This window comes from Bemisia tabaci, chromosome 1 (genome assembly GCF_918797505.1).
Source record: "Bemisia tabaci chromosome 1, PGI_BMITA_v3".
Classification (NCBI taxonomy): Eukaryota; Metazoa; Arthropoda; class Insecta; order Hemiptera; family Aleyrodidae; genus Bemisia; species Bemisia tabaci.
In genome coordinates, this window is record NC_092793.1 from 46,135,512 (window position 1) to 46,188,205 (window position 52,694).

At 39.7% G+C, this 52,694-nt stretch overlaps 1 protein-coding gene across 1 annotated transcript; it reads left to right on the forward strand.

Moving 5' to 3' along the window:
* The first annotated feature begins 12,242 nt into the window (after positions 1-12,242).
* On the forward strand, positions 12,243-46,995 carry fuss (SKI family transcriptional corepressor fussel). The gene is given in 10 exon segments (XM_019054019.2): positions 12,243-12,485; positions 21,539-21,650; positions 22,402-22,675; positions 23,366-23,730; positions 24,624-24,758; positions 24,760-25,077; positions 41,421-41,466; positions 42,294-42,449; positions 44,286-44,387; positions 45,784-46,995. Coding segments are annotated over 9 exon segments (1,614 nt in total). The 5' UTR covers positions 12,243-12,485; position 21,539; the 3' UTR covers positions 45,891-46,995.
* Positions 46,996-52,694: the final 5,699 nt, after the last annotated feature.

A 52,694-nucleotide genomic window follows, 5' to 3' on the forward strand; every position in this document is an offset into this window, starting at 1 on the left:
AGTTTTTCCAGAGAATTTTGTTCGTATATATTTTGATCTAAAGTTCCTGAAAATTTCAAGGAAAAATATTCATAATTTTTCTCAAAAATAAACATTTCATCAAGGAAAACTTGGCAACTCTCGAATGTTCATACGACTTTCTTCCTTAGCACGGCAGCTTTGAAAACAGCGTATCGTCGGTGAAACTCTCAAACCTGTAAATCGGTTCGCGACGTACAGACTTCATTCATGTTTTATTTTTTTAGTGGAAAACTACTTTACGTCATTTCATAAAAAACTTATTCCTCGATTTTTATACTCTGAGCGGAGAGAATTCTGTAAAAATTTCAGGAATAATGTTGATTTGTTCACCCTCACAACAATTAAACTGGAGCTGTGATTTTAAAACACCGAAAACGAGAAGCACGGTTTGAGGGGTTCACCGTCTCCATAATTTATACATCTTTGCAAAACGAATGGCAAGTCATGGGATTTCGAGAAAAGCGTGTTTAAAGTTTGCAAACCTCTGCGATTAGAACCTATCGGACTGAAGAGGATTCTGGGAATTTCTAGTGCAGAGAAAACTCAAAAATAATTCCTACCTATTTTCTTCACAGTTAAAAGGAAATGAGTAAATGCGATTTTGGCAAAAAAGACGAAAAAAACTAAGTACTATTAATAGCTGTTTACTCCCTACCCTTTGACTTACACTACAACAATTTTTATTGTCTGCTTGTACTAATCTACACTAAAAAATAAAAATAAATCAAATAAAATAGTTCTTGATGGATGCTAAAGTCTCATGTCGCAAGCTAATGGTGGCTTTCGAAGCGCAAATTTCGGGAAAGTAGATGCGTGGCCGTGTAGGCAGCTACTACGAGCCACGAGAAGGAAGCAAGAGGGCAACCATCGCAGCAGAACAACACTGTCGTGTTGGGAAAGAACGCCGTATGAGCATTCGAGAGTTGTCAAATTTCCCCGGATAATACATGTATTTTTGAGGAAAGCCATGCGCATTTTTCCTCGAAATTATCAGACATTTTAGATTAAATTACAAATAAAATTGTCTGAAAAATTGGAAAATTTGTTTTGCAATTTTCCTAGATAATTTGTTTTTTAAGTGAGGAAACATGGCAACGCCTGAAGGCTCATACGGCGTTCCTCCTTAGCACGGCAGAACACGCGGAACGCGGAGGAGTGTGAAATAATTTTCAGCAACATTACATCCTCGCTACAGCTTTTGAATATATAATCGACCCCAAAAAGGGGCGTTTGTGGGGGAGGAAAGGGGAGCCAAGAATGGGACCGCGAGGCGGCGCCACGAAGTTTTCCAGCTCTTCGCCTCTTCGGCTTTCCAGCCTCCCTGCTTTTCGCCTCCCCCCTCCTCCCCCCCGACGCCGAACATCACTTTCCTCCCTCCAGCCAAATAGAGCGTAGTCAGATTGAGCAAGGGGATTCTCCGACTCCACAACTTTTCTTCTCCCGTTCGTGCGCGTTTGTGGACAGAGATTGAACTAAAATTAGTCCTCGAGCAGCACCTTACCCTAAGAGAACCCGTTTGGTATACTTTCAATCTCTCAAAGAAGGTTTAAAGGGTCTTAAATGCGACATCATTAAGGGGCAATTTTTAGGCTTCAATTTCAATTCTCATTACAGGGAATTACGATGGTGGATCACCTGTGCAAAAAATAAATATACAAACATAGGTGGGTCCAGAAATTTCTAACGGGAGGGGTAAGGGTCGGATGGGGGCTCCGCGGGGCCTCCTGAAACGTTTCGAAGTATTAAAGCATCTGATATTCAGTTGAGTCAATTTGGTCATGAATAATTACCAAATATAAGCGTCCTTCCGCCTTCTCTTCCGTTCCCTCCTTCCTTTCTGTCTTTCTTTCTTTCTCTCTTCATTCGTTTTTTTTTTGGGGGGGGGGAGGATCGAGGAGGGGGCGTGCGACCCCTACACCCTCCTTGGATCCGCCTATGTACATACAAGTGCAAAAGAAAAATATTGCGATTTGCATACGTCCATATACCTACCTTGAAATTTGAAAAGTTGTAAGATTTTTTTTTTTTGTTAAATCATTTTAATCTGTTTTATGGATCCATTTCGAGAGCAAACCTATGAAATTTTGATGAAACTATCTTAAAAATTTCCTTTGTATGATGTTATTTTGAGTGCCCTCTTAACTTTATCACAATACAAACCAAGCATGGCCTCAAAAACAGAAGAGCTGACTAAAGAACGCGACACAAAATAAGGTTGTAACGGTGCGCAACACGTGTGATCTTCGACTAAAAATAGGAACTAGAACTTGGTTCCGGAAAATTCCTAATTCTGATATTAGTGCCTCTGCATAGATAAGTATCTTCCATAAATTTTATAGTACATGCAGGAAGCATCCGCAAGTGTCAAACCAAGCCGAAATAATAACTATGTGAAGTCTTTGAAAAACCGCATGGGTTTGAGAAAATGCGACACGAAGTTTCAATATACCACTTTGTTTCGGGAGGTAGAATTCTCGAATTGAAATGATGATTTTGGTTTTTGTTCAAGGAGCGAAAATTCAACACATGGTTAATGAAATGGTTTTTTAAGATACTGCAGAGTGAGTTCCATCAAAAAAACTAGCTATGATTTTCTAATTGAAAGTTTGAAACTAAATTGACAAACGTCGATCTATGTAGAAAAGTCCTCCGTCGACTGGGGTCCATTTTTATGCCTTTTCTCGTAATATATTCGCTCTGGATAACTTTACCGTACTCTGTGAGAGTAATGAAAAAATAATCTTGTTCTGGTAAGCTCTCCGTAAGAGCCGAAAGTATTATTTCTTTGAGTTGATTTTCGATCCAACTAGACAACAATGACGTGGAAACATTTTTATTCTCCCCTTTTCCATGACACCCCCGTGGCGGCTTGTCATAAATCAATGATTTCATCGAATAAACACGAATCATTCTTCTGGGGGAATTTATTTTGAATAATAAAAATAAAATGAAAAATAAAAAAGAGCCCGTCTCGTTTTTTTTCGCCGCGCTCAAAGCTCCTACATACTCAGGATACAAATTCCCGTAATAATCCTGACTGCGGAAAGTGAAGGAAAAAGCAGAGTGCTTATTTTTTTCTCATCACTATACTTTTGACACGTTCTCATGTTGATTTTTTTGGTGTTGTTGTTAAACTTTAAAGTTTTTTTTTTTTTAATTGTACCACAGAATACCCATTTTTTAAGTTTTTCATTAATAGTTTTCCTATTGTTAAAGTATTTGATTTGTACATTTTCATTTAAACAATAGAAGTATATAACACAGAGTCAGTGAGATGTGTACCTACCATTCAATGCACATTAAACATGTTTGAATTTTCAATCCTTTTCGTAGTTCCTGACAGTTCTCCGTTTGAAAGGTTAGGACCGTAAGCAAGAAATGGGTTCAATCACAGCTTTATTTGATGGAAAGGTGAGGAATGTTTACACTATCAGTCACGTGCACATCTATACACGTGCAGAGCACACTCTGATTCATGTCAATCCTTCAAAAATCTTCAAAAGGAACGTAAGCATTTATCATTTCTCCATTGAAAATTCTTCAACGAGTTTTTATCTTGACAAGAAAAGAATTACGACCCCAAAATCGCTCCACAGTTTATTTTGATCCATAAGTAATCAGATTTTTGACGTCAACGCGGAAATTTATTTTCTCATCTCGGATAAATTTGAATAGAGCCGTCCCAGGTGCATGCAAAATCACACGCGATCCCAAAAATCGGGAACTCACCAAAGCGACATAATATTTTGGCATGCCAAAGCAAAGATAACATCTCGCGAAAGGGTTGATCGCTGGTCCAAATCAGAACCGAATCAAATCAAATTTTCACCGCCGCACGACTGCACCACTTGAGATTCGTCCAGGATAGGGTGTCCGTTATTCGGCTGAAATTGACCAGAAAGATAGCCGATCTGCATTCGATATCATGTTGTCATATCCTCTCATATAGATGGACAACCCACATATCGGATCCTCGAAAAATCCGATGACACGGCAACTCGAAGCGCAGGAATGTTGTTCTGTTGATATTTTGATAGGAATTATGAAGTGATCACTGTGGGTTTAATTCGCAGACGGGACACCTCATCAATTCACCACTCATCGGGCTCAACCCTTTGGGGTGCGCGTGACGGGACGGCCGCGGCACCCTGCCGCGAGGTTGTTGAGTGTTGGACCAACATCAACATTCAACACCCTGTAACCACCCCTGTAAAGAAAGGATTCATGGTAAAGAGCGGATAATACGCTCTTATCGACCGCTTGAGCACCCTTTTCTCAATGGGTTGCTCATTGAGCGATTTTATTGGATTTTTGGTCGGATTTTTCCTGGGGACACCCCCCAGGGACAAAATATGAGTCATCGGCTATCGATATTTTTCCGTTTGAAGCTATGGTCAAGAATCGATTATTAAGGGACACTCTGATAACCGATCTTTTTCTACAAGCTTAAAAGGCAGATCAATCGATTCATCGCAAAACACGACACGCAGTAACAAAGAGTAAATCATCGGTAATCGATGTTTTCCATTTGAAGCTATGGTAAAGAATCTATTATGAAGGGACACTCTGATAATCGATCTTTTTCCATAGGTTTAATGGCGGATCAATCGATTCATCGCGAGGCATGGAAGCCGCTGGGACGTCGGTAAAACGGCTCAGTGTTTAACAGATGGACTCTGATTGGATAATACCTCCGTGCTAAGGAAAAACGATGAATGAACACTCGGTTGTTTTTACAATTCTTTCGATAAAATTCGAATTTCCTGTAAGGAATACATATTATTTTCTCAATTGCTTAACATAATTGTATTCATACTTAATTCAATCTAAAGTATCTATATGATAAAGCTAATATAGAAATATTCATGACTTTTCTGGAAACAATATTTTTCTCAATAAATTTGACAAAGCTCTAATGCATCCATGTGGCGTTTTATTAAAAGAAATTAAGAAATTTTCAATATACCCTAGTAAATACGTAAATTTGATATTTTTACAGTTTAGTAACTCACGTTTCTCTCTCTTCCTTTCGTTTGGATGGGGTCTTCGAACTGGGACGAATTTACACGAGGTGCGTGACGTGCTCTGCGATATATCGATTGATCTTTCATTTAAACCTATACGGAAAAGGATCGATAAACATCGTGCTCGTAGCGAAGACCTTAATAATCGATTCTATACCATAATTTCAAATGGGGAAATATCGATAATCGATCATTCACGCTTTGCCACTGCTTTATACAGTGGACAGTTACACAGAGTGCTCACCTTAGGTATTCGTCGGGGGAGAGGGGGGGGGGGGCAAGTATAAGAGAACCCGTATTTTTAAAACTGAAAAATATTCGTTCTCTGATAAACCCTGAGCTACTTTTATTCTCACAGTGTCGAGGGTTCACAGTGAAAAACGCACACGTTCTCTTGGTCGGGAATCCTGGTTCAAGAATGGGACACGAACGGAGTACTCGAGGAAGATCCAGATCATGGCACGAGGAGTGGAGGAAAGGTGCTCAGAACAATAGAACTCTCAGGCATGAGCCCATGAATGATGAAGAGGCCTCGCTCACAAAAGCACACTTCATGATTTCTGTTTGGATTGGAAACATGGGGCAAATGGTGAGCACGGGACGACCGAATTATGTGATTATTATTACGATTAATTATTATGGGAGGCACCCCGCTCGCAGTCGGACCGGCCCGAATCCGGACGAAAAGTAAACAGTCCAGCTTTCCTGAGGGTCCGCCGCAAAGGCTCTGCCGATCTTTATCCCACTGTGGCCGGGTCGTCGGAAAAATTCGACAATTTTTTGACACCAAGTGCCGAACACAGGATAAAAAAGTCGCTTGGATCTTGAGTCCAGACTCTTGAAAACAATGAAAAGAAAAAATACTCTTGATTCAATCTGCTTTTTGCTTGAATCAAAATGAAATTCGCTTAAACTAAGAGACTTGGTTCTTGATTTCAGCAAAAAGTCCGATTGAATCGAGAGTATTTTTTCCTGTCAATGCTTTTAAGAGTCTGAACTCTAGATCCAAGCGACTTTTTTTCCGTGCATGCTCCTCTAAAAATTATCCATTTCGTGACAGTCAACAGGAAACGGAGCCCGTGCTCATACCGTATAAAATGTTTAAGAAACCACGTTTTTAAATTTAAAAAAAAAAAACCGAAAATGAAATTCCTTTATGACTGTATAATTTTTACCCATATTTTTAAATTTCTCCACCCATTCTTCCATTTTTTGGAAAGTGCACTGTTTTCTTTAACGAATTTTGAAGACGATTAGAGAGTAAGATTCAAATTTACCTTGCAGAGAAAAATGATTAAAACCTTAAAACGTGTGAAATATTCACATATTTCTTTGCACAAAGAATTCTCTTTTCATCATGAATATAGCTGTACACTAATTTTCAGTGTGTATTTGTGAATGAATTTAAATTGCAGAGTTACAAGCACTGAATGGCAACGTAGAGGAACGCTTTTGTTGATGCTGAGATGATATTTTCGGGCCACGAGCCGTTTGCTTTACCCATATTTGGTTCGGCCTATTGTTCACGAATATTTATTTTGAAATGATTATTTCTCAATTTAATCAAGCACTTTTTATAGAAATGTTTTTTCAGTTTCACCCATGATAGTCTGAATATGGTCATGAACATTACAGCCGTATTATTTTTTCCCCCAAGAAGGGATACCTTCTCTCTCTTTTCTACATACTAATTTGTGTCTAATTTTTGAGAAATATACAAAAACCATCTTTAAGATCAAGCTTGAAATATTTCAAATGAAGGGAAGGCTGCAAAGAAGGAAAGCAACATATTTAAATAAGTAACATCATTATGTATAGATGAAAATATGGTATTGTAATGATATGCGATATTAATGATACATTTTCCGAGGGCATGAAAAGTCATTGATAACCATTATAATTCCATTAGATGGGTATACAATCTGCAACGTTCTTGTGTCTCAATTGGTTGTTGGCAGGCAGAATTTTTCTTGCAAGTAATATGATCGTGCAGGAAAATGTGCGTAATTTTTTTAAAAAATTCCTTGTTTCACTTTCAAAAGACCGATGTGCGGAATTGTTTTCTGCTTTCTGACAGCTGAACAAATAGTTGCAAAAAAGGGGTTACGTTTCTGGCGCATTTCGACACGATTTTTTTATGTCCGGAAATTAACAGAGGGTATGAAAATTCCAGCGCGAAAAGTTAATACTCCTTTTATACTATGGCCTCATCATGAATTTCTTGTATAACCTGATTTTTCAGCATTGCAGGATTTAATAAGTCAGATTCGTTTGGCGGTGGACTCCACTGGGATAAAATCCATTATATCCAACAGAAAAAAGTTGGATTCGTTGTCAAATTTACTCAGATGAAAATAATGTTAACAATTTTTCTTGGTCCATTTAGCGTCATTTTAAATAAAGTGGTTCTTCATTTTGGGTCTAATGACTTATATGTAGTTGTATTTTTACCTACACGTAATTACATCAATATTTTTTCAATCCATGATAGTTTTCTGATTTTAACCCAGAAAAACGATAAGCCTCTGGGTGTATAGCGATACTGCACTTCTGAAAGTGGGAAAAACGAGAACTATATGTGCGCTAGTCTCGCCAAAGAGCGGTTAAAAAATCGAAGGTGCAGACAGTGAATAGTTCAGAGTCTTAAAACTATGATAGAGCGATTTGAGATCAATGAACCCCACGAAAAAGGCAAAAGTACGGTCGAGTGATTTCAAGAATCGAGTTTATCGAACTCATTTCATCGAGTAGTATAATAAATTACTGATTGTACTACACTGTGATGTCAGGAAAAAATGAAGATCCCACGGCATGAAATTTTATGACTTTTTTTTGTGTCACATGAGTTTATATGGAAAAATTCAATCGATGATTGTTTTAAGTAGAGCTACTCTTGCAATATTACTTGTAAAAAATTAAAATGCATAACTCAATGCCGATCTCAGGAAAAAAATTGATTAATACGATAAATTAAACATGAAAATACCTCAGAGTTATACTACGTAGAGTTTGTGTTTCGCGTACCCCGATACATTCACCCTCCATCTAGCGGAGTTGTGATGAACCTTCAGTAGCTACGGACACCCGCGAGACTGCGTGAGCTTGCTCATTCCATTCTCCAACATGAGCAGACTTCCAACAGAGACGACCCTCCCTTCAACCCCTCACAGTAATGCCCTAATTCGACGCCATTACGTTACAGATCTTCTTTAGCGCAAAATTCAAAATTCAGGCAATGAATTCATTACTTTTGTACCAATATCACCCTCTTCTTGCACTTACATTTTTCTTCTTTCTTTCCTTCTCAGGCACTTTTAAAGAAATATAAATGAATCGGTAGACAAGGACAAGGTACGAATTTAAGCATTCTCATACATGATTCTTAACCACAATTTTACGAAGAACGAAATTCGCGCAACTGAAATTATTCTAATTGACTCCTTACTAAAATAATTATGGTTCCAGTTTACATTGGGTAAGGGAATTTTATCATGTTATTACGATAATCATGCATGGTTCTGATGACGATGGCTGCGTAAAGTTAAAAATACATTAAAGTTAATTATGAAGTGTTACGTGTCAGCATCTTTGCTAAGTCATCTACACGTACAACTACCATTATAGTTAAATATTTAATTAAGAGAAATTTAGTTGCAATGGCTTTCAATGTCTATTCAGAGCAGGAGTAAGGAAGTTTAGGTTACGGAGTTTAGATAAAAAAATAAATAAATAAAAAAAAAATATTCTTAGCTAGTTTGAAGTGAAGAAGATCAGGATTTTGTTGCAAAAAAAAGACAATAAAAAATGAGTGGAGGAATGTATTTTGGGAGTGAAAGTTGTAAATTCTGCATTTCTTGATGTGAGTTAAGGGTCGTTAACAAGGTCGTTAACGAGTTGCTGCACTAAGAGTGGCACCTTTTTTTCATAAAAGTAGCAGATTGCTTAAAAGTGTTTGCTTTGATAAGCTTAGTTGAGTTTGTAATGGAGAATATGCACTAAACATTCGAGAATTGCATGAAACTACGCTGAACGCTTTCCTAATACAAACGTATTATAGAACACCTAATTCACCCAACCCAAAAACTTGTATTTTAAATTAAAGTTCTTTACTTTAAAATTAAGAATAATATAAACTGGACGCTGAAGCACCCAGACTTTAGAATTTTTTAAAATCAAATGCTATATAAAAAATATTCATGTAATTTGTAAGTTATAAAGAGAGGGAGATTAGAGGAGCCGCTTGATGAACGTTTTTCAATGTGAGTTTAACATGTTTCATTATGAAAGTCACAAGAGCAGTCAAAACTAGATGATGTCACACGCATGCAGTCATAGAAAATGCAATGACGTACCTCGAAAACACTAAAAATTAGAAGCGATTTAGCTTCCTTGATGACAACGCCTAGCTGGTTGCAACTATTCGGCCTCGTGGGATGTCCGTGTGGCATGCTCCTCAATTGAAGGCGCTTTGGCTTTTTCAATTGTAACTCCTGGCTCCTGGATGAAATTATTTGAGCTCCAAGGATGTTCGTGTTGCCGGCACGCAAAACAAGCACTCTGGTTTTCTTCATGCTAATACCTAGTCTGTGATGTACGCTCAGTTGCCGTAAGCACCGTAAGTAGCCCCTGAATTCTAGTGAGCAGTGCAGCAATTCAACACTATTCATTCGTTCATCATCTCGGGGATAAAGTGTTGCTTCGCCAGCAATGGAATTTAGGTATAAAACATTATCTACATCAAGTATATCGCGCAATGTTTGTGTGCCTGCAATACGAACATCCATAGAGCGTGAATCATGGGTCACTAAACTCATAAACGAATTTTGAATACATGTACGAATACATTTTTCCGAGTGTGAATTATGCGCAAAACACAATGCGCACATCAAAAACGCGAACAAATGACTCAGAAACCGAGAAATTCGACTAAAGCACGAATTTTCCGCAAAATTAATGCACCCCGGTTTCGCGCCGGATCGAATGATTTCATCCGGCACCAATTGACAAGCACAGGTTTCTACTACTTTTGTCAAATATCTTTCTACTCCTTGTCTCGTATAGGAATATAATAGAAAATACGAACTACATATTTAAATTGTAAATAACGTGCGATGGTTAAGCCGTAACGCCAATATGGAGAGCTGCCGTAATTTCACATCGAAGAGAACTGTTGTGGTAACATTTAGTTTATATCAAGTTTTATAGATGGGTAATCGTTTTTCTAAGGAGCGGGAAGTTTGAATTTCGAATTTGAATTTGCAATTTGAATAAAAAAAAATGTGTATGTAGTATCTTTAATAGAAGTTGCTTTCAGTAAGTTTCTTCGTCCAATGTGATTTACGTGTAATTACGTATCCTTCGTGATTTACGTGTAACTTTGATGAGAAAGCATATACCATAATACTTGAATTCGTACCTTATATACTGGTCTATTGAAAAAGCTAAAGCGCCTTCAATTATTGAGCATACAACACGGACATCCCATGAGCCCGAATAGTTGCATCAAGGCGTTGTCATTGAAAAAGCTAAGGCGCCTTCAATTTATACCGTTCGCGAGGTACATCATTGCGTTGCTCATGACTGCATACCTGAGACACCGTGCATTTTTCACTGCCTTCGTGACTTTCGTGGTAAAAAATATGTGCTCACGCTGAAGAATGTTCATCAAGCGGCTCCTTTCAATCCCCTCCTCACTTTGAGAGGACATGTTACCTCGAGGAATTGCCTCTTCTATTAGTGACATTATGAATGTGCGCGAACATTTTCTTCCTCCATAAAAACTTGTTCATTTTGAATATTTAAATACATTCATTCATTTGTAGAAGACCCAGGCTCTCTGGATTAGCAAAAAGGGAAAGACCCAGACTCACCCCCAGGATTACCTTTCCATAACGATTTCATCCGCATTGTAGAGAGAGAGCAATCAATATTTCGTGTTAATATGGGGCCACAGTGCACAACACACAATCAGAACATGACTCTTCAACAATAAGAATACAAACTTTTGAATACGATTTTCTCATGAATTCTCCCTATAACTTGACCAAATCTTTTTGTTAATACAGTCGAACATTTCCGTTCGGGAACTCAAAACTCGTGGAAGCTAGGGCTTGGACTACTAAGATCGAGTCCAGCTCTCGAAGTTTTGCGTGCTGACTTTTGACATTAAGAGACAAAACGATCGATAAAGGAGAGAATGGAGCAATCCTATTGGTGGAAGCAGGTGGTTGCAATAGACAAGAGAGGTAAGTAATAGACGAACTAACAGCAACTCACGAGAAATCCAACCTTTAAGTCTATATCGATTTTTTTCTCTAGTCTAAGCAAACCACCCGTTTCAACCAATAAAATCGCTTTATTTTCCCTATGTCTTCTTTGTCTATCAATTTCAACAATCACCCTGCTGATAATTCAATACGCTGGCCACCATGCAGTGAGTCGGAATCAATGAATGGAGGTCAAGAAAACGCGAGTACATTAGAGTAGCAGGACGCTATCATCCTGAGATGTCTCGAAATGATCTATACTGTTCCGGTTAATTTAATAAAAAAATTTAGTCAATTTAAACGGAAAACTACTCATCAACGGCAATTCTATAAAACTGCCGTGATTTTTCTTCTCTATGCGAAGAAAATTCTGCAAAAACATTTAAGGAATGATGTAAAGTTCTCCTTGAAAAAAATACCACAGAAGCGAAGATTTTCAGACGCCGCAAACGAGTTATGTGTTTGCCAACTTACACCGTCGATATGTACCTTAGTATGGTATTTATAACTTAGTATGGTTCACAGACCGATAATCATTTGTTCATTTATCACTATTAAAGGTGTTTCATACAGACCACTAATTGGTCTAAAAAGCCACAGATTTTTCTCCGTGCACTGCACATCCTGGGTGTGACACGGCGCTTTTCCCTAAGAGGGTATATAATAGACCCACCGTGCGGTTGCGGCGAGGGAGGTCGGGAGAGGGGCTGAAAATCAGAGCAAGAGAAACAAAGGTAAATAATGAGGTAGAGAGTGAATTAAATGAAGCTTCGAGCGATTACAAACAATTCCGGGCGCCGGGCGATGGCGGGCCGGCATTGGTCGATCCAACGGCGCACGCACCCCCAACGCGCTCTGGATAGGGTGCCGCCGAGTCCGTGGATCCTCCCCTCCGAGGTTATGAGCCAGTTGTTTTTAAACAAACACACTTCCTGCCCTTAATTCCGCACCCGCAAACCCCGGCGCCGGGCCCTTATCACTCCTCGAAGTAGCTGATAAAGTTTTCGCCGCCGATCCAGGTTCTGGTGCTCCATTCAAACTGATTTTAACTGGTGATCGTGAACTTTACGTTGTTGCAAGTGTATCTATATGTGCATTTTTCGTCATTTATTTATGAGTAATTTTAGATAAATTTATTGGTGAACGGATAGGAGAGAATCACAACCACTAGAAGGTAAGATTTTGCAAGATAACTGCTATGAAAACTTCTACTAAGTGATCCGTGTTGTGGCCAGTGTTCGAAACTCACCTTTGAGTTTTAGGAGCCATGTGGCGCATCAAGCTCGATTTTTAGGGGCCAGATTGACTTTTTGCCTATATATCACGGCGCATTCAGTGAAAAATTAGACGCAAGATGTTTTAGTCACAGAACTAGTGACTGTAATTTGGGGAAAATTTTGAAAATTCACAAAAAATAAAAACTAGGATTTTTTTTTTTGGGGGGGGGGAGGGCAATATTTAGGGGCACGTTGGCGCAGAGCCATCATTTTTTAGGCGCTATGACCGATTTCTTAGGCGCATTTGGCGCGTTGGCGCCTGTGAGTTTCGAACACTGGTTGTGGCATACCGAAAAAATAAAATCCTCATACAGCCATCTTGCTAGATGTCAAAAATTCGTCTGGTGATCTTTAGATGGTGTTCAATTTAGAAACAGAGGATTCTCGTGCTCGGGCCACTCAATAATTTCCATTAATAAATGGAATTCATTAAATTTCAGACATCTGCAAATTCTGAATTGCGTGAAACTTAGGCAAGGAATCATTACTTTCTCTTTTATCTGTGTAATTAAAAAAATTATATGTGCGTTTGTCTGTCCACGGCACACAGAGGATCGAGTCAATAGGAGGACAAAATTTGGAAACTTTAAACGCTTTAACTCCGTTTATACAAACCTTTGAGGTTCTAAAAGTGGTTTTATTGGTTTCCTCGTGAAATTTCCTTCTAGTTGCACCCCTTGAACTTTAAAATGTGACGAAACAAACATCAAAATTCGCAGTTTTTGTCAAAAATTTCATGTCCTACCTCTCTAATTGACTCGATCCACCGTGCGGCAGAGTCTAGAGATCATCAGACACATCCTACATGCTAAAACAGAATTTAATTTTGTTTTGCAAATAAAAGAAAAAGGACACGACTTCTTGCCTTAGTTTTTGCGTAATTAGACTTTGCAGGTGTTTGAAATTTAATAAGTTCTATTTACAAAAGAAAATTACTGAGTGAATTGAGGACGACAATTTTCTAGGTTTCTGCATTGAGCTATTGTTGAAAGGGTTATGACAGAATGGTTTAATTCTCTATAGTACATGCGCTTCAACGGAAAATGCTGCCATATGGCGTCACGAGGTGGTAAATTTACCCAAACGCAGCGTCTTTTCCCAGGAGGAACCCCATAAAGCATTTTCTTTGGCAGCCTTTTCTGTCATGCGGTTAAACGTGCCCTACCCAGACTAACTGTTCGCTGATGACGTCAAATACGATGTCATTTTCGACGTCAATGATTTGACGCACCTTATCATTACAGACACGATTTCTTCTGGAAATGCTTGCTGAACTCCGCCAGAAATCCAACTTTATTGCTCATAATATATTCTAAGTTCCTTTTTAAGCTGCAAAACTTCACATCCATACTTAAAATCCTCTTTTTCCCGAAGGGCTGGCTAAGCTGTATAGAACATAGTGATTGGTTAAGAAATCGAGCAACAAGCCAAAATAAGCAAGTTATATTTCAAACTACATGTAGACGAAATAAAATATAAAACTTACGAAAAACAAAGCAAACGTTTCGAACATTGGTCCATTGTCTCCATTGGTTGCTCGTTCGTAATGCAGTGAGGAAGATCGCAGTTTGTAGGCAGTCGAAACGTTTGCTTTGTTTTTTGTAAGTTTTATATTTTTTTTCATCTACATGTAGTTTGAAATATTACTTGTTTATTTTGGCTTTGTAGCTCGATTTTTCAATCAATCACTATGTTCCTTAAAATACTTTTTACTACAGCGTTGTAAATCTTCCTCCTGTTATCTTTTAATATTCGCTCGATTTCAATGAACGGAAGGCTATCAGTTCACTGAATGGAAAGACTCGTATCTATGAGAAATATGTCTTGCACAGATTTTATGCTACATAGACATAGGAGCCATACTAAATGATTATGCTTGCCATTTATTAGATACTCTTTTCAGCTTTTCGACAAACTTACTTTAAAATTTAAAAAAGAAAAAGCGGAATTCAGTGACGATGAGTTTACTTAGCAAAATGGAAACTATCTGACGTGACTGTGTAGTTTAAATTTCGGGTCACTTAGTAAGTTCGACACTTAATATCAAAAGCTTACTACAAAGTTGCAAAAAATTCTCTTCCCATCAGTTTCAATAGCTGTTTAGAGAAAAAAAAAATCAACAATATCAGGGCAGGATTTACCTACTTGCCGCCCATGGGTCGCCTGTATTTTGCCGCCCCCTTCTCATTCGTTTTGAAACATCAATAAAAACCATCAAGTGAGCGTGCCAGCGGGGGAAGGATGCAGAAGACGCGTTTACTTGTGGTGGACACATTTTTTGGGAAAGCCCTGTCAACACTACTAGCAAAAGTTCGCGGAACTTTGCGCGAAAGTTAAGTTCCGTAAACCTATCTCTGTGTGGACAAGGCCTTCCATTTATAAGAAATTAACAAAAAATTATGAAAGAACAAACATAAATGTAGTTTAATGATTTTAACTTCCGCCGCCGCGCCGCGCAGACTGCACTGTGTTTGGCGCAATGCGTGAAGTATTCCGACAGTCTTGTAGGCGCTAAGCGTTTCACGCTGACCGCACTGTCTTTGGCGCAATGCGTGAAGTATTCATGCATTCCTGTAGGCGCTATTCGTTTCACGCTGACAGCAGTGACTGCACTACGTTTGACGCGATGCGTGAAGTATTCGTGCAGTCTTGTAGGCGCTAATATGTGTTACATTCCGACCGCCGCGCCGAGGGCTTCTCCTTTTCATCTCAAGTCCTCGACATCATTTCTCTTTAAGTCGCGCCTTTCCACGCCAAATTCCGTGTTTGGTTTCTCTCTTAACTCGACTAATTAAAGGTTCTGTCTCTTGTATCACTGGAAGACGTCAAAATTAGAAATGAGAGATTTTGTTGCCTTTTCGCGTTTGTAATTTTTTTTCTAAATTCGATTTTTTTATACCTACATTTAAAAAAAGTGCAAAATTTGCCGCCCCCTAGATTTGCCGTCATGGGCCGCTGCCCATGTGGCCATCCCCTTAATCCGGCCCTGAAAAATATTATGAATAAAGTACAGATAAAAAAGACAACATTTTAAGGTCCACGGAAATGTGTTTGCTTTTTAAATCAGTTCGTTGATTAGATAAAAATAACATAAAAAGTCTGCCTTTAAGCTTTTTACTCTCTCGCTCCCCCAGTTTTCTGATTCCATGCTACTCGAACAGCTCGAGAAAAATAATATTACTAATCGGCCGTGCTGAGGAGGAACGCGGTATGAACATTCGAGAGTTGCCAAATTCTTTTCGACAAAATGTTTATGTCTGAGGAAAGTTATGAATATATCTCCTTTGAATTTTCAGCAGCTTTAGGTGGAACTGTGGACAAAATTATCTGAAAAATTTGAGGGAAAATATTCATAAGTTTATCAGGAAATTCTTGTTATGCCAAAGGAAATTTGGTAATGGCGGCATTTGGTTCATACGGCGTTTTCCCTCAGCACGAAGGTAATGCTATGCGACCTTTGAAGAGAGACTGGCAGTCATAGACTTTGGAAAACGTTAGCGAAAAAAGATATTACTAATGATATGAGACTTCCGAAAAGAGATTGGTGGTCGTAGATTTTGGAAAATGTTCGCGATATCAAACACAGTAATCAGATAGTGGTCCAGCGTAAAAGCCGATTCCACAGAGTTTCCTGACCACACAAAGTCAGGACTGTAAACAATGTTTTCAGGGGAAGAATATGGCTGCAGTTCCGAGACTTTTTACGTGCTTTTTAAGTCTACGGTATTGGGTGGTGCGTATTCTGAGGCGTTAAAACTTAGCACGGTCTTTTCCTAATTTTTACATTGCAAAATATTAGAGACAGGTGTGGGGTAAAATGTCCGATTACCCGCGAGACTAAGGGTTCCGCCTCTAAAAAACACCCCAAAATCCGTCACCAGAAAAATGATTCTTCCAAAAATACATAAAATGATTGTGGGAAGTTTTCGCGTTTACGCAGGAAAAACGACGATTTTCAAAAACCATCCTATATCATGTCGCAAGTATGGTCAAATGTCTAGGAAAATTATTTTAATTGAAATTATTGATTTTGTTGCTAAATTTTAAGAAAATAATTTTTTAATCATGCAGAAAACGATTCTTTGTAAAAATTTGCATCTTAGAATGGCTCGTAAATTATTCTTCTGAGTCCTTGGAAACGACCGGGCCATGGGTAGCACGCAAAAATGTGAATTTTCGTTTTTCAGCAGCACAGTTTCACCTGTAAACTCCTCAGTATGAGACTTTATAATCCGCAGGATTGTAATATGGCATTTTTTGCCTTGACGAAACACAAATATTTAAGAACAGCTGTTATTATACAGCTGGAAACTTAGATCCCAACCCTCTCGCCTATACGTATACGTTTGGCGGGTTGCATCCGTCATCACCCTTATACCCGGTATAATAGCATACCTAAATTAAATAATTTTTCCCTTCATTTAAAATGTGATTCTCTCGTACAAATTAGTTTCATTCGAACAATTTTGCCTAGAAATTGGAAAGGCCATACCATGGGACAATTTTCTTTCACGAGGGGCAAAACCACTTATTTAACTTCTCCCGATGTGATCCCGTGTTCTCTCGGAAGCTTTGACCAGATAACCGCAAACAACGGCCAAGTATGTTTAGTTGGTGATGAACAGAGAGTCTTGAAATAACTTCAATGCTTTGGTCGGAATGAGTATTCTCTTTTGAATTCTGTTATAAGCTCGTTTTTCCCAAATTTCACCCCCATAGTCTCATCTCACGCACCACTCCGATTCGAATATTTTGAAAGTTTATCCATTTTTATCAGGACTTATGTTGATGTTTTCTTAAAAATGTTTTGTTTTTACCGTTCTTTCCTGATCTGGACATGTTCCTTTTTTTTAAAAATGACGATGGCCATTTCAGGATCTAAGTATCCCATAATTAGGTTTTCTGATCCCTTTGTGGTTTTTACTTGCCTCACGAAGAAACCGCTTTAAAACTAAAACTTATTGCGCACTGTATTTACACGGGTGAAACGATGAGTTATCATGAGCGACAATTCATTACTGGTACTCACTCAAATCTGTTCGAATGTTCATCTATCTTTTAGGGAAAGAGAAGAAAATAGAGGGTTCTGTGGTCGACGAAAGTCGGTATTTGAATAATACCTATCAAGCCACGTGCACGAAAACGAAAATGATAAATCATAAGCACACGATTCAAATTACAATTAACCGAGGAATAATTGCTGATAGGATAATTTAGAGGTATAAGGGAGAGAGGGTACGCTCGTTGTACGTAGCCTAGTGACGGGCAGCGCGAAGAAGCGCTAAAGTCTTACCCGGGCACATTGTACATAGCACGAGAAAAGTTATTATATGGAAATAATGCAAGATATTAAAGTTGGGAGTGGAAAACAGATTGGCTAAAGTGATTACACAGAGCTACTGTTGTACTAACAATTCAATTTGTTGGTGCCTGCCCCCGCCCCTCCCTGGGCGCCCCTCGTTCGTCGGAGCCAGCGTCAATTTGATTTCAATGTTGGTTACAAAGTCGTCTCCCCCCGCGCCCCACCAATCCCGGTCGCTTGACGCCTGGCTGCACTAAATCTCTACCGCACAACTCCAATTATATTATGCTCAGGTTTAGATTAAGAGCACAATCCTGCACTGGCAGAGTGAATGAGAGAGTTCCCTGTAATACCTCTATCTCGTCCTTGATCCGTCGTTGCAAAGTCTCGCCGTTCCTTTCGCGCTGGGAAAATTGGGCTCGGGCCGCTCAAGTATCCTACTGCCGTGCTAAGCAAGAACGCCGTATGAGCCATCAAGCGTTGCCAGATTTTCTTTGACTCGTCACGAATTTTCAATTTGATTTGTGGATATTTCTTCTCAGATTTTTCAGAGGATTTAGTTCGTAATTTGACCTAAAAAGTCTGAAAATTTTCAGGAAAAATATTCATTCCTTTTTTCGTAATTTAATATTTTCGGAGAGGAGAATTTGCTGCATTTGAAAGCTCATAAGGCGTTTTTCCTCAGCACGACAGCGTAGTAAACGAGGGAGGTCTGAGCCCGGGTCATTCTGTGGAAAGGTAACTCTAACAATTTTTATGAATTTTCTCAGGGGTAAACAAAATCAGAATGTCTGGAAAAAGAGACAAGAAAGGATTAGGTTGACCTTTAATTAACTGATTTCATGGAGAAACTGATGCAAATGGGGGGCGGGGTAGCTTAACTCAATGAATTCTATTAAAGACAGCCTAGGTTTACGTCACTAGTACACTAGGAAAAGAAGGGCAAAAACATTGGGAAAAGTGAGTTACGTAAACCGGTATCATGTGTGCGACGATATATCGTGAAAATTCGTAATATTTTTTAAATGGTGGTAAATGGGCACAGTTTTCAGAACACGTGATTGTAAACAAATAAATAAAAAATAAGAAAAACAATTCGTTGTAAGATCCTATCCGATGAAACTTTATTTCAAAGACGATACAGTCATTCCTACGATCACCGAGGTACACGCATCACCTGAACCAAGAAAAGTCGAGCAGGATAACGCCAACTTTGCGCTCAAAAATAATGTATGTGATTAATATTAACATACATTCGATCCTTAGTGGGATTGCCTTACTCTTCATAATACCACTATTTCAACCTCTGTGTGCCCGCTTTGGCCTATCTCGTCAAGTGAAGGCGAACCTATCGTGTATCGCTCTGCAATATCATTCCACTTGCCAGAAGAAGCCTTAAACGGTTCGTTTTTTCCATGACTTTCCTCTCAAATACACTTCAGTGGCTCTGTTTGGCAACAATGTTTCTTTGCCTGTCTTTTCCTTCCTCGATGCTACACGCGAACGTGGCGCATTTTTCTGAATTTTATTTAATGGGATTTTATTTTTCATCAACGAAAACGGGAAGGGAAACAAAAACAGCGGAATTCGTTTAACCATTGTTTCGATTAGAGTTCTTTTTAATTGCTTTCGATGGAGTAACCTTTCTATTTTTTCCGATTGAACTTTTACATTCCTTCGTTCAGCCGGTCGAGAATCATGGGATTTGGTCCGCGATTGGAATTGATTTAGCGGTCTGTTCGATTCACTGTTTGACTTCCAATCCAGCCCCAACTATCTAATACGAGGATTATTTTAAACATTTTTCTACTCTAGTTGATTGTTTGTCTATTTCATAAAAAGTTCAATTCCGCTGGGAGATCAATTCATCAAAATTTATTTCAGTGTTAGTTCGAGTAATTTTTTTTTTTAAATTCATCAATAGCTCATTTTATTTGCTTATTTGTAAAGCATCGACTAGAGAGAAAAAAACGGTAACTAAAAAATTTACCAATATTTCAATGTCTTCTATTTTCAACCAGTAATGAGCACATGCAAGATACAGTAACACACAAGATGCAAACATAAACGTGCCAAACTTTCGCTCATATGGAACTCCAAAGTTAAAGGTCCAAGTAACCGTAGCCATAGTAACAGGAAATGTGCTTTGCGGCTCAGATAACCAACATGTTCGTTACAGAATACGAGTCGCGGACTGCAAAAAAAAGACAGGAAAGAAGGAAGAGAGATGAAGATTATTGAAACTTTTGTTATCTGAACTGAAGTTCAACTTCCATAGACGAGAGCCTGAATTAATCACCTAAACCAAAAACTTTAGTATCCCATGCGTGCCGAAGTCTTTTCTTCAAACGAAGAGTCAGAAATTACGATTTGAATTTTATCCAGATATGATGGATCGATAAACTGAAAATAAACAGTATTTAAATAATAACTTCAATAAAGAAGCAGTTACATCGAAAAAAAATTGTATGTTGAGTCCACGTAAGCTCTAAAAAGTCAGAGGCAGTTGATATTCTCATTAAAACGGGTTTTCAGTCATTAATCAGCACACATTCAATAGAATTGAAGCGCGCTTACTTCTCCACGTTTAAATATTGTGTGCTCGTGATAGTAGTTAATCCCTTTTGGCCTCAGTATGCATTTTAATTATGTGAACAAGTGAGAGAGACACGGATTTGCAGTGACTTTTCTCCACGCACTCCGTTTACCAACGGTATGAACTGCTTTCACCCCCCTTCCTTTTTTTTCCACTACCTATATTCGATGTCCTTCTGAAGAGATAAAAAAGGTACAACCCCATATCCAATCAAACTCCGATTCAAATAACACTTACTGGTTCATAAATACCTCGAAAAGGACATGATCAAACAGAATATCTATCAGAATGTTTTTATTTTGTCAATGTTGTTAATTTGAGAGGAAACTAGGTAACATGGAATATTTTCTCAATTCATTTTTCTCAATGTGAACATGTTTGAAATTGAGCAAAATTTGAACTACATTTGCAATCAGGAAATACAGTTTCTGGCTCAGTTTAAAAACGACGTATGTACCATTAGTTTCCCCATGCACGTAAGTGTTTCTTACAGATGAGCCAGAAAATGAAGCTCCGCATTACAAAGTGCATTTCATTCTAATGCAAAGCGTAGCGAGTTGCCCCCGCGAGGTTGAGCATTTAAAAAGAGCATGTGACGATCACAACTGAAGAATTATCGAGGTCTGGAGGAGAATCATTTCAACAGATTGTTAGTTTGATTACATTTGAGACGAAAATAATACAACAGATTCACTCATCTCCCCTGCGCTGAAGACGAGTCTCAAGAGACTAGAGTTGCAACTGTAGCTTAGCGGAGTTGGAGCCCGAATCTGACAGAACAAGAGGGTGGCCTAGTCACCCTACCACTGGGCCTCAAGAGCTCGCTTCGTATGGTGGAGGGTATTCGTAATTATTGGGGTATTAACTGACACTTAAAGAGGGAATTATTCTCAAGTACCTTTCACTATATTCAACTCTCTATTTGTAACATGTACTAACTGCACTTTAGTGTGGAAATTATATCGACCCAGTTGGTATGGTTCTAACTTTGAATTCAGTTCTCGGAAACAGCATGTTTTAAAATTGACCAAAATCATCTTGATTATTTCCAGGATGGAAATTGGACCGAATATAGCCGTTCCTTCACCAACTTTTTGCAGAGATGCGCCGACAAGTTTGAAGGACACCAGTAACAGTCATATTCAAAACTCTAAAGTAAATCAGGTATGGAATGATCTTACTTATCAAATTATGGTGGAGGAAGAACCCCCTAGTTATAATATGCAAAAGAGGTTCGTCTGATGAAGAGTAGAGCATACCAAACTATAGTCTTGTTCTTTTGATGAAATTTTGGGTGATTGTTATTCAAGTGCATCTCCATGTAAAACATATCACCAGTCCTATCTGTACAATGTTTATGTGCCCTTTTTCATAACGTTTATCATAGAGGTATTAGATTTTTTTGTTGAGTGCGTCTCAATTTCGGAGGGTATGGATTCGATCGGCATGAATCGATCGAAAAATAAAAACGCGAATCGATCGACGTGATCCGATTGACACCGATGCGATTGACAAATTATTTTTTTCTTTAAAAAAAAACGGTGATTAATCTATGAATCGATTGAAAAAAAAATCGAAATCGATTGAAAAATAAAAAGGTGAACAGATCCGCGAAAATCTATCGACAAACCCCGTAAGTTGATTGACAAATCCGTGAATAATTATTGATCGACAAAGCCGTCAATCGATCGACACAACTCCGTGGATCGATCGTGGATAGATCGACGAACCTGTCACTCGATCGAATTTTTTCGATCGACTCGGCGTCAATTCACGTCGATCGGTTTACGTTTTTATTATTTTCTCGGTTGATTCATGTGTTAATCGAATCCATATCCTCCCCGCATTTGCTCTTTTGGATTCACTTCGAAAAGAGGTTTTCGCTCTGACGAATGAGAATACATTGATTTTCCAGGTGGGAACGGTAGTGCTATACGGCGTGCCGATTGTATCGCTTCTGATCGATGCTCAAGAGCGACTGTGCCTGGCGCAAATCAGCAACACCCTCTTGAAGAACTTCAGTTACAACGAGATTCACAACAGACGCGTGGCGCTAGGCATCACCTGCGTCCAATGCACGCCTGTCCAGCTGGAAATCCTTCGGAGAGCCGGCGCTATGCCTGTGTCATCCCGCCGATGCGGCATGATAACCAGGCGGGAGGCTGAGAGACTTTGCAAATCCTTCCTTGGTAAGTATCGCCGCCTTCATCAAATATTATCTACCCAATGGAGCTCTCGCATGTGCCGGGAATTTGCGATTTTAGTACAGATTTTTATGAAAATTTTGCCAAAAACATGATGACGCCACTGGTTTTCTCTGAAACAAATTCCAAAGCTCAAAAAAGCTGTCAAAGTTCAGGCCGCACTGAATCGGCCTATACAGGAGGTTGCAAGTTGAGAACACTGTTTTCCTCCGTGCAAATGTGTGTAAGACAATCGATTCTTGGTGAGGCAGCTTATCCCCCCAAATATCGATATTTTATGGTTTTAAATGGAGGGAAAACAATGTTGCCAACTTTCAAGAAGAGCGACACTGTACACTAGGGACACGGGATGAAAAAAAAGAACTCTGAGCACTCCACCAGTATTGAGGGTGGCTTTTAGGGCCCTATCCGAGACAGTTGAGAAAATAAAGACGTCTCAGGATAATAGGTCTAAACCTTGGTTTTTTCTTTGATAGCACTCAGAGAGTACCAATTGAGCAGATTACGTGGTGAATTTTTGCGTATTTTTGTAGCGAAAGTCCCGGAAAAGCCCGCCTTCAAGAAGTCCAAAGACTCGAAGGAAGTTGCCAACTCGCAAAATCGCACTGTCCCTGTAGCGTTAGATGATTTACGGACGTGCCCGAAAGTTCTCAAAATCGCGGGGCTTTGTTCCAGGAGACAACGCGCCACCACGGCTGCCGGAGGACTTCGCGTTTTCGGTGCACCACGAGTGCGCGTGGGGCTGCCGCGGGGTGTTCCTACCCGGGCGCTACAACTCCTCGCGGGCCAAGTGCATCAAGTGCTCCACCTGCGGGCTCTTCTTCTCGCCGAACAAGTTCATCTTCCACTCCCACCGGATCGGGCCGAACCCCAAGTACGTGCAGCCGGACGCGGCGAACTTCAACTCCTGGCGACGACACATGAAGCTCTCCGGGAGTCCCCCCGACGAGATCGTCTACGCCTGGGAGGACGTCAAAGCCATGTTCAACGGAGGCACCCGCAAGCGCCTCGTCTCCGCCTCCTCGCCCTCCAACACCTCCGTAAGTTTCCATCTCTACCCTAACTAACTAACTAACTAACAAGTCGCTCTTACAGCGCTTCTGTGCGCTCTGCGACACCCAACCGCCATTGATAGCGATCCTGCCAGAGCTCCTTCGGCAGATCGCATCTTCTCATTTCTGCCTTATTCCCTCAATCCACGATGTGGCAGGGCGTCCTCTACGCTTTCTGCTAGGGGGGACCCAATCCAGAACCTTCTCTACCCTTCACGCCTTAAGTCAGGGTTGTCTCGCCCGTTGAAAAAGTATGAGTAATTTTTTTTCCAATGTGAAAGAAATTGTCTGATTTTAAGAGATTTTTTAACTTAATTTATTTTCCCATTTTTCCTATTTCAGGGGGAAATTAAATAGGGGAAAAAACCCCGAGAGACTTTCATTCTGAATGAAATAATTATTTTATTATTCAAAGAAATATAAATTCATCATTTATGACGAACTGAATTTTTTTACTTTAATATAAAACTTCATTTGATTTTTTTTTCTTCTTATCATGTAGATCATGTTTTTTTTTATGGAAAATTCGAATTGATGGATCGTAAAACGTTATTTCAGGAATTTTGTTGCATAAATCGAGAAATTTTGATGAGGGAATACAAATTCTGGCACTTGAACCTCATACTTTGTCCAGTGGTCCATCACTGAAAAAAATATGGTAACATCTACTAAAAGCTACTTGATTACTTGACAGTAATACCACTATTGTAAGGGAAATAACGAGATTATAGCAGTGTTCACCAGAACTCTGGCGATACTTACCATAGCAGGGTAAATTCTACCATTGAGTCTGGTGTTTATTCACCATACTTGGATCCACTGTGTCAGAGTATGGTAAAATCTACCATATTTTTTTCAGTGAGTGAATGAAACTTTTGCAGATCTCTGTGTCGAAATCGCGGGAGTCCAGCCCGCCGACGTTCCAACTGCCAGCGCCGCCTCCGCGAGTACCGACCCTGCCGATGGTCATGGACTACGTGTGGCACCACGGGAGCCTCAAGAACCCTTTCGTCCCGTACTCGCCCGATCAACTGGCTGTCCCCGGCCACGGCTGCCGCGGCGTCCCTCCAGTTCGGCCTCCCGAGCGGCTCCAACCATCCCTTCCTCCTCAACTCCAACGCCGCCGCCGATCCCAAGTTCTACCAGTCGGCTTTCCGCCCCGTCCTCGCCTCCGTGGCCCCGACCCCCGCTCTGCCCTGCCCCCACCCCCACCCGCGGCCCCTCGGCTCCCCAGGCACCCCCAGCGACGAGGACATGCTCGAGGACGAGACTACGGTCGATATCGAGACCTGCCCTGAGGACGAGGAGAAGCCGCTATCTGCCCAGAATATCCAGGTGAGTTATCTGCTTCGCTCCATTACTTTTCTTTCAGGGTCTCAGTTGGACTACATTTTGCAATTTGTACCTATAAATTCCGGCCCGGTTTAAAAACAACGTATGTACCATTGGTTTCCCTATGCACATAAGTGTTTTTTTTTCAGATGAGCGAGAATTTATATAGGTCCAAATTGCAAAATGTAGTCCAGTTTATAGTCGCTCCTTATCAGACTTTCCCTCTCCCTTAGAAATACGTCTGTTTCTCATGAGCTCATGGTTAAGTCTTAACGGGATCTCCTCTTTTCATTTCCTCTCATATTTTGTGCCAAAAAATGCCCTCAAATTACGTTTGAAAGGTATATAATTTGATTATTTTCTGGAAAAAGGCCCTCCTGGACCCCCCCCCCCCCCCATAAATTCCATTCCTCCAAAAAGTTGCATTTTTGGGACGAGGTTACGCATCATATACTGTTTCTGGACGCCAATATATTGTATATCTGGGATCCCCAGACGTTATGTCCAAAATTGTTACGTCCAAAACGTGCAAGTCCAAATTTTTAAGTCCAATACCGATAAGTCCAAAATGATAAGTCCAAATTTTACATACTGGACCTGTTTATATCTATTCGAAAATCTGTCAAATTTATTCCCGGATATATTTTTAATTATGCTCATACAACCTTCTTCCTATTTTACTCGTAAAGGAGGGAATAATGATTTTTTTTAATAAAAGTCGGGCAATAACTGGGTGGTTAAAATTTGTACAGCAATTTGCATGATATGTTAAGTTAAACCTTTAGAACAAGTACTTCATGTAGCTTTTGAGAGCTCATTTCCACCTTCACGATGTTGGCGAATAATTTTTATTTAAAAATTTCATCATCCTATTTTAAATACAACAAATTAGCATTTGAGAAAGTTTGGCAACCTTCCATATTACAGCTTTTGTACTTTTTGAATTAAAACTGTCAACAGTGACTCACACTTGTGAGAGGCGAGCAAGATCGCTGATTTTCATAACCTTATCAACGCTTTGCTCCCTGGTTCCAGGAGAAAGAGTATTATTTTGTTTAAATGTCAGTGATTGACCTTAGGACTATTATGTTTGCCTTGGGCCTCGCGCCCTGGAGAGCCCTCGCCCTTCCAGGGCATTTCTTTTGTGATGGCCCACCCCTCCCTCCCGGGAATTCGTAACTCTTTAATTATGCATAATTACTTATTGAGTTTCATCCCTCTATCTCTCCGTTGTGCTCCTCCGGCTGTACCTACATAATCAACAACCGTTTAAAGGTTATCCTTCCGATTACTGAAAATGTTGAAATTTCGAGGTAGAATTTACAATTTCAAACGATGATAATTCAGTATCTAAACAAGAAAAGAATTAGAAGAATTAAACCAAAAAGAGATTAGAGATAGAGAGATGAAAGGGGGGAATGGGGGTTTTGGAGGGATGGGATTGAAGTAGAAATGTCAAGCTGTTCGATGCCCGAACGGTTATGGTTCGACAGGGGGCAGTGGAGGTTAGGTGTCGTAGAGAGCCAGGGTGCCAGAAAGCGACTCGTGTGAATATAAATCAAACCAAATACATCCATATTTACCAGGCAGTGGAGGTTAGGTGTCGTAGAGCGCCAGGGTGCCATAAAACGACTCATGTGAGTGTAAATCGAACCACATGCATCCATATTTGCCAGTTGCTTTACAGCATTTTTTTCAATGCAGTCTGACAACCTATAAAAACCTGAAATGGTGTTATTATAGTAGATCTTGCTTGTTTAGATATCATGGTCGTGCCATTGTGAATAGATTGGACGTATACGATATAATGAGATAATATATGTATAATTTTTTACGCTGCTTGGAATTCGCCTTGCATTTTTAATATCTTGAAAGGAACCCGCAAAAACCAGGGAATCAGCCTACAGTAGTCGCCGAAAATCTATTTGTTATAAGCAGATCCAACAGCGTTATATTACCAGAATACCAGAAGGAGGAAGATGATCCTATGCAATTTTGAAAGAATATTGCCACTGGACCAAAAAAAAAAAAATATTCCGACGGAAATTTGCCGCGTCACCAATCGAGAATTAGACTTGCTTACACCGAAAAACCATCGTCTCCTTTAAAAATCCATTTAAAAAACGATGATTAGACGACGATTTTTTGCTGTATTTATAAAACGCTTCTTCAAAGTCTCACGCTATTGCCTAATGTCACATACGATCAAATCGAGCCGTCAAATCTTCTAGCTTATTTGATGACTAGGACCAATCACAACACGACCTGAATATCATGATTTGATCGTGTGACATTAGCTATAGCGTGAAATTCACAAATTGTTTTTTTGCAATAAAAATTCGAAATTTCAGTGTGGATTCAATTACAAGTTTCGGGAAATTCACAAAAGCGCATTGTTGTCACTAGTATTTTGTTCACCATTGAAACGAAACATCAATACAATAGCGCAACATTCGTGTTCGCATGATCGCCCAGACAGGGACTAGGAGTTCCGAAGCGCGTTTTCATATTACCGTATGTTTTTCTCTCCATTCAACCGAAAGTTACTACTCGACCCATCGTCGCCACTCTGACGCAAGGGCGTACTCCAGTTTCCACGTGAGCCCTGTTTTACATATGAATCCATGCTTTCTAGGGCTCATGGGTAAATTGCGATACGCCTTTATGTCAGAGGAGCGACGCCATGAGCAGCGTTCCGGAGCAAGCCTCTGTTGAATACCGCGGACTAATTCATTTTATTTACCCGTTTGAATGTTTGAGCGTGGAAGCATAGGGTTTTGTTCGACAGGGGATGACGCACAGTGGTACAAGTGAATGAAAGGGCTTGGACAAGACGTAGAAACTTTAAATGCTTAAATAACTATCAAAACTTAGAAATTTGGAGGTTGCCCCACTGATTTTCTCGCAAGATACCCCACTAGAAGCAACTATTGGAGTCCATAGTGTGACGGAATAAATGTTAAACATTGCAGTTTCAGTCGAATATTTCGTATGCAACCACCTTTGGTATGGCTGATGCTACTGTGCGGCGCGGCGTGGAAGCAAATTACAAATTGGAAATCGTTCAGAGCTCATCGCTTCCGTTTGATTATTCGTAGGGTTCACGGTTGTAGTTCTGTCTCCAATGGCGTGATACTAAACGAAGAGCGGACGTAAATAATGATGAAAGTGCCGAAACTCATGAACCTTAGGTTCCTCGCTGACTCACAGGTCGTACGGTCGGTGACTTTTTGGCTCTTAAACGGCTGTTTACTCCCGCTTGCCAAATGGATGTGAGGGGCTTAACTCTTAGGACAGAAGTGCTTGTTACTCAAGCAAGCGAATAGACTCGCCATTTGCTCGAATTGTGAAGTCGAAGCCAGCTTTTAGGGGAATTTTGTAACCGGAATAGTGTATGGATTTACCTTTGACAACTTTTTCTTGGCTTGAAGCGTCTAAATCAGATTTGCTCTTCTCGCTCAGAAATATTCTCATAGCTATAAACTTCTCCTGTTTTGAAGATTTAAGTTATTGTAATACAGAAAAAACTGCCGGCTTTGAAGAATCATAAAGGTCAAGCGCACCATGCTACTATGCGGCAAAATTGAATTAAAAAATACGCCTGTTGACATACGTCGCATTGTTGACCAAAGCAGGCTGATTATTCCATCATCCCATAATTTTCCAGAAAAGCCGATTTTATTCGGGAAAATGGTCATTTTTGGGCGTTTTTTGTGTTTTTCCGACTGTTACCCCCTGTTAAATGTATAGGTCAAATTTCTCCGGGCTACAAGATAAGACTTTACCGATGTATTATGAGCTGCTGAGTCCGAAAATGGGCAATCGGTGACAGAAACGACGAGAGAAGGGCGAGAAGGCTTGTGGACAGCACCAGCGCGCCGGGAAAACAGTGGGCAGATTGCGAGGGTGGCAATGCGTCGGTCGTGGAAGCAGGGATGAGGAGAGTGGGGTGGAGATGTTATGTAATCAGGATTGGTGTAATAGATTTTTTTCATCCTGCCCAGCAGTTCCGCGGCTCCGCTTTCCAATTGAAGCGGGGGCTGAGGAGCATTTTAAATCCCGACCATGCTTAAATCACCGTTCCCTAATTCATCAGTTCATCGGCCAGATCCGATCCGTTTCCATCCTTAAGCACTGCCTCTTCCGCTTTTCGCCTTCGTTCTAGCCTCATTGCCAAGCCAACGAACCGTGCCCCTAGAATGGCGGGATAATAATATAGAACAAGTATAGAAGCACATATCTGCTATGATAGCTAAGAGAGCAGTAAGTGTCAAATTTTGGAAATCGAGTTTCCTCCAAAGTTCGTTTAATCTCTTTTAGACGAAATCACTGAAATAGTTAAAACAGGAAAATTCATCTTAATTTTTTAAAAACGAGACATATGAGAAGGCTGTAAGTGGGCAAAAAATAACGTATTTTCAGGCTCCTGTCTAATGGCCGATGCAACGGTTTCTACACCCGAAGCTGCTGGCCTTTGAGCTCAGAACAGACGGTATGTCTATATGGCCGATAATTACTGCGCTTAGCTGGAGCTTTTTTCAATGTAAATCATAACGGGAGAAAAACAACAGGAAACAAAAACGAAACAAAATGAATGGTTGGACGGTAACCATAAGAAAACGCGATTTACTAGTTAGTTGAATTCAAACAGGAAAATTTCTTAAAAACTTTCGTATCTGCATATCTGAGTCGGTGGATATTAATTTTGCTGAACGGCTCAAAGGCTCATCAGAACGGTATCGTGTTCATAGCTCTGCTTTTACGGCAAGGGCGATTCCAGCAAGTTGGCCACACAATTAATACTCCCTTAAAGCGTGATTTAATCACTATCGATTCCAGGTGAGACAGGCTGCCTCGTCCAGAATCGATTGTTTTGCATACGTTTAAATGGAAAAAAGCAGTGCTGCCAACTTTCAAGAATCGCGATTGATTTACAATACATGTCACCAGAGTACGCGCAATCCTTTTTTTTCTCCCTCTGCCGCCGATAAAGTTGCTTAACTGTATCCAAAAAAAACATGACCTGTCAGTATAAGTAAGGTTCCAGGCAAATGCTCATGTAACTGTTCATTCATTTAATTCCGTCCATCAACACCAATAATAGATTAATCGATTTGAGGAGTAGGGCTTATGCATAATGAAGTACGTAGCCCACTTGCAGTGATTAAAATCTCGACGCCAAAAGAAATAAAGTCAAACGACTAAGTCCAGGTTGCCCGCTTTTGAAAGAGTAAAATAGCTGATTTAAGCCGGCGCCGGCGCTGCAATGATAGTGCTGTATTTCACATTTCACAGTCATGGGTGCTTTGCCAAAATTGTGAACATTTTTAGCTGATTATTTCTGTAAGTTTACTACAGTAAAACAAATATTAATGAAATAATTGAAATATTAGCCTGGTTGAGAATACTTAACAAATTCGCTCAGACTTTTGACTGTTCGCCTGCGGCTAATGCAACAAACACATTTAAGAATAGATACAAATTTTTAAGAGCAGCCCGAGACAATGGTAACTGTGGAAAAACAAGGGGGAAAACGGGAAACAAGGCTAAAATACACAATTAATAAAAATCGAAACGTTTCGACTCAAAACTGAGTCATTTTCAGTCGGAAATACACAATTTTTTTATTGAATTTCCGACTGAAATGACTCAGTTCTGAGTCGGAACGTCTCGGTTTTTATTAATTGTGTATTTTAGCCTTGTTTCCCGTTTTCCTCCTTGTTTTTCCACTGTTACCATATTTAAGAACCTAGTTGGTGTCATTTCCGACTTAGTGGCCCTTGCTTTTTATCACCGGTTCCGTATGAGCGGTAGTATCGAGAGGGGGTTGTGGAGGGACTGAAGCGTAACCGGTAGGCTTGGGGTATCTCAGGGCCGCGGCCGAAGTCCGTCGAGGGACGATGTTGACATTTGAGGAGGGACAGGGACAAGGGACATCGCCCACCGCCCAGCGACAAACAAACCTGGCTGGCAATTTAATTACCTATAAATTTAATACACTTAACTTTATGCGCCGTGAACAAGTGAACACCCATCTGTCGCTATGACCGACTTCCTCGCCACCACTCAGCGACGCATCGCGCTCATCAAATCTTGGCCTTTTATTTTAATTTTCATAAGTGTTTCCACCTGTTGCCGGCTTGGGGAGTGCATGTATGGTCGCATCCCTTGGGCTAATCTTAAGGATAATTCAACCTGGGAGCTGCCGTGATAGCGGAGAGAGCAGTGAGTGCATGCTGGGGTGAACCTCGAGACACATAAAATCATGTGCTAACCGCGGCTCATACATAAATGCACTTACTGCCCTCTTCGCTATCACGGCAGAGAGGCTGAGCACCTGCTCTCGAAAGAGCGAGCTCCCCGCACTGAAAAAAAAATTCGGTGTATTTACTAAGAAAAGGGTAGAATTACCAAGAATTCAGGGTTCTATTTGATCCCAGTTTTTTATTGGTAAAATTACCATTTATGGAATTGGTAATTTTACCGAGAAATCTCGGTAAAATTATTGAACTTTCTCGGTTATTTTATTGGACCTTGGTAAAAACGCCAATATTTTTTATCGACTGTGGTAGAATTACCGAGATAAAATGGCAAAGTTACCGGGAATTGATTACCAATAAAAGTGGTATTCTTACCTGAAAAAAAAAACAGTAAAAATACCGGTTTTTAGGTAAGCTTACTAGTATGTCTTGGTAAAGTTACCAATAATTGGTTAAAAAAAAGTTAGATGGTAAAGACACCAACGGACCTTGCTAAAAACGCCGAGAGTTTTTTTCAGTGCGCGAGTGGCACAACGTGTTGTTACTCGGACGAAGGAACGTAACTGTATTCCAAGGTTGCAAAATTGACTCAATCAATTCAATTTTTAACAAAAATATGCCTGTGATAAGATGCACATAGATGCACGCTCTACTATGGATCGTATCCGATACATCAAATGGGTGAGATTGTATCGATATCGATTGGTTCAAAACATAAACGTAGCCTCAAAAGTCAATTGAGTAATCTGACGGAACGGGGTTTTCGTGATAGGTTTTTAACTTGTATGAGTACTAATTGGCCAAGAGTAGTGAAATTGCTACGAAATTTCTCGCATTCTCAACTCTTCTGACAAATATCCTTAAAATTGTGGATAGAGGTTATGTTCTATTGTTTTGAACCAAACGATACATCAAAACACTATCGAATACAATCCATTCAAAAGCGCGACACTTAAAAATTACTGCACAAGCTCATTTATTGCAGGATAAGTAATTGAGACATGACGGACCGAGCGTTATATCGCAAACAGCAAAGATGCATCGATCATTTAGCAGCATGCATGAGACCGAAATTAATGGAAATTAATCTGAATTAGGGGGTGATACGGTGAGAGGGCGAGCCGGAGGGCCCTCGACTCACGCACCCTCGTCGTGGTGTAAGTTAACAAGGCGTTTATCTGACTTAACTCGGGCTCAATTCAAACAGGCCCGAGCCCTCACCACACCACTCACTTTGCCCCTAACTTACAAATCTACTCCCCTCCTCGCACCAGTAAGTTGCCAAACACTTAATTGTTACAGCTGTTTTATCCGCGCCGGATTTGTTGCTTTGATGAGTATCTTCCGTCCTGAGAACACGAGGACTTCCACGGTATCAGTGCTCCCATTTCCCGGAACTAAATCCGCACTTCGGAATTTATGCAATTTTCCTAGATTTTTCCCGGAATTTGAAATTCCCATAATGTTCTGGATCTTTTAAATTTTCCGGAACTTTTTTTTGGGAGTTTTGTGGCTTCTATTCCTTTGTTCAATTTTTTTAGGAATCTACAGCCATCTATAGACAAATGGGGTTATTTCGAGTTGAGTAGGAGTGTAATATTGGACATTTTTAGGATTTTTAGGGATTCCAGAACTTTTGAAAAAATCTAAAAAAAATCCCGGAACTTTTGAAAAAATCTAAAAAAAATCCCGGAACTTTTGAAAAAATCTAAAAAAACCCGGAACTTCTGACGGTCATGGAGTGGGAGAAATTTTAGCAAAAAAGTTCCGAATCCTAGAGCTTTTGACGGACATGGAATGGGAGCACTGCAATTACGTGTCATCAAGGTTCAGAAATGAGGTGGGAATAAGTTAGTTGAGATAGTCACAAAATCGCGTTTTGATGGCTATATAGATTAGAAAAAATTAATGATTCGTCTAAACGCCTATAGTTTTCACGTCCAACATTAATGAGGACATCATCTTTCGGAAAATTAGGCGTATGACGTCATCCACTAAGACAGTGTTCGCACTGTGATATCTCTCACTTTGGATTCATCAATTGGACTACATTTTGCATTAGGACCTCGGTGAATGATGACGTGACGCTAACGTAACCCCTTTAAACATTTTTTTTCCTTTTAAAAAAAGTGACTCGATAAGTAATAATTGGCATTTAAAAATAGTATTTCTATCCATTTCTATTAAAGAGGCCATTACTAAAATAATTACGTCAGGTACGCATAGTCGTAGGGGTAACTCCAAAGCCTCATCTATGTAACTGCGAGAAACACATATTTCTTCACCACGGGTGGCTTGATAAATCCTAATCAAATTACCTTAATCGACAAATAACATTGCTGAGATAGGAGTCTATCGATTGAGATCTTTCGATAAAGATTCAATAAGTGTCCTCCTTGGCTGTAAAAATAAACGGTTAAGCCGTAGACTCATACTATCACGAAGAAAAGAAAACGCCTGACGACGAAAGGCCGCAACCCGCCGAGCACTACGCATTACGAATCGATTCTGATTGTTTGCATAGGTTTTAAGCACTTCTGGAAGCCCTTCATTTAGCTTTAAATAAATTAATCGCGGTCAACATTCGACGCCTGCCACCACTTTTGTCTGACACCCGCCCAGAAACAGTGTTGTCAATTTAACCCCACAAAGCTCTCATCAGCCTAGATATGTAATTCTCCTCTGGAGAAAAATGTGGCTGCTCTAATAGAAACAATAAAATATGCGGATGTCTTCGGCAACGGAGGTTCACATTCTTCTTTTTCCTATTCATTTTGCTGTTAAACGCTCCGTGCTTACTTTCAATCAAAGCCCAATCACGTTTCCTCGAAAGAGGGCCTAATTTAATTTCTTGCAGAGAAAGAAATTACATTCCATTAGGTGTTGGTGGGGTTACAAAACAGAGATAGAGGCTAAACTGATGGAAAGATTTTCAATTGAACGAATTTTACTCATGAAAAAAACCCCATCACACCCAGAAAAGTGTGAAAATGTCCTCTAAATGGGACGAATGGGGGAGTGGAAAAAGATAATCTCGATACGATTTTGAGTTGGACTATATTAGTCTTCACATGCCCAAGCCGGGTCAAATTGACCAGAAGGTTGCTAAAACACACGTGATTTGAGAGTCGCATGGGGCCGGTACATACTATTTGCGAATTTGCGATTTAACTATTGATTCTTTTGTAAAAGTTCGCGAAAAACACGATGGTGCCACTGGTTTTCTCTGAAATCAACTCCCAAGCTCGACAAAAGCTCTTAAGTTGAGACCAAAATGAAGGGGATATCAGATATTCCCTCTATTTTGGTCTTAACTTAAGAGCTTTTGTCGAGCTTGGGAGTTGATTTCGGAGAAAACCAGTGGCACCATCGTGTTTCTCGCGAACTTTTTCATAATAATCAATAGTCAAATCGCAAATTCCTCACACACGCAACATCTCCATTGAGGGTCTCTTGTCTCTGCCTGAAAGCTCCATGACTTAACCTCAAAAATATCGACATGTCAGTACTCTTCCTCCATGGGCACCCTGGGTATTTCAATGCGGTGGAAAAACTTTTCAAAAATGGGGGAGCGCGTATTTATCGTTACAAACTAGCGCGGGAGAATACTACCACCCACTCCAGGAGCGGAGCTTTATTTGAGCGGCCGTCGTTTTTGTTACCGTATCCTGGTAGGGGGGCGTGGCGTAGATCTTCGGGGGCGGGGGCCGGGGCGCGGACAGGGAGTCGAAGCAGGGAAGTTAATTTACGGGAACAAAAGCTCGCTGAAGTAACAAAAGCCTCGCCTGGGGCCCCCGACGGTCCTGCTCCCACAATTCGTCGCTAATCTCACGTAAGAGCATATCTCAATTTAAACGTGAGCCCTGCACTATGTATACTCCTAGGTTATTCGGGGTTCATTTGGAAATAGAAATACGCCCTTACGTTAGAGGAGCGACGAATTAAGTGAAATTAACTAATAATCCTCCGAGTCCGCAGCACAATGTGCTCACGGGCTCGGCGAGTTGCCTACCTATTCAGGGTGGCGAGGAATCCGAAACCCGGGCAGTCTTTTAATTATTATTCCGTAGAATCCTTATCAACAGGAGATAGACAGAGAACAACCTGCGGAGTTGATATCTAGGTAAGAGACGGAAGAATTCCCTTTTCCCGACAGGATACAATAAAGAGCTCCAGAAATGTATTTTGTCTACTCGCGTGTCCAATGCAGCCGCTTTTCCGTCCTTATTTAAAAAATCGTAGACTCGAAGATTTCAGCGCATAGGCAATAAGCAATGCAAGTGTTTCCGGTTTTGTTTTGTTGTTTTTTCTTTGGGTTGGGGGTTTTTCGTAGCGCAGTTGTTGTTTCAAAATTTTTTCACAAGTACTAGTTTTGCTGGTAACACGACGAGGAAACTCAAGAAAACGAAGCACAAAAAACTGAGTCGTAATTATGTTTCAAAATTCTTTTAAAAATTCAAATGATGAAAAAATACCAATACTTACAGGTTACAGGTTTATATCATTTTGGTCGGCGCGCATTCCGAAATCCCGCATATACTGATTTTAAAACGTTACAATTTCCCACTGTGCTCCATTAATGATCATAGTGTGCTCTGACGAGATTTACTGGACCGTTTGATTTTTGAGCCATTTTCAAGAGGATACAATGAAGATGTTGCATGTGTGAGGAATTTGCGATTTGACTCATGATTCTAATGTAAAAGTTCGCGAGAAACACAATGGTGCCACTGGTTTTCTCTGAAATCAACTCCCAACCAAGCTCAAAAAAAGCTCTCGAGTTGAAGCCAAAATGGAGGCGATATCCCACGCTATCCTGAGAGTCCACCTCTACATCAAGACGAACTCTCCATGCAAAGATAGGGAGCAAATACATTAGCAGTGATGCCGTCTTTTCAGTTTTAGAGTCTCCAAATAAAGTGGCAGCTCTGTCAATGTATTTGCTCAGTATCTTTGCATGAGAGTTTGTTTTGATGTAGAGGTGGACTCTCAGGATAGCGTGAGATATCCCCTCCATTTTGGTCTCAACTTGAGAGCTTTTTTTGAGCTTGGGAGTTGATTTCAGAGAAAACCAGTGGCACCATCGTGTTTCTCGCAAACTTTTACAGAAGAATCAACAGTCAAATCGCAAATTCCTCACACATGCAACATCTCAATGCTCCTTCACTCTCTAGCAAAATTTTGCAGCAAATTTGTATTGCCCAACAAGGCAACCTCAAATCGTATCTCTCGCAGAGTAAATAATCGCGCGAGTTTGTCTAATTGTACCATCGACAGTGCGAGGTATTTACACACCCTATTAAGCATTTATGAGACGCCGAGCTCATCTTTTCAGCAAACAAATGCGTTTAATTCGTCGCCTGCTGACGTCAGCAAGGGCATACCTCCAATTCGAGATGAGCCCTTTCGTCGATATAACCTATTGTATCCAACGGTTTCAGCGAGTTTAGCGATACGTCCTTACGTCACAGCGGAGCAATACGCATTTTGGCCGCTGCACATTCTAATCAGGGCGCGCCTGCCTGCGGCTCTCCTCGTTTTGCCGGGAGAGAGACTGATGAGGTGGAAGGGTTAAAGTAAAAAAAAACGAAAGTGAGTAAACACGCGTTTTGAATTTTATTGTATTAACATGATGATCTCTTTATAAGAGGCATTAATTTGTATATGTAGTATATATGGACGTATTTCTGCCAAACGGAACTATGTGCATTCAGACATGAGCCCTGAGACCCAAAAGAATATATGCATGACAGGGCTCACGTCATAATGCACATAGTTTCGTTTGGCAAAAATACGTCCATATATGCTCGAGTCCGAAGCCAAAAAGCGTTGAAACGCGAAGCAATGTTTTTACGACAAATTTTTACTGTCTGACCCAGTTTCGTTTACGCTATAATTTTTAAACAATTTCGTCAACAACGTCCATATATGCTTGAGTCCGAAGCCAAAAAGCGTTAAAATGTGAAGCAATGTTTTTACGACAAATTTTTACTGTCTGACCCAGTTTCGTTTACTCTAATTTTGACACAATTTTTAGTTTCGTATAGGGCTGTTGGTAAAAACACGATGTATACATTTTTGCCTACTTCTTCGGCAAATTCATGTAAAAGCTAGTTCCGTTTATTTTAGTGTTGACGAAATTATATAGTTTGAGGGAGGGCGGTCCGTAAAAACTCGAGACTTTTTTTTTTTAGTTTCTTACGGCAACTTCTCATCAATAAAACCATGTTTAAATGTTATTTTGGATTACAGAGTACACTGCTGTGCTGAGGAAAAACGTTGTATGAACATTTAAGAGTTGCCAAATGTCTTTCGATGAAATGTTCATTTTTGAGAAAAGCTATGACAATTTTTCCTTGAAAATTTCAGGTACTCCAGGTACGTGACATTGTGAACTAATTTATCTGAAAAAATCGGACGAAAAATGTTTACAAATTCCCGCGAATTCGTGGTTTATCGGAGGAAAATTGGCAACGCCTGAGGGTTCATACGACGTTTTGCCTTTCCGCGGCAGTACAATATCGGGCCCTACCCTCGTAAAATTTTCTCAGATGCAAAGCAAACGAGGATCGGACAAAATGAATAAGCGACAAATATAAACAAAACTGAAGGCGGGAGGCATTGATTAACTTTCGCGATTATGTCACTATCCGTGCTTCAATTACAGCGCGACACGTCGACTTTCCCGGGAAAATTGGAGCAGAGAAAAGGCGGGAAGGAAACGGAAAAGGATAAAAATAGCGGAGGAAGCAAGGTTAAACTGAAGCGATGTTTAACGATGTTATTCTCCTCGCTAACAAGCAATTATAGCGTTCTTTTCTTGAAAGACCACTCGACATTTTTGTTTAACTCGAGAGGGGCTTTGCCGGCGCGTAATCTTCTTATTCACTAGTTTTCGAGAGACTCCATAATCGACGGTGGAAAAGGTCGAAAAGGGGCGAGTGGGCAGGAAAAAATGAGGGATGAAAGTTTGCCGGCTCGACGAGAAAAGGTTAAATTTCGACATGAATTAAATTTGTCTATTTTAATCATCGTGATATTTACTTTTGATCAGTTTTCGATCTATAGATTAAGTAAAAAATCGACCGTTTGAATATATTTTTTGTTTTCGAATACCGATCAATGCTCATATGATAAATCGACGGTGACACTATACAAACACATAGATCTTTAGTGCGGTGTTTCAAAATTTCCACTTTCTCTTCATTTTATTACAGGTATTTGTCGGGGCATTTTTGCACGAAATTTTTAAGAAAGATATTTGCATGAAAAGGACAAAATAAACAGCACAAAATCTTGTGACAATTGACTGAATGAATTGAAGCGGAATGAGCATAACTATTGGTTCTTTCTGAATTTTCTCTCTTAATTCATGTTTTGAACATGAAACTAAAGTTATTAGGTTGCAAATCAAGAGTTTTTCAGATAAACTTGACAACAGAGGATGAGATATTTATTGCAAGTTGATGGCAGCCAGCAGTGAGTTGTGAATAAAACGAAAGTTCAATTCTAATTAGATTTTTGAGCCAACGATACGATTGAGTTTCGGAAGTAGAGGAGAGAACATCGATTCCCGGTCCCGAATCCAAATCTCCCTTGATGACTATAAAATTACTTTCAAGCATTAAAGTTTTTAATTATTTTCAAGGTAACTAGAAAAAAATACCCCGTAGCTGTTTTTTTTTCTTGTCCTTAGGGGCAAACGAGCATCTGAACCGTTGCTGCATGATTTAATTCTAATAAATCAAATGTTAATTACCTACCACCCATAGGATCTCATTCTGCATTCACTCATTTGCAAAGAGTTACTCACTTCGATTTCATGTCTAATTATCACAAAGTTCCCTTTAGCGGCAGGCATAACGATGGTCTATTCTTTTGAGGGTATTTAGTTTAAATGAGAAGGCTGCTGAAAAAAATGACTTTTTTGTTTGGGGTTGAATATAATTGCAAGTGACAGGGCGATACTAAAAATAAAGATAAAAAAACCAAAACAGAAAAACCGAACGTTATTCTGTGATTATGACATTTTTTTAAAGTTTACAGCTAAAAAAGTTGCATTGCGACAAGGAAACTCTTTCAATTGAAGTATGTGAACACACGAAAGTTGTATTAAATTGTTTTCGTAAGAAGGAATATAAAAACAAATTATTAAATAAATAAACTTAAAAAAGACGATTTACGGTTTTTCATTTTTGTATTTAGATACTCTCTACACAAAAATTATTTGATATTATTTTAAATATGGACACAGCTTTATAAATATCCAAAAGAATCAGTTTATTCGGCTTAGAAATAAAATAAGTATTACCTGATTATCAAGTACTTTGGAAAACTCAAAAATAAACCTTCATGACTCTGGGAGGAGGGACTCGTTCTAATTAAGATATATTGATGAGATTTTCACAATTAAACTCTAAAGAGGAACTATTGTAATCGCAAGCTCACATTTGCCAACACACACCGTATCACTGGCGCCATGCGACGTTTCAAAATTTCCGCCGCCATTTTAATTTTTTACAGAGAAATTGTTGAACAAAGCCATCCCAAAATTTCACTGTTTTTGTTTTTTGCTGCTGATAAAATTCAGTGAAATTTTCCAACAGATTCCATCAGCAATTTTTCTGTTAAAGAATAAAATGGCGGCGAAAATTTGGAAATTACGCATGGCGCTTGTGATAGTTTGACCGGAAGGTGACGATATGGTACTTCTCATACTTAAACATAGTGAAAAAAACTACGATTTTCTTTCTTTCTCTCTTCAGGGGAATGATTTTTTCGGTATGTCTCCGATTATCCAATTTAGGTATGGCATTTTTTTTGTGTGTTTCTGATCATACTTTCGCGATCTGCCCCACTTTTCTCTTAAGACTTCACTTCCTTTAATCTGCCATTACCGTCTATAGACCAGCATTAAATTATCGCGGCAAGGTTCTAGAGCTCTAACTTTAAGTGTCTGAAATGAAAACTCGAATCACGCTCCAGTTGATAAAATAAAGACTCGCTCCAGAGCATTACCTACGCAAAAACTTGAAATGAATATCCGAAACACAAAATGAGGTAGCGTAGAGGAGGCACCGCGGAGGAAGGATCTACCACATTTTAGCAACAAATAAGAGGCAAGACAAAGTATACAAATATAAATAAAAGTTGAGGAGAAATTGGACGTTTGCAGCACAGAAGGCAATGCAGGTATGAATGAAAGCGGAGCCGAAGCAAAGCTTCTTATGCTTAGTTATATTCCATGTAAAGTTGAATAAAGTAATGATATTCCCCTCTGCGCCGTTACCGAGAAGGTAGGCGCGGAGTTTCCTCCAGATTTCTGTGAGATTCAATTTCATGGTACAAATAATAAAACATCCGCACCAATAGCATGCTCGAGAAAGCTGCGCGCCCGTTGCCAGGGGTAACCCATTCCCAGCCTGTCCCGGAGACGTAGCGAGCGCCTTCCAACCCAGCCGAACGCAACCGGCAACACTTCTGTCGAGTAAATCACACTTAAGCGTCGTTGGGGGATTTGAATCTGTTTTTACTAGTTTCCGGATTACAAATTGAAACTTTGAGCCAACTAGGGCACTTCATCCGGCAATTGGTATTCCTCGCGTATCACGTTAGTCCCATACTTCTTTGTTTTTGCAGCGTTTCTAATATCCGTGCGATTTTTCTGCCACGGCTTTCCCTTAACAATTGGACGCCAATAAATAGAATCTGTACACGAGAAAAGCGATCTATACACGTGCGCTTTTGAAGAAGCGCATGTCTACTGAAGTATTAGGATGGACTATACTTTTCTATATTTTTGCATATTTTTGCTTTTTTATTATTTAAATTTCTTTCCAACTTCCTTTGGCAAATAGATACTTCCTGCTTGAAGACATCCAATGAATCAACTTCTGCAAAGTCTGTTTTACGATCAGCAAGTGTCTAGGCATGATTGACATTTTTATCACTGTGTCGGGTTCTCCTATGAATATTTTCTATTAACTTAATTACACATTTTTTGATGGTTTATGTGAAATTCCGTTTTTCGAATTTTCCCCATTTTTCTTGAATTTTAAACTCATAATAATCACTGTTTTTTTCCAGAGGAAGCACTGCATAGGGAAGACGAAACATCAGAGGGATAAACAAGGTAAATTTTATAATTTCCTTTTTCGGCCGATCAAAACCCATAAATCGTGGAGTGTAAATTTTCCTCGCTTCTTTTAAACGGACCTCACTTTCCATAGCCTCAGGACTTTTGTTTCTTTTATCAAATTTACTTCTTTCACTATACTTCACGGCGAGTTTTCAATTTTTACATTTAAATTGCCCCACATTTGACGAGAAATATAAAATTGCTCAATCTTATTGACCGCAAGTGGTGCTCAAAACAGTAGACATATTAAAGATGATTGTTTAGTTCATTTGTTTTTTGGCGATTTCTATCCTTGAAATGAATGTTACATATTTTTCAAAAAAATCTCACAGCCGCATGAACTTTCATAAAATAGTTTAGTATCTTTCATAAGCTCCTTTAATTTTACGCCACCAATGCCATTTAAAGGAACGCTCATGCCAGAACACTTTCTTTTCCTCTCTTTTAAAACCTGTCTCAAGAAAACTTTAAACAAAGTGGGCGAATAAAGAAAACAAACCTGCTTTAATCCTTTGTTGACAAAGAAATTCTCGGAAAATGTCCATTGACACCAAATGTTATCGTATAAGCACCTCTATAAAAGCTCTTAATCGCTACGATAAGTCCACCACTGAAACCAGATTTTTCCAAAGCTTCCCAAAGTCTTAACAACGGCACTCTATTATCGGCCTTCTCAAGATCTACAAAAACGAAGTGCGGCTCCTGTCTTACTTCCATTCTCTTTGCATGTCATCACATTCCCTCTTCAATAGAGTCTTCACTTTCTTATCTGATCATTCATTTTTCTTAAAATTTGATTAATTTGAGTCTTAAAATTTCAGATTGTGAAGCGCGATGCCGCGTTGTGAATTCTGACTCGGATGGTGAAGAAAGTATAAGCGGGGGTGGCTCTAAAGCTTTCAGTATCGTAGGACTTACTGCCCCTGCAGTATGCAGCCCCGGTGACCTTTGCAGAAATGGTTGCTACCGGACAGACGGTAAGCACTATCATAAAGTCAGAAAAATCGATAAAGAACCGATAAAAAAATCGATTCAGGGAAAACTCTATATTTTTAAGACTTGATGTTGAACCACTGAGGATTAAACCCTCGAAAAGTCGAAAAACATTTGATTTCATTCAGAATTTTATGACTCAGTAAAACACTGATTTCTGGTACATTACTTTCTATAAAATCTTTGTAGGTAAATACATTTTTCCTATTTGATTATCAATTTTGAAGAATTTACCCCACTTTATCCTACCCCCATACCTAAAAGTCCAAAATTTGCGGTAAGAACGGCTGTAGCTGCAGGGTCCCAGAATGGTATCACCTGTATTTTGAGTGGTTACCAGCCCTACAGTTACAGGGCTAGACACTACTCCAGGCAGGGCGAGTCTCTGCCCAAAATCTGTAAGTGATGTCATTGGACGTAAATCTCTAGGTAACATACCAAACGGGTTTTCCGTGATTTCACAAGGATAGGATACATTTCAAATGCGTCCTCTGAGACCAACTGAAGAATTCCAAAGCAAGTGAGATTTTCAAACGAGTTCCATGTTTTCGTGTTCATTTTAAAACAATACTTTCGCTGTAAAATGTATCCGCTTAAAAAAACATTTTTTGTTTTCTTAATTTTTCCCAAGACACATACTCATGTCCATTCCTCTATTTTGCAGTTATTCTCTCTTCTCTCTTCCGCATCTTTTCTTCTACTTAGCTTTTTACTTGCTCCTGTCTTTATCACTCTCCGTAATCATTCTTCCTCTCAGCCCAATACTTGCCGATTCACTATATTCCGTCTCTCCTTTCACTCATTCATGCATAAAAAGCTCTAGTCGAATTCCGTTTATTCTACGTCTCCGATGTAAAATTTTTCCAGAGATGATCAGGGTTTCGACAAAAAACACTTTTTAATATTTAGGATTACTCATCTCTGCTTTAATTCTAACAGATTCTCGTTATATTTTGTGCGGTACTTAGGAGCCGCGTCATCCAATCTAACCGTTTAATTAGAACTAATAACCGAGTTGGCTGTAATGAGAGTGTTCGCGAGCAACACGCTCGGTCGGTGTTTCTAGGGACAACCGCTAATCCCTTTTAAAATTACACGGGACCCTCTCGTCTTTCACTGGTAATCTCCAGTGCTCAGAGAAACGCCGTATGAACCTTCAGACGTTGAAAAGTTTCATCCGATTAAGTACAAATTTTCTGGGAAATTCCCAGGTTTTTTTTTTATTTTTTCTTAAGGATTTTATTCGCTATTTAATGTGGAGTGTCCGAAATTTTCAGGATTAAACATTTATAACTTTCCACACGAATAAGTACTTTATTTGTTGGAATTTGGCAACGTTCAAATCTTCATACAATGTTCTTCTTTAGCACGTCAGTAATCGCCTTTGCCAGTCAACGTGGATTTGAATTAGGATATTTTCAATCAACACTCCGGCTTTTCGTACCTCCTCAATGCTCCTTTACGTGTCTCTCCCTGCCTCTCGAATTTCTCCGGTTTATTTCAGCTCAAGCTTGACACTTCGCGTGTCGGTGTAAAGTTTGTCAAACTTTTCTGTAAAATTGGACTGCATTTTTCAATTAGGAACCCGAATTTCTGACTCATTTGTTAAAGCATATTACAAAATCACCGGAAGGGGTTCGGCCTTATATGGATCACCCATGCAGCATTATTAGTCCTAAACTATTGTAAAGAGATAAATAAATATAATTTGTGTTTTTTGTCGTAAATATAAAACTATAGATATGATAGATATGTTCAGTACAATACGTTACATAAACTTCATCGAAGTATTCAAAGTTGATGGTTATTGTGATCCTCAGATAATGAAAACAGGAGCGCTGTAGACCATGTGAAGAAACCATACCTTCCCAGTTGCCTCTCGTTAGTTGCCAGAAATGATGACCCAAAGCTTAGTCCAACAGGTAATAGTGCAATTAACTGTCCATTATAGTCTGTTCGAGATGGGAAGAACCGTGGAAAGTCGGAATAATTAGCACTATTTTGCAGGGTGGGGGTGTCTCGACCCTTGTCAATTGTCACTTTTCGATGTTGCGCGCACGCTGCAGCCACCGCACAGGAGGCTATGGGCCTCGGAGCGGCGGTTTTCCCCAGGATACGAACTTGGAGCCGCAAATTCCTGTGCTAAGCGCCGAGCGGCAAGCGACTCATGAGGAGCCAGCCCTCTGTGCGGTGAGCCACGGTCCAGGGTTGGTTCGGTGCTTCATCGCGGACAATGGCTCGAACGCTACCCTTGCTTCTACATAGTGCAATTAATTCCGACTTTCCACGGTTCTTCCCATCTCGAACAGACTATAGTATTGGGGCATTTTATAAAAGGGTAATTCAAGATGAAAAAGACATTTATTTGTTTCGTCATAAAAACCTAAGTCTATAGTAAAATAAATTATTAATTTTTTAGTATGTATCGGAAATGAGGTTAAATACCATGAGAGACATTTAGAAATTATTATGTTAGATTGAAAACAATGATTTGCGGGAGAAATGCGTTTAAATGTTACGGACGATGCAATGTCCGTGACGACGAAAAACGGAGATAATATTTAAAATTTTCATAAACATATTTTACTTGACATCGAGTTAGGTTAGTTAGGTTACACTATTTGATGAGACGATTGAATTATAATAGTGTCTCTACATGTTCAAAATGTGTGATGTCTATGACGCTCTATTTTTCACTACAGCTCTTCCGCTGTATGTCCGTGACAAAAAAATGCCCAATATTAAGTTATTCAAGTGAATCATAACTATGAGAGGCGGTCCCTCAAAGGGGGTCTGGAAGACTTTCCCATCCGTTAGTGTGAGACCTCTAGAATATTTTGATAATTCAAACATTTCAGAAGTAATATCACTTGCAGAAAAATCTTTACAGAAAAAAATATGGGTAAGGGATACCTTCGATGAAACCATTGAATTCAGCGATTATGCGAAACTAAAATGTTGTGAATTGCAATTAAAGTCGCCTTAACTAAACGTTATTAAGCAGAATAGACATGTTCACAACATCACGCCATCCTTTACTCTCAGGATGGCACAGTCGCCCAAGGAGAAACATTCTTCGAAAGAATCCGTGCACACACCGAAAACCGAAATTCCCGAAATACAACTGAAAAGCTCGGCTCCAGCTGCCAAGCTTTTCCGTGAGTGGTTAAAAGGCCGACGGACTTTCTTACCTCCCAGGATTTGTGAGGAAAATGTTAGATTTTCAATGCTCATTTTGGATTGTCAATCATGAATTTTCTCGTTTTGCACAGGTGTTATTTAATCTGAGACTTAGACTTATGTTATTTTTGCCCCCAGATGCAGCAAATCCGGTCGTTTATCAGCCCTTGGCAACAAAACCATCGATCCGAAGTTACTCTGAATGCACTGTCTGCAATGTTGAGCCCTCTTCACCGTCAATCTAATATTAATTATCTTCTCCGAGCTTTTTTTTTATTTAAAAAAAACTCACAGTATTATACAAACTTTGTGAGAAATAATTCAAACTTCTTGACGTAGTTGCGTTTCTCTACATTCTATCGACTCTCGATGATTGATCATCACCGACTCGTAGGAGTGGTAGACGTATGTGAAAGAAACAATTCACGTTCATAATGTATGGTAGAAGATTGTGAACTATCATACTTTATTATATAAAATTATAAGAGTGACGTGTAACGCATTTGGAGGCGCCTCGAAGAATTGGGCAGCGAAGCGACCAGGGAGCGTAGCCCCTAGTTCCAATTAAAACTGTTGCATTAAGTGACGAAAATTTCGTTTGCACACGGTACGTTTAAGTAGGTGCTTTCAAGCATAGCAGTCTTAATATTGCAAAATAATCAAATGATGACTTTTAATTCTCTGCTATCTAAGCGCAAAAATATATGCAATGAGGATCAGGATCGAAGGCAAAAATTTCATTTCTGTATCCTCATTTAACTTTAATGAAAGAGGAAAAAAGAGAAGTTCACAGAATAATTCTTCCCTAGCCTCTTCAGCATTCCAGCTGTTGTTCTTTTTGATATGTGAACAAAATGTTACGATAATTTTCCATTGCGTGATAATTCTAGTCATTAAATTTTACTTGTAAATCCGGAACCAACTATTATGAATGTTTTGTCCACGAAGAATCTTTGGCCTTCAAAGCTTTCGGCTCACTGATCATCGAACTTTAAGACGCATAATTTCGCATGATCAGGGACAGCATTTAAACTTTTTCTATTTCCTATTGCAATATCAGTGTAATTTAAGAGAGGTAACGGAGACACGCTACCATTTTTCAAGGTGAATGAATTCAAAATTCTGCAAAATGATATGTATGAACTTTAACAATGTCTTGACGTGCAAATAACTTTGTATTCTGGAGCAGAATTTTCTCCCTGCTCCGTATTGAATTCGTGTCACCGACCTAAAAGTTTTGACAGATTGTGAGAACTGTGCAATACGTACTTTAAGTAGCATGCAAATTATTTGTTCGTAGTAACCACTGTTCCAAATTGTAAATACCCTAGTTTACAATGCATAAGCAAGTTGAATAAAAAAACAGAAAGTTACTTATTTTTAGTTTTTCCCCCCGCTCATAAGATCCAAAGGGCAATCGAGTTTTTTTCCCTGAAAGATTCGAGGCCCCTAAGATTTTAAATTTCAATATTTATGAGGTCATGGAGGAGGTCAACGCCAAAAAGTGTGGGTAGCAGGTTGCTTTCATGAATTTTGGCTCTTAGCCGGTCACTGAAATTCAAAAAAAGACATAGTTTAACATCAGGAGACATTGTTCAGGATAATATGCTTTGGACACCCTGCGCTAACAATTTAAGCAGTGGCGTGGTTTGTTTTGTGGTATATCGATTGACCTTTCTTTAAAATTATAGCGAAGGATCGATAAAAAGGGTGTCCGCAACGAATGACTTCCATCAGTGAATTTTACACTAACCAAGTAGCATTTTTTTCACGGGTGATTTTTTAACGTGATATCATGAAATTGAGTTGCGATATTTTTACGATTTTTAGAGATAAAATCGCTAGGATCATTATTATCCGAGCGATTATCCTCAATTTTCTCGAAATTTTATCTCTTATCTTTAATATTGCATTTAAAAAAAAGAAATCGAAATTTTAATTCAATTTATCACAATTTTTCGTTCGCTAATATTATGCGATAAAACGCCGACAGTAAAATCGTCATTTTATCACAAATTTATGCGATAAAATCGCAATTTTTTCGAATTTTCTTTACGATTATATTGTAATAAATTGACTTCGATAAAATCGCGATAAATTCTCCGATCAAATCGCAACTTTTCGCCATCACTGATACTTGGATATAAGGAATATACCACGCGGGGTCTGTAGGATATATCGTCTCTACATACGCGCGTGCGGTCGAAAAGCACGATTCCATCTCGAATGTGAGAGCTCACGCGACGGAAAATTGGGTTGTTAACAAAACCTGGAATTTAAATCTCGGGGCAGGACGAACGAGGGGAGGTAATAGAATCGGAAAGCGCGCTCCTTCCAAAATCCGAAGGACCCGCACCTAATGGCACATGAAATCAAAAGGATGTATGTTAGTTATTCGGGACTCCTCACACGGCGAAGCGGCGAAACGACCCAAGTTATTCTGTGGGAACGAGACGGAGAGAAAAATTAGAGGCAAAAAAAGAGATAAAACGGAGGAAATAAGTAAAAATTAAGTTTGGCAGGGGGTGGTGGGGGGTGAAAAATGAGGGAAATACAGGAGGAAGCTATTAAGTACTAGGGTGTTTAGTTGTAATCGGGATGGGAATCGCTCCCCCGAGGCGCCCAAGTTGGGACCCAGGACACGTTCTCGATTGGCAATCCGGCCATCCAGCTTATAACACGCATCATCTGTTATCCCCTCCCCGCCCGTCCAATCGGATGCCTCACCTGACGTCATCTTTCCGCCACTTTGAGTGTCTGTCGCGGGCTTCTTTCAATTTATCTGCTCGTCCAAAGCTCCTGCTCCGAAGCGCGGGTCTTCTACGATTGTTTGCTTCTGAGGAATGACTCTCGTAATTCTCCTTTGTCGATAGAAACAGGGCGCACAAAAACAAAACAAAAAAAAAAACCTCAGTTATACGAACCGATAAGTTCAGCAGACGCTTTTCGGTTCAGAGGTTTAGGCCCTTAGAGCCGTATCTTTATTGTTCCTTAAATCACTATCCTTTTCTCTAGGAATGCCCCGAGGTTACATTGCACGGAAAAAATAGGATAGTCACCACAACTAGCAGCTGGTTAAAAGTGCGCAAGGGACCGTGCGGTAGTTACAATAACTACCGGTTGGTTGAGTCCTCTACCGCAGTAGAGGTAGTAATTTTAATAAATTGTCTCTTGAAGTTTTCTTAGACTAGTCCTAAACCAGAGTCAAATAGAACCCGCCATTGAGCTTTGGCTACAGATGGAAACTTTTGTTTTTTGTAATGCAACATTTTCTCAAAAAAATTATCTGGATTGCACTAATGAGCTTATCTGCCTTCTTGTTGCCAGTTTAATGCCAGCAGGCATTTCGATGTTTGTTTCAGATTTTCTACCAATTTCTCTGCGTTTGTCTCCGTCAACGTATTGGGACTGTTTTGTCTCAACACAAAAGCCACAAGTACATGAAATAAATCACATGCTTAAAATTATGAAAACCCCTCTTACGGCACAATTATTAGACCAAGTTCGCCTTCTTCCTTCCATTTGGCTGAAAGCAACCGTGCAGTAATCTTTTGGGCAGCATATCATTAGCTTAACTCGAAAACCACGTATCTTGATTTGAATGAAGCAGACTTCCCGTCAGACTTTATCAGTTTTTTCGGACAATAAACGATGTAACTTCTCAAGAATTTTCGAGATTTTTTTAATATGTTTAGAGAATATCATGTTAAAATTTCAACAAATCAAGGTGACTTGTTTCCATTCGATGGAATATAATAAGAGCGGAAACTTTATGAACCTCAATTGAGATACGCGGTCTCCGAGTTTAGCCATCGATATGTTACTGTAGGGAGTTTGATCCCGTTAACGGTGGTCACGTGTCCTTTCAGCAACCAGCTTGGCGTGGCGCTCGCAAGGGTTGCTAATCCACCCTAAATCGTCCGCCGCACAGTGCATTTCACTTGAGGCAATGGCACTTTTTTTTATTTTATTTTATTGTTTTTTTTTTGGTGAATCATTTACCTTCTGTACATAGAAATTAGAACGGTGGAACTCTTGCATGTGTGGTGGGTTTGCGATTTAAGTACTTTTCTCTTGTGTAAAATTTTGCGAGGAACATGATGGTCGATGGTGCCCCTGGTTTTCTCTGAAACAAACTACAAAACTCAAAAAAAAACCCGCAAAGTTAAAGCCGCAATGGAGGGTATATTCCCCGCTACGTTAAGAGTCCACTTCTATATTTAGCCAAAATTTCCATGCATATGTAGGAAGAAAGCACATTCACAGGGTTGCCCTTTTGTTTGGGGACTCCAAAGTTGGAACCAAGGCGACCCTTTTCAATGAATTCAATTCCAATCTGTGCATGGAGAGGTTAACTAGATATAGAGGTGAACTCTCACCGTGGCGTGGGATATTCCGTTCATATTACGACTTGAACCTCGAGAGCTTTTTTTTGAACTTGGGAGTTGATTGTGGCGAAAACCAGTGACATCATCGTGCTTCTCGCAACATTTTACGAAAGTATTTAAATCGCAAATCCCCCACACGTGCAAAAGCTCCATACCTCGTTGAGGCTTTTACAGTCAGATACAATATATTTTATAGAACCGCACTAAGAATCTAAAAGCACTTTAATCGAGTATTGCAAAAGGTGAGTTCGGATATCAACGCTACTTTCCGCCAAATGATGATTGATGAACAACTTGTAGGGCATAAAATGCCTACGCCAAACAAAGCTTGATAAAAGTCGGGGTGAGCAATTTGCTAGGCAAATTTGTGTAAATTTGGTTGAATTTACTAAACCAATCTCTCAACCATTCGATCAGCCATGCATCATCAATAGTCAAACTTGCGCGTCGAATTCCGAGAGTACTTTTTACATTACAGGGCTGATTGCAATCGGGGGTCTCTGCACGCTCTCTGAAGGGAAAATGTTAATTTTGAAAAGAAGGTTCCAAACGTCTCTGTTTAAGGGAATCTTATAAAATGCACATGAAATACGCAAAAATGAAATCTAATTTTCATAGCATTTTTAGCCCATCAAACTTGCTATTTATTCATTTATACAAATTTTAGAAGCTTCTCTTTGAGCTTCCCTTAAGTAAATTTTGCGAGATTGACAGAGACTGGTGAAATGGATCCATTTTGTTTGATCTTTAATTTTTTCCTAATATTACAAAGGTGTCACCTGTCACATCAAACGTATCACTTTGACACGTTCGCTAAGTTTTCGAAATATTACTTTTGTCATATTTCACAAAGGTATCAGTTCAACTTTCACTTCATCGTAACTAAACTTAACGAAAGTCTAGACGCGAAAACCTGTATAGCCCTTGCCGCATCCTCATCATAAGCAAGTTTTGGAGTCCATTTTTCCTCAGCCAAAGTGCCCACTGAGCGGTCGCAACCTATCCACCGATTATTGTCGCAATTGCCACTGTCATGTTTCGCAGCGCCACATTGGATTATTTTATCTGTTTTTGCTTATGTGGAGTCTTATTGATTGTTTCATAAAACCCGAGTCGTAAATCGGCTACAATTTCCTTTTCTGCTCCCTAATGAGCTTCTTTTCTCAGTTATTCCCTTTTATTTACCACATTCTCCACCCCTGATCCGTCAACGCTTTAAACGATTGCGCTAATTAAACGATTGCTCTTGCATGTAACCCCCCCCCCCCCCCCAATTATGAACAAAAGTGAGAGTTTCATAGAGAGAGAAGAAAGATTCACCGGAAAAATGATTTGAACGCAGCTACGCGACACTTAACCGTTATGAGAATAGTTAGTTACACCCTCTTACCCCGGTAAAAAATATGCGATGACCTCTTTGTGTTCCTCAAATCGTCCCGCTTCAAACGAACTAAATCGAACCCAAAAGAAATCAAGCCACACTTTTTTTTGGGGGGGGCGGGAGGGGGGTTCTAGAATTTGGCTGCGAGGGTCAATTTTTCGAAATTTATAGCGAAACACTTTCCGGGGGGGGGGGGGGTGTGAGAAACGATTGCGACGGTCAAGAATGTCTGACAAGAGAGGAGTCCATAAAGATAAAAAAAAAGCGATGAACACGTAAAGATGCAAATCATTATGTAATAAATAGATTTGGCATAGTTGAGTAAAACCAAAAAATACGCTCATATCAGTCAACACAAATACTTATCCTCGTTCTATGATTTTATTGGTCACAATGTTACGGAGGAAAGTAAAAAAAAAAACACAGGTTTGGAATGACTTCATAGAGGGTCATTCACCGAGAGGAAAAGCTAAGGCGAGGCAGACCAAAAAGAAATGCGAAAATTAAAGGGAACATCAAGAGAGATAATGGTGAAGGAGCACCGCGCTTGCTACGTTAAATACCTAACGAAAACAAATTCGTTTTATTCAACCGCCTCGCCGAAGCCGCCGTTTAGTTAGGAGGAGCACAAATGCCAGAACGCGGCAGAAACTGAGTAATACCTCGCTGCCGCGCCGAGGGAAAAACGACTTTCGAGGTTACGATTTTTTCCCGAATTTCCTTTTAAATAAATACTCATTTTTGAGGGAATAACCGATTTTCTCTCTTTTAATTTTCAGGTTTACGATATTAAAGTGCGAGTAAAATTAAAAGGAACTTTGAAAATATATTCCTCACAAATATGAAACAAATACCCACACGTTATAATCAATATTTATTTTCTTGTCCGACAAATGTCGGCTCTTGCTGACCATTATCCAGGGCGCCACCCTCGCGCAGCCAAGGCCGAATCGCGTCGGATAAATTGAAAAAAAAAAAAAATGAAAAAATTGGTGTCGCATGCAAACTTACTGTTAGTGTGCAGCGAAATTATTGGAGCAGTACAAAATAGTTGGAGTACAATTGGACGTAATTCTATCAAACGAAACTATGTGCAATATGACATGAGCCCTGTTATGTATATATTCTTATGGGTCTCAGGGCTCATGTCTGAATGCACAAAGTTCTGTTTGATAGAATTACGTCCAATTGCAATAACTTGAAGTGCAACTCCAACAGATTTGGTGTTCAGTGCCAATAAGTTTGCGTATACAACACCAATGATGGTTGGTTGGGTCGTA